Source organism: Terrapene carolina, unplaced genomic scaffold, assembly GCF_002925995.2.
Source record: "Terrapene carolina triunguis isolate 2854851 unplaced genomic scaffold, T_m_triunguis-2.0 Scaffold926, whole genome shotgun sequence".
NCBI classification, from domain to species: domain Eukaryota; kingdom Metazoa; phylum Chordata; order Testudines; family Emydidae; genus Terrapene; species Terrapene triunguis.
The window spans coordinates 4,843,824-4,915,912 of NW_020665277.1; the positions used below are offsets into that span (position 1 = coordinate 4,843,824).

Consider the following 72,089-nt stretch of genomic DNA (forward strand, 5'->3'; position numbering starts at 1 on the left):
CCTTCCCATGATACTTTTCAATGCATATAAAGGTGTTAGCAATATACAATGCGGGTGTTGACCCAGGGGACCCCATGTGGGGGGGCATTTTATTGTGACAGCTGCCACTGTTAAGAGCACCCATTCCCAGCGTAGCTGGGGGCTGCACCATTATCCATCACACCAGGAATGTGCCTATTTCACATACATCCCTCCCCAGAGCAAGAATTAATGATTTTGGAGGCTTTGAACGGGTCAGAGTGAGAGCCATATGATTCTGCCCTCCCCTAGCCTTCCACCTAGCAGCTGCACATGCAAACTTTGCATCTACCTTGCTGTTGAGAGCAAAAACCATTAATCTGGTGCCTCTGTTCTGCACTATAACCAGCCACTAGAGGGGACTGGAGAGCAGCTTGCTGCTGTTCTTCTCAAGCCTGAAAACACTCCTGCTTGAACGTGATAAACTAGCCCAAGGGTGGCTCAGACTGATAGGTCAGGATACATAGTACATCCCAATAGGCAGTCAGAATTTGTGGTATATGCCTCCTGATGCCAGCCCAACTGGCATTATTTTAACACAAAGCATATTTTGTCTAGTTTAGGTTGTTTCCTGCTTAGGGAAAAGACAGTGAGACTGGATGGGTTTGGGGCTGGTTTCAGACAATGTGCGGCCGTCAATGCAAAGATCAATGTCTCTGCAAGTGAAGAATTGCGTGAAGAGTGAAAAGCTGTCCCTCTTTGCTGTTTGTACAGGCCAGGTGACAACGAGGGAGATTTTTTAGAGAAAATAACAGTATTTGTGAGGAGGAGAAGGTGTATGTTGGGAGATGGGTTCATCCTCTATGGGAGATGGGTTCATCCTCTAGGGCTTGGGAGACACCACACTAAAAGTCCTTGGAATTTACTTGCTTTGAAACAGTTTATTGGCGGGAGAGCTGCTGCTTTTCCAAAGGAAACAATGGGAAGGTTTGTAGATTTTGTTCAGATTGCAGTGGCTGGAACACACATTACAGGCCTCAGGCTGGCAGCTACACCAGGTCTATAAACCGTAGTGCTCTCAAGAGAGTGTGAGCAGAGAAACCATAAATGGAAGGGTTGTTTTTGGACCATTCTTACTGAAATATGGCCAAAAGATCTTTTTCTAGCTGCCTTAAAACATTTGCTCCCACATTAAGGCACTGTCGCCAAGATCTAGCTTTAAGTGAATGCCTATAGTTAAGTTATACACCCGTGGAAATAGAGATTTCTGATTAAAAACATCATTAGCCCCATCAGTCTAGTACAACTCATAAATGATACCATTATCAGACAAAAATCTGCATCTTGGGTGAAGTCATAGTCTTCTTTTCTCTAACATAACTTAGAGCTGGTTATTTTCATAATTGAAATATTTGGCAATTTTTTCAGGCACACTGAGAATTTTACTCTGAAATATCCATAGTGGTATAAAACTACTGTACATTGCACCAACAATTCATAGGATCCTAATGACTGACTAGAAGAATGGGGATAAAACCAGCAATATTTCTGTGTTTTTTTCTTCACACTTTCATGAGTTGGAGAAGGGCATAACATTCGGGGGGAGGGATAGCTCAGTGGTTTGAGCATTGCCCTGCTAAACCCAGGGTTGTGCGATCAATCTTTGAGGGGGCCATTTAGGGATCGGGGGCAAAAATCTGTCTGGGGATTGGTTCTGCTTTGAGCAGGGGGTTGGACTAGATGACCTCCTGAGGTCCCTTCCAACCCTGATATTCTATGAAGCCACAGATTTTTCACACCAAAAGGGCAGGTTTTGCCTGTGAAAATTGGCTTTTTGTGAAAAAGAGGGGGGAGGGGGAGATGAAAAGTGCAAAATGTTTGTTTTTCACAGAACTGGTGAAAACAGCACTCTAATGGCCAAACTCTGTGGCTGACAAGGCTGAGATGAACATTTCCCCAAAAAATTGTTACGTCATTAAATTAAGTGCACAACACACAAGGAGTTTCCAAAAGAGTTTAATAAATAGCGAGGTTCTTTCTTTACTGTATAAACTATAAATATACCATGCAGTCCTTATAATTTAAAATAATTTACAGGCTGAGGTAGGGGGGATGGGAGGATGTGGGCATGAGTGTTTGTTCCATCTCAAGGTCTCACTGTTTTCCGGCTGAGCACGCACACACATGCAGTATCGATTCGGATAAATCTCCAGGCTGCTTGCTTGCCTTCCATTGTCAGTGCTTTGACAAAGGTGTGCGTGGTGGTGCAGTAGGAATTCCAGTGCTTAGCATCAATTCCCCGACACCCACTGGAGACTGGCTTAGGGTCCCTGCATTTGGTTTCGAAAAAGTACTGCTTGAAAACATTGTTGTTAATGTTCACCTCTCCCAGCACTGTCACCTCTTTGCCTTTGATGTCAGTAGCTGTGGTTTTGTCCCCAACCCACATGCTGACACTGTCACAAACTGAGAATTCTCCCCGGTGCAGCACAGGATGAGCAGTCCGCTTGGTTCGAATAGTCCTGTTAAGAGAATCTGCACTGCCCAAATACTCCATGTTCTGTCCATCCCCCAACACTGGAGGGGGCTGCGTGCTGAACAGAACCCGAGGGGACCGGAATCGTCTCTTTCTGAAAAGCTTTGGATCCACAGTGATGTTTGCTGCCTGTCCAGCTTCTCTGCTGTCTACCTTCCCAGCAAGGTGATGATTGGCTGTGTGTTGAGCTGCCTTGGCAACGTGATTTGCTTTAGTCCGATGGATATTTGGAATGGTGGGTCCTGCAGGAAACCCCCATGGGGCATTGTCCTCTGACTTTGGTGCTGCCTGTATGCCGAGCAAAAAAGCTATAATCAGAGTGTAGTACAGCATGGACATTACGCTATGCACCTAGAATGAAACAAAAACTGAGGGTTACTACAAGTGACAGGGACGTGAACCGAAAGCACTTGTGCTACATGAAAAGTGCCCACTCTGACCTTGACGGGTATTTACTGATCTAATGCTGCTAATGACAATGCATTTGCTGGATATTTAGTACTGTAATGCTGATCCTACAGATCTCATCGGGTATTCATGTGAGTCCCAGATGTTCTTCCAGAAAAGCTCATTCAAACAGCACTAATGTGCTTAATAAAGTGGGAATCCAAGGAAATAATGGCTGGATTATAATTAATTCCTTTGGTATTTGTTATTAGAACATTATATATGAAGCACTTGTTTGGGGTTATTAATGTGGAGACCATAGGATAAGAAGGTGTTCTCTGGAGTACCTATCTCCATTGATATTTTTCTCAAGCTCTTTGACAATGGCTACTGCCACTCTGGGGCCATTTTGGCCACAGCACTGGGAGTTATGGGTAGAGAAACACCCTTCTGTTTTTTCGGACAGTCATGAGCAAGTTCAAGTTCCACAGACATCACTGAATAGAGAAACAAGGCCAGGGCTTGTCGCTCTGGAAACTGGAGAATATGCACATCTGTTTGGGTGTGGAAAAATGTAAAATCAATTTCTAAAAATTCTTCAAGAACAACGTTATGCCATAAGTCCAGTGACAGTGAAAGCTGCATTAGGCAACACAGACGTGTGTTAGGTAATGAATCAGTAGTGGGCATCCTATGAATAAGAGAGACATTTGAAACATAATCTGAAATTGCACTTAAGGGCAGACATTGAATTTCCCCTGCAAAGAGACAGGGTATAAACAGAACAAAAACTATCAAGCCAGACTCCTCCCCTGTCTCAGTGTCTCATTTTGCCTGACATGTTTCAGCTGGCCTTGGGTTTCACTGCATGTCCGGCAGGCACGCACTGACTGGACAAACATGATTTCACAGGGGAAAATTCAAACTCTGCAATTTAGCTCTAATTTCCCAGAATGTTTTAATATTTTTCTGGACATGGATCACTTATTACTAAAGCTCCCCCTCCCTTTCTGCTCAGCCTTCCCTAGCCTAAAATTGGGAGGATTACTAGAGTACTTGTTAAGTTTTTATGCTTTTGCTAAGACCAGGATCTCATGGAGAACTCAGGAGCCTATGAGGAAACTGCTATCTGAGATAAGAGCTGGATAGAACTAACCAGCTGAGTTTGTGCAGGACTGGATGATCTGATGGATTCAAGAAGCGAGCCGAAGATGCCAAATGGAAGGAGTTACTGAAGACGGTAATGATGCGAAAGTCCCTGCAATAAGGGGAGAGAGAGAGGCCAAGAGCCACTTTAGCAATTCTCAGTGCAGTGACCAAACTGGATTAAGTGGAGACTGAATGTTGGAGCGAGAGGCAGGTCTTGATGCAGTGAAAATCTTCACCATCCCAAACCTAACCTCATTTAGTAGGACCCGAGGCTGCCTTCTTCCCACATTCGGCTTGTGCTACACAGGCATCGTCTGTGTAAGGAAATAGAATTTGGAAGTGGGAGTAGCACTATAGCCATGTGAGTCTACGAGTAACCTCCAGTTCTCCAACTCAAATTAAAGTCAGATGGTTCACAACATCGCTAGAGTTTTCTTTTTTCAACAGAGATGTTATTGAAAAAGGTCTACAGAACAAAATCCAGACGTAGTTTAAACACCCCCACAGCAGCCTCAACCAAATGTATTTACATATAGACCCTTTGTTTATACTTTCCTTCTATAGGAAAGAGAGCTTAGTGATGCCAATAAAAGCCTGTTTTCTGCTTTTGTGTGATTCAGAATTCACTAAAATGCAGCAACACGTAAAGAATGATTTATCTCCCTTCCTCCTGCTCTTTTATTACACAGTTACTAACATCAGTGTAGTCTGTGCTTTAAACCTACTAACACAAAATTGAAACCATCTCCAATTTTTTTCTCCCCACCCCCCAACTTTACAATTGCATTGCTCCATATTTCTCTTCACTGTAGCAAATACTCTGGCAGCACGATGTGAGGTAGGACTAACCAGGACAAAACTATTTGTTTGGGATTTTTGGTAGTTATTTTTTAACCTTGAGAAAGCATTTTCAAAACTGGATCTCTCCATTTGTTTATGGGAAATGGAAGATGAAGGATTAAAGCAATGTGTACCTCAATCACAGTTAATTGTATGTGCAAAATAAATTTTAAGCCCAGGGAGACCTTGAGTGCGTGAAATATGGATTTGCTGGCTTACAGAAATGGCCATTCCGCAAGGTTTGTTTGTTTCTGTTCTTCCATTCACATGCTTAGTACATATTTGACTCTTAAGTGCTGCTCTTTGAAAATGTGTAAAGTGTATGCCAAGTGCATCTGAGCTTCAGAGAGGTTTTACAGAGCTGCAACCTTTAGGCATGAAATTCAGGGACCAGGGCCGGCTCCAGGCACCAGCATTCCAAGCAGGTGCTTGGGGAGGCAATCTGCAAGGGGCGGCAGTCCGCGTGTTTTTGCTGCTCCAAGCAGCACGCCGAATTGCCGCCGCGGACGGCGGGGGCAGTCTGTGTGCCGTTAGGGTGGCACACGCGTTTCCGCGGTGGCGGCAATTCGGCGGCAGCTTCTGTGTTCAGCTGCCCGCAGCGGCAATTCGGCGGCTTCTGTCTTCCGGCTGAACATAGAAGCTGCCGCCAAATTGCTGCCGCTGCGGAAACGCGTGTGCCGCCCTAACGGCACACAGACTGCCCCCGCCGTCTGCGGCGGCAATTCGGCGCGCTGCTTGGGGCGGCAAAAACAGTAGAGCCGGCCCTGTCAGGGACACCTCTTTGCAAATGTAGCCATGTGGGTCATCACAAACCTTTCAATTCTAAAAATGTAAATACTGCAATGGAGAGTACTTCATAACAGATGTGACTTCAGAATGGCTCAGCTTCCATGATAATACAGTAATTAGTAAACATTTCCCACAAATGATGTAATCTGCTAGAAGAAGAAGGAAAGACTCAATGAAATTAAAAGGCAACTAATCAAAAATGTTTAATGATCTGTTTAGTTCACCTGGGAGTTTGCTGCTACAGGATATTGTTGAGTAAAATCACTTACTAAGAGTCAGAACAAATTAGGTGCTTACAAAATAAGAATATTAAGTGCAAATAAACTGGCAAAAATAAAAATGATAGGGTCTGTTGATCTTCTAGCTTCAGAGTATAAACTGATCACTCTTTGGGCTAAGAAAAAATCTGCTCTTTCCACACCTTGTTGTACAGTTGATCGAGTGTATTATTATTTATTTATTCTTCTACTTCTCTGATGCAGCTGGTACAAGCCACTGCTGGAGACAGGAGGCTGGTGTAATTAGACTTGGTCTGTTTTGATATAGCAGTTACTATTGCGCTTACCTCTGGGTGTATTGAACGGAAAGCTGCTCCCAGGCAAGGTCTTTATTGCCTCCAGACTCTGAGCTGAAGTTGGATGCAGCATGCCATCAGGCCAGTCTGACTGCACAGCTAAGAATCTCTGAACAACCTAGTCTGGGTTCTGCTAGAGGAATGAAAGTATCTGTGTCAATAATAATTCAGAAAATACGCTTTTCAAATAACCTTTCCCCATTGTTAGAAGGAGCACAGGAGCAAGGCCTGGCAGGCAGGAAGCTCACTTGCAGGGCTCTTTGAATTATGATTTTTTTTGCTAATTTCATGGCATGGGAGTTGTCTGAAGCACAGCACTCTATGACTCTGCAGGCACTGGCCTTGAAGAACAGCAAAGCACGAAAGCACATGCTTAACTTTAAGCACACGAATGCCACTGAAATCAATGGAAAGTAAATTTTGGCCAGTTTAATTTATTCGGTGGCTGATTGTGCCAACCTCCCTCAGACTGCATCTGACCTTACTCTGCAAGTGGTCCATTCGGTTTCAATGTGGGTAAAGGTGGCAGAACTAGGCCCCGATAGTATGGGTGCACTCAGTGAGAGGATCATCCGCCTGGCGCCAAGGCATTAAAGAAACTTTAGCATTTTTTTTTAATCCAGTTATTTTTAAACTGAAATTTCACAGGCCAAATCCATGGAGTCAAACTATGCTTTTGGCTGCACCTGCACAAGCCCCCAGTTTTCATTAACAGGAGCTGCACATCAGGAAGTGAGGTTGTGGGATCTGGTTGATAGTGTGGCTCTTAAAAAATCAAAAGGCAAAGTTACTTCTTTTTAATAGTTTAATTGAAAATTTCCAAAGCACTTTTAGCACGGGGCTTGCACTAACTAAACCTGGGAGCAGCGAGGTTAGCATCATGGTCTGTTGGAGCCTTTTGATTTGACAGATCAAGGACCTCGCATCACTTTGATAAGATGAGGTGGCCAATGTCCAAATTCATTACTGCATGTAGATTATGGTCCACAGTCTACAGTATGGAGTTTGTTATAGAGAAAATTTCAGAATAAGGCAAATTACAATTCCATGAATTTGTTAAGTTACATCAAACCCTAAAAACAAAATCTTCATGCTATAGAACTGAGTAGATTATATTTTGGTAAGAATGTACTAGTAAAATAATAACCCTTTCAATGTAGCCTGTTAGTTTAGTAACACTAATGATAGAGTTATAATATACATGCCACTGCCAAAAATAATCCAACAATTTTTCCAACTGTTCTGCCACCCTAAGAAAACACTGCTCAATTCCAACTGGCTGGTTATTTAACCACAAGAAAAAGTTTCATTTCAGCAGTTTTTTTCAAAGTTCTTTTACTCCATGCTTCCCGGATTCACCATCATGGCTGAATCCAGTAAATGATGCAGTGTCATTCAAATGATGCTGAAGACAGCACCTATCCACGTTTCCATTGTATATCCAATTCTCAGAGATTAATCTCATGTTAGATATACTGAAGCAAAACTTTCTTCAGAACTTGTCAGTTTAGATGTCTTTTTTCTAATTTTAAAGCTAGTTTAAGCCACTGCAACAAACATTTTACATGGAATTGCAAAATATACGTTTTCCTTCTTTCGGGATCTTCTCTTACTCATGCACTAGTTAAAGAAATAGCACGTTATAAATGTCAAGTATCAGAGGGGTAGCTGTGTTAGTCTGGATCTGTAAAAAGCAACAGAGGGTCCTGTGGCACCTTTAAGACTAACAGATGTATTGGAGCATAAACATTCGTGGGTGAATGCCCACTTCGTCAGACACGTGTCTGGGCATTCACCCACGAAAGCTTATGCTCCAATACATCTGTTAGTCTTAAAGGTGCCACAGGACCCTCTGTTGCATGTTATAAATGTATAAAACACTATTCACATGAGTTTCTACAGAGAAACAAAACACTTTACTACTTAAAAAATAAAACAAAACAAAACAAAAAAACCTCAGACAAATGGTTACTGGAAAAGGCATCAACCTAGATTTAAATAACCTTCTCTTTTCTTTTGTATCACGTGTTAAGTCCTGGCTGCCCACCCTACAATAAAGGCACACTAGAAAAAAGCAGAACAACATGTAATTAACAGTTTGCTAACAAGTATCGGGTTCTAGAAATGATGACCCATATTAAAGAACACAGAAGGAGACTCTCTTTTCACCTGGGAGATCGTAAGCAATGTAAGCAGGCAAAGCAAAACCTAACCTACAACACATAGATTCATAGATTCTAGGACTGGAAGGGACCTCGAGAGGTCATCGAGTCCAGTCCCCTGCCCGCATGGGAAACAAAGGAACTCAGCTCCGTTTTTCTTCTACTAATAGACATCTTACCGCACATGCTTCAGGATCTGCTTATGAAAATAAAAAAGAACAAAAGGACACATTGCCCGGATGGAGGTTATTCAATACTCGAAATATATGAAATGGCCCCTGTGCCTCCTCCAAGATGAATACCAGTGGTTAACATTATTGCCAAAATCTTTTCTTTTCCTTGTTATGCTAAAAATACAAAAATCCTGTATCCATTGATTTCAATACATGTCTAGGAAATTGTTGTGTAGGATTATTCTATATAATCTGAAGAATCAGTAGACAGCCTTTAAGCACATGCACACACACACAAAAGGGGTGGAAGTTCTTGCAGGAATGTATGGAATTAACACCAATATCTGTGAAAATTGCAACTAAATATTGGCAGCTCTGACTTTTGCTAGAAATACAAGAAATAAATACATAAAAAAGGAAGTTTATCTTTCGTTCGATCTATAGTAAGTCAAACCCTTTCTGAAAACGACAAACCTTTTTCCAATGCCATTACAATGAGGAAACAATAGCTACTCATGCAACATTAAAAGAATTCTAGTTCATGGTTATAGAGATCCATTACTCTACTAACGCAAAATACAGCACTGCAAGTTCAATACTATCTACCTCTTCTTCCTAGGAAATCCAGAGTGCACCAACACTCCAATAATATTCATATTTGATTTAAACCCACTAAAAGAGAAAATTTGGAGTTTTATTTGTCACAAGCCCAGCCCTTTGGTACCATTGTTTCCTGGCACACTGAATGATTTCACAAATATAAAATCTTGACTCAGGGCACCAGTGATACCTCAGCCTTCCTGTGGAATGACAGGCAATACATACTTGGGTCTCCTGTGGCTAAGCTGGGAGCTAGAGGAGCTTTGTCACCTTCAAATCAGAATTCCCCTTCCTAGAATTTCCTTTTTTGTGTTTATCAGAATCCTAATGTTGTATTTCATAGTATTTTTCTGTATAATTTTAACCGACAGACATTATAAACTCAGCTTTTATCACAAAATTATATTATATATGCTTGATGGTAACTGCCAAAACATCGACCAAGCGGTTGGATATAATGAAGGCTGGATTTCATGGGTATTTTTAAGCTTATGTTTAAAGTGGATTCATCTAGCTCTTTCATTAACTCAGTAGCAAAGGTCAGAGGAGATGAAAACCTGGGATCCTAAATTTACTTGATACACATATAATTATGTTTCAAAAAGTTCACAGTCTTCTAGTGTTTCTTATTTCTGGTTCCATTTGACCATGACATCATGAACAAAGGACAACTTTCCACCAGGGAAATTCACTCTGGGGCTAACAAGCGCTCCACAGTACTCATCTCTCCCAAGGGACTTGAATCATTTTGAGTAAGAGAATCCCTGGGATTAAGAGCAGATTCTTTTTTCCCACACCTATAGAATGAAGGAAACCAGCCGCTTTCTCCTTCACCACTAACCTAGTGCAATTTAGCTATTTTAGACTCAAAGGAACGTGAATTCCAGCAATTCAATTCCCAGCAGAAATTGCAGTCTCTCTCTACAGATTGCCTTGTTTCAATTATATAGAGCTCAGTCACCCACTTTTTTGAAAGCAAGAACAATCTGCCCGTTCTTTAATACACATCACCCCAAAACGAGCCTTATTGTGAGGCCAGGGGAAGTTATTTGATGTCAATTCCAAAACTGCTGGAAGTTTTAGCTGCTACTTTGTACAACATGTTCCCCTTCTGTATTAATCTACAGTCACCCAGCAGTTTAGTAACCATCGTCTGTAATCATTAGATTATAAATGTTACACTCCAATCTCTCTTACTGAATCAGTTAGTGCCTTAATGTGCATCACTTTCCCAGCTGCTCTCCCAATTGTCGAAATCCAATTTATTAACTGATAAATGAAATGTATCAGCTAAATAACGTTGTGCTGCATGCTTGAAAAATATTCAAAGTCAATAAATGTGTTAACCCTGAGTGTGCAAAAGCAGGATTGTGATAGCATTTCCCATTTATTACAAGATATCTGGACACAGATTCTTATCGATAATGTCTATAAACAAGCCTCTCCTGTCCTGAACAAGAAACTACAGGAGCAGAAGACATGCCTTCAGAGCCAAACACGTTCAAATACAAATCACAGTCCAGTTAGCTTTTGCAGAACTGTCTATGTGATTTTACTGTTGATAGCAATTAATTCTTGCTAAAACATGAATTCTGACCAAAAAACCCCTTCCATTAGACTGTTAGAGACTAAAATGTGCTGTAAGTATTAACAGCTCATAATTCCCATCATGTCTGGTTGGAATGTATTCTTGCTACACGGATTTTCCTTAAAGATTGCCATATTCCATTTTTCCTTTGAGGTTTCACCCCTTAAGTTATGCAGCTCTGTAAAGAAGGTGATTTCATTGCTTTGTCATAGCCCATAATGCAAGACATGAAAGATCAGGAAAATATATAAAAACCTGGTTGTGCAATCGGTAATTAAAGCCATACTCCTATGTTACATTTTCTTCAGTGTGAACTGAAAACTAAGATGCAAACCTTGAGTTTATACAAGGACACCTATGAAAAACTCACATAATTGGTGGCCTGGTACTAAACTGGTGGGAGCAATACCTGTGCGAAAGCAGACGGTTGCTGTTTGAACTGAAGGAGGAGATTCTCCCAAAAGTTCTGCAGAACCTTCTGACTTGCTGTCCATAAATGCCCCAGTGATTCTCTTCTGCTTCTAATTAGACCAGTTTCCACCCTGAGTCTTCAGTTCACACTATTTTGTGAATGGAGATTACATATATTTTTTTGCTCAACTGAAAGAGACCTTCTTTCTTTTATGTAGCAATATCTGATCACTTTCTTCACCCATGTTGTTTTAAGAAGATGCAGACCGTTCACACCTCTGGAGACAGCCCTCTGAACAGAATTGGTCTAAGGCTATTAGCAGGGACGGCTCTAGACACCAGCGTTCCAAACATGTGCTTGGGGCGGCACTATTCAAGGGGTGGCACTCCGGCCCTTTGGGGGCGGCACTTTGCTTTCGCGGCGGCACTCCGTTTTTTTTGTTTTTTGTTTTGCTTCGTCGGCGGCAAAACACCTGGAGCCAGCCCTGGCTAGTAGATTTCAGAAACATCTAAACTACTCAGTTTTTTCACCTACACATTTCTTCTGTATGGATTTCCATCACATTAACCATAGGATTGGTGCCTTCTATTAGTTGGCTTTTGTGTGGTCTACCGTTGTGCAAAAACCTTCTGCTGGTGAAACCAGCCAAAAGCCACATTTTTATGGGATTATAATAAAAATTATCTTGCACCTTCCATATGTGCACCTGGGAGGCAAGTGAATCTTTTAAAGAGGGGCAAATAAAGGTCCAGAGAAGACAAAGGCTTGCTTTTTCAGAGGTGTTTAGCACCCATAGCTCCAATTGTACCAGCTTTATTATGGAATAATGTACCAGTCGGGCCATGGTTAATGTTGCCAGTAACTTTCAATGCTAAATCCTATTTTTGACCCATGGAAGGGAAGTTGGCTGATAGATTAGTAATGACAAAGCCAATATACTGTATGTAAGCTCTGTTATCTGCCCAATTCTTACTGCGTATTGGGGTTCCCTGAATACTAACAAAGTCCACTTATGAATGTAATCATTTCACTGAATGAGGGGAAAATCTGCATAACATTAATTTGTTATGGGAAAAATAAGACTCAAGAGTTAGAACCTGCTTTGTTTGCATCTGAGGCATGTTCGCTGATTCTTAGTACTGCAACGTTTTTCAAACACTGCAGCGTGGCATTTAAATGGAACTGACTTGCAGAACATTCAGCTGCGTGTGTGGTGGGAGAGAATTCTTAACAAAACTATCAGGTCACAGGAGACCACTTAGGCCCTTTGGCCCTCTTAAGCTGTTCATCACCATACAATATCTAACCTTTATGTGTGCTGAGAAACATCATTGAAGTTAATTGGGACTGCTAATGTGATGTTACTCAGTATGAGTAAATGCTGCAGAATCAGGCCCTATGTGAGAATAACACAAGGAGCAAGGAACATTATTTTTATCTTGGGCTCTTTTTTGGTGCAGATATGTTGGTAGAGAAAACAGAATTCAGCCTGCTAGCATGCACATTATCACAGTTGTGCAGTAAAACCAGATCTCCTGCATTACAAGGGAAAATATAACTAATATCCCAATCAAAAGTAACTGTAAAATTCCATTCTACAGAAAAATAAACCTAGGCACATGGGTTATGTTCTAGTCCTATGCAAGACACTATTTGGAATGCCTGTTTGTGTCATTTCTGAAACAATACTTTAAGGAGGATGGCAGATTTTTGGGCCGGGTAAAAATGAATAAATACTTAAATAAAACAAGTGGTTCAAGCATGTCTTAATGATTAGAAAAATTCAGATGTGCCTTGAATTTAACTGATGTGTATGTCTCCAAATGTAAAGTGTACTTCTCCAACTCCTAGTCACTGCTGAGTCATAAAATCATAGAAATGTAGAGCTAGAAGGGCCCTCAAGAAGCTATCGAGTCCCGCCCCCTATGCTAATACAGGACCAAGTAAACCTGGACTGCACTAGTCATGCTCCCTAGAGCAGGGGTAAAAGAGCAAGGCCTGGTCTACTACAAAGTTAGGTGGACATAAGTAGCCTTGTGTCGACCTATTTGTGCATGTATCTATATTCAAATTTGTCACCAGGCAATGGAAGTATCCCATTACAGCAACACAGTAAAACCACCTCCCTGAATGGCATGAAGCCCTGGTTGACCTGCAGATGTTGACGCAGTGCAAGTGTAGACAGTGTGTAGCCTGTGTCAACCCTAACAATCCTCCAGGAGTTGTCCCACAATGCTGTGACCTCTTTGGTCACAACTTTAAACTCCACTGTTCAGGGGTCACAGAGACCAGAAGCCATCCCCCACACTTTAAAACCCTCTTGCGTGTTTTTGAAATGCCTTTTCCTGATTGCTCATCTTGACGAGCACATCTAGCAGCGCACCTCTGTTGTGCGCAACTTCCCAAATTACCATGCCAGCACCATGCACTAGACACACTCCTGTTTGGAGCAGACAGGAGGTTTGGATCTCTTGGGTCCATGGGAAGAAGAGGCTGTGCAAGCACAGCTACAGACCAGCCATAGAAACATGGACATATCTGAAGAGATTATGCAGGAGATGCAGGCAAAGGGGTACAACAGGGATCAGCAGCAGTAGTGCCAAGTGAAAGTGAAGGAACTTCACCAGGCATATCACAAGGCCAGGGAGACCAACAATATGTCTGGTGGTCCACTGGAGAACTGCTGCTTCTACAACAAACTACATGCCATACTTGGTGAAGAACCCACCAGCACCCCTCACACCTCTGGATACCTCAGAGGAACCTGAGTCAGAGACCCCCTGCCATGAACAGTGAGGAGGAGGAGGAGGAGGACACAGTAGCCATGTTGTGAGCCACAACCTGTTTGAGACTCCACCATAGTCTAGCCAGTCCTGCCAGGTGAACATGGATGAGCCAGATGAAGAAAACTTGGGTAAATGTATGCATGAAATTTTCCTTGCAATGTTTAAATATGAAGAGGGTACCTGGTGTCATAACCCACAGGCCTCAAACCCAGGTCCATGGGGTTTACAGGTACAGCCATGCTCCAACCTTCCACTTGGCAGTTTGCTCATATCTGCTGACCCAGGACCCACGAAGCCCAGCCCCAGTTTGAGGCTCCACCCTCTGACATCCCATTGGCGGAGTCCCAGAACAGCCGATTGGCCCGCTGCCCTTACTTAAGCCAGCAACAGGCACAGGAAACTTTCTGAACAACTGGCAGTTACCTGGTTGGGATTGTGTACCTTGTGCTGTCTGCTCCCCCAGCTTGACTTCCTGGTGCCCTGACCTGGCTTGGCATCTGACTTGTGGTTCTGATCTCTGGTTTGTCTCCTGACTGTGAACCCTGGCTCTGAGCACTATATCTGCTGCTCATGTTCTGCCCCATCTCAAGTTAACAAGACATAGGTATTGATTCTTCATTGTTTTACTCATATGAGAAGCGCTAGAAGTAGAGTTGGCATTTGCTTTTCATTCTCCTGGTGGGGGAGGGCATGTAGAACACTGTATGTGCATGGGGCTGTCCCTTTTACCCTCCTGAGAGATCTCACTGAAACTTCTGCAATCCTTTCCTGAAGGCTTGTAGGAAGAGCTGCCTTATTTTTTCCTCTGCGGTAGGATGTCTTCCAATGCCACTCTGCAATGATTTCAGCTGGGCAAGCTTTACTAGGTTTATAATCTGAAGCAGTAACATGAGTTCTGATTACAGGAAATAGAATGAAGCCAACATCCCAATAAGAGTGTAATAGTCTTTCAGGATGTTGCATGACTAATAGCGTACCTAAAGCATTTGAGTAGAACTCTGTGCCTCAGCGCGCAAAAGGGATTGCTTTGCTCTCTAGTGATGAAGCACACCTAATTATTGCTACCAGATAACTTGTAAAGTATTGACCGTTCTTGGCCCTGCACCTGACACAGTGAGACATCTTACAAACAAAGGCAGACAGGCAAAAGTCTGGGTGCACTGGGAACCCCAAAGGGAGGTTTAACTGGGAGGTGAGTCTTCATTGTCCTTGTTGGTGGATCACTTCATTTCGGCATCTTCGAACAAGTGACTCACTTAGGAAGGCTCAGAATTACTAGAGGGTGGTAACTCAGTAGAGATAGGTGTGGAGAAAAGGGAACCAGCAGGGTAGAGTGACTTGCATCCACGGGGGGGGGAAAGTGATAAATGAGATGCGGGAGGGAGGCCACAGTGGAGCTGTGCAGGGCTTTGACGGTGAGAATGTGTTTAGCATGGGAAGCCCATGTTGGGGCTCAGAGTGGGAGGGCTTGACATGGTAGGAGTAACAGGCAGAACGGTAAAGTGGGAGCTGCATTTTGATGGACTGGTGGGGTCTGATATGGTCATCGGGGAGACTGGAGAGGAGGAGGCTTTAGTAATCAAGGTGGGAGGACATGGACAGCCACCCTAGCTGTCAGGACAGAGGAAGGGATGGATTTTTGATAGGCTATGGAGAATTTGGACATAGCCTGGATGTTTGGGCAGAATAAGAAGGCAGAATCAAAGATGATCCCCCAAATGTAAGCTTGAACAGCCAAGAGGATGTGGGAGCAACAGTGACAAGATGGGAAGGTTTAAGAGGAAAAAGAAGGAGTTCAAATTTAGCCATATTAAACTAGAGTCATTGGCAAGTTATCCAAGTGACGATGCCAGGGAGATACCTTGCTGGAAGACAGCACTGGGCAGAGGGACACAAGCCCAGAGAGAAAAGCTGGTTTGAGAATGACCAGCTATGAGATAATAGTTGAAGCCATTTGAGTGGATGGATGTAGGCCCTGAGGTTTGACTGGGAAGAGGTTGTCAGAGCCCCTGAGTCCTTTCACAGAAGAGGGTGAAAGTTGGAATAGAGCGGATCCAAGCTGGAGTTAGAGGTGAGTGAATGGAGGCAAGGTTTGTAAATAACCTGTTGCCTGAAGGGAGCTGGAGGAACAACTCTGTCCCATGACCTATCCCGGTACCTACTACCCATTCACGGTACAGTCAGACCCCAACAATATATATCTGATTGTCACTAGTAATTCTGGCAGTGGGCTCCAGAGTGACACAGCTGGTTAGAGCCAGGAGCAGGCCACAGAGTGGGGGTAGCAAACATTTTAAGTTGCCATGATACAAGTTTACGAAGCTTTTTTGGGCCTGATCCTGCTTTCATACCATTTTTACATCCATATCATTCCACTGACTTTAATGGAGTTACTCCTGATTTACACCTATGCAAGTGAGATCAGAATTAGGCCCCTTTTATGTCAACTATTTCTATTGGAGGAGAAAAGGAAAATTCCTTGCTTATCCTCAAACAGGGCAGTTTGGCCTCTCCCAGATAAAAAACTAAAACCCCAGTAACATTACATTCCACAGTCATCCAATTTTTGCTTAATATTACCCAACACAGTGAAAACCACTAGGAAATGTGCATCTCGGAAATTCTCCTCATTTGTGACTCTGACTTTGTTAATAAGGGGAGGATGCCCACAAGCTCATCTCCAATACAAATATTTTAACAATGTGTGTAAATTAGTGATAAAATGTAACTTCAAACACTGAAAAGCCAGAAGGTCTGGGGAAGCGTGGAACCATGCTGACTAAGAACGGCATCACAATGACTGGGTCTTACCTTGGGTGAGTAAGATCAAGCAAAGTATATAAAAAAGAACTCTGATGAGCTCATTTCTTAGACTGTTATCTGCAAGTTACCATCTAGTGCAGGGGTGGCCATACTTCCTGACCCTCCAAGCCGCATATGATAACCCTCAGAAGTTTGAGTGCTGCAAGACACGCATAACCTGCCCTGCGGGACAGCGCATGCTGGGGCTCGAGGCTACAGCCCTGGTCCCACCACCTCCCCGCAGGGCAGAAGCCCCCTGGTCCCACCACCTCTCCACAGGACAGAAGCCCCAAGCTCCCCCCACCCAGTCTGGCAGGTGGAGAATGGGGGCTGGGAGAAAGGGCTCCATGAGCTGCACTTTAACTGCAAAGAGCCACATGCGGCTCACAAGCCACTGTTTGGCCATGGCTGATCTAGTGCATGTATTACAGTGCCTGTGGGATACCACTTGTCTCTAGCCCTTCTTACCAATATGCCTCCAATGCTGTAATGCTCCACGAGTGCTTCCACGGGAAGGTGATACCTTTTGGGAATAATACATTGCAATGTCCCTTCCTATGCTGCGGTATCATTCTGCACAGTTGTAGAAGGACGGGCGGCAGATCTACTTCTAGACTTCAGGTTCAAATCCAGCCCAGACAGTGATGATCAAACAGGTACTATCAGCTGGCTGTTTGATGATCAGTGAGGTCGCTGTCGGGTTCATGGGGGTTAAGGAAGACCATGCTAGCAATCTCATTGCACTCACTGCTATTGTTGGCTCACACAAATGCAGGCTAGGGAATTCTGGTGGGAGAATGTGCCGATGTATGAGAGTACCCTCATATTTATGGGTGTCTTTGGGATCAGGGCTCTTGACGGTTTCTCCCAATCTAGAGCACATATTCATGAGGCTTTCTAATCACCAACAACTGTCTAGAGAACTGTGGTTTCCTTTTAGTAACAACACATGGCCTTTAGAATGCTGCCCCAGTTAAGGGTTTCCAATGGGACTGAGCTGTCACTGACAATCCTGAGGGTTAGGAGGGTGATAAAAGCGCACAAAGTTGACCTGACAGATATAAAATTATCTAATGTAGATAACGAAGACAAAATGGCTTACACAGAACAAATGTTACCAAAGTTAGTCATGTCATTCCAAGGGGCCTTTAAACACAGTGAAGGAAAAATGAGTTAATAGTCACTCATGAGACTGGTGGGAAGTTTCTCTGAAGATAAAGGACAGGACAAAATATGAGAGGGAGAAGGAGGCTCGACACAAGGGCCCTAATTCTCAGTAAGTCAATGGACTCAAAAGGTTTAAAGCTGGTATGATGGAGTGGTGAATCAGGTCGAAGCTGCCCAAAACTCTGGCTTCAAAGCATTAGCTGAGCATGCAGTTGTAGAATGATCAAAATAGTAGCCACAAAGCAAACCTAAACCTAATGATTGACACATGACGACTAGCTTGGAATCTTCCACTGCAGACTTCGGTCTATGGATGAGTGTTTTATTGGACTTTTGGGTTTCATAAATCCTAACTCACTGGCACAAGGCACTGACTGAAAGAGGCTAAACCCTCACACAGAGGCCTCAGGCACTGACTGACTGGAAAATCACAGCTGAGGGTTCAGGGTGAAATTCACGCCACGAATGTGAAGCCTTCCTATTTGGGGTGGATGGCAAGTGAAATTCACCGCCCCCTGCCAAATCCAGGGCTAGGGTGCAGGGCTGCCATGCAGCTACCACTCTAGGCACAGGAATAGCATTATAATGCTCACTTTTTGTTAGCAGTAAAAAAAAAAAAAAGATGTCAGTTTATACCACAGTGCATAGGGAGGTCTCTAAAAAATCGGTTACCTGCCTGAGATCAGTCGTACCTTGTGGAGCATGTAACATGGAAACACAGAAGTGTTGTATAAAATAAAAACTGGGAAATGGAGCTGGGTAAATAACTGACTTTTTGCTTTGGTGGTAGTTCTGAAAAATCAGGAAAACTGTTTGACCTGAACAGAATCTGAAACGTTCAGAATTTTCACTCAATTGAAAAAGTCAATTTTGGATCGAACAAAATGTTTGTTTCTGAGCATTTTCAAGGGCTAAATTCACAAACTGGCCAGAGGAGGAGGAGCTTGTGCTGCCCCTCTCACCCCCCCCCCACCTTTGACCCAGTGGTTTGGGAACTCACCTGTGATGTGAGGAACGTGGGTTCAAACTCCTACTCTGCAACAACAATATGGACTCAGGTCTCCCCCTGTCCGAGGCTATTGGGTATTCTGGGGCAGGTCTCGCTCTCAATCTCTCCAGTTGAAGCTGTTCAACTTTATATAAATAATATTAATTGGAGCAGGAGGATTCAGAACCTTATTTTTTCCCCCAACATGCCCCTCCTCCAGTGAGTGCCCTAACCATCAGGCTCTAGAGTAACTATCTCTGCCTCAGTGACTATTTGAGGTTATCGGGGATGGGGGCAGGGCCAGCTCCAGGCACCAGCAAAGGAAGCAGGTGCCTGGGGCGGCCAATAGAAAGGGGCGGCACTCTGTCCGTTAGCGAGGCGGCACGTCCGGGTCCGCGGCGGCAATTTAGCGGCGGATCCTTCAGTTCCTCTCGTCCACTTCAGCGGTAGCTCAATCGCTCCGCTTCAGTCTTCAGCGGCAATTCGGCGGCGGGTCCTTCAATCGTGTTTCTTTTTTTTTCTTTTTTTTTTCCCTTCGCCGCTTGGGGCGGCAAAAAAACTGGAGCTGACCCTGGATGGGGGGAGCACGAACACCACAACCTTCAACTCCTCCTGTTAAGTCTCCTTTTGAATCTAGATTGAAAATTGTTTTTGTCCTAAGCTATTCAGTGAATGTGTGAATAATTTCAAGTTTGACCAAAATGCATTTTTTGGCAAATAAACTATTTGTCCAAAAATTTTTGCCCAGTTCTACAGATAAGTCATAATCAGAATCTCTTGGGCAAACAGATTCCATCATTGTAAGGTTTCTCCAAAACTTTATTTTAGAAAAACATTCTTCAAACACACACAACCTCCAGGAAATGCTGACATAATCCTCATGGTATTTAATGATTTTTTGTTGTTGTTTCAATTCTTCATTCTCCATTCACTCTTTATCCAAACAAGGAATTTTTAACTCCTACCAGAGTCTCTCATAAACTTTCCTATGCTTTTACATTTTGTAAAAGCCACAGAAGTTTTTCAACAGGATGGGAATTCTATTCTATGTGATCATTATTACACTTGTTTGTAATTGGCAACTCAAAGAAGAAAAATAGATCAGCAGTGAATCAGAGATCAGAATTTGCAATGTAGGCCCTACAAATTCAGGAAGCTAGATGAAGTTCATAAAATCCTTATGATGACATCAAAAACAATGAAATTGTTTTGGAAATTATGCCAAGCTGTGAAAGACTGGAGCTGTTTTCAAAGATGAAACAGATTTCTGCATGAAAAGGGATTAAAAATTTGAATAGAAGAGATCCCAAAATAAGCCTGTAATCTACAAGAGGAAGATGCTGCTCTGCTCATACAAGGCTTTCTAAAACCTACAGAAATACTGTTAATACTTAAATAGAATATTAGTTGCATTTACAGAAATGTTATTCAAAGATCTCAAATGATTTTATAAACAATAATTAATTAGGCCTTATAACAGACATATGAGGTACCAGTAGGAATTAGGTGGCAAATCAGTGGCAGTCAGGAATATAACCTAGGAATCCTGTCTAGCAGTTTGTTTCTCTGGCCACTAGATACACTCCCTTGCTTTTCTTTACTTCAAGGAGACTCTTTCCTATTTCTAAATGAGGGATCTGTTACCCACATGAGACATTGGGGGCTTCTTTTTCTTAGCAAATGAATTCCCTCTTTGTTCACTCATATTGCAGCCCTGAAAAATAACCTGCCAATTTGAAAAAGGTAACAAAAAATACTAATGAATGCTTCAGAGACATACTACCTCACTGTCCAGTGCACTTGATATATGAAACAGCCAATAATATCCCACTGCAGTACTGTTTACTCTCTGGGTTGTAGGCTTTTTATTTCAGGGTTTTTTATGGTTTTGCGTGACTCACTGTATTACAAATCCACATGAGCTTTAGGCATGATATTTGAATGTAAAATTTAAATGTTGGTGATCTAACTTAAATCAGCAAAGCCTTAGTCAATATTTGAAAGCGCTTTGAGAGCCTCCTATGAAATGGTCTATAAATGTGGAAAATATTGTTATAATACATTCTGGAACATGAGTTCTGTAGATGACTAGGTACCATTGGGTGTAATGAGTTAAACAGACTGAACCTGGAACACAGGTTTCTAAAATATTTTATGACCTGAATTAAAGCAATATTTATTTGAGTAGAAGAATGAAAAAGCCAATAAAAACCAAAACAAACCCATTTAACTTATAGTATATCAAATTGTAAATTTGGATCCATCACTAATGGGTTGAATTCTGTGCTCTCATTTACATCCAGGAAATCCTATGCAAGTATATTGGTTCCAAATGACCAACCCTACATATGCAAAAGGTGACACATAGTGACCTAACATGCATGCTTGTGCATATTCTTGCTGTGAAGTTTGAGCCCATTCTAGAGATTGTATCCCAATAATTTCAAAGCAACCATTCATCAGCATACTCAAAGCAATTACTCCATCTGGTAGCTGTGATTTTCTTTTGGAAAATTAAGATTCTATTGCTTCAGTTTAATCCAGGAAAAAAGGTAATTTTTAGGGATTTCATGTTGGTTTTTGGCGACCTCCAAATTATCACAGATGAAAGTCAAATGTTCCCTGTCTCTGCACAAACAAGACCCATTTAAATCTGATGCAATTTTGAAATGACCAGTTGTGAACTCCTAAGAATAGGGGTTATAGCTGAATTACCCACAAGAAAACGACAACCTTGGAAATGCTACCAGCATACAGTATAATCTGTATTACAATTGTAATGTTCTCTGGAGCCACAAGCAGTTCCTCATGAGAATGAGGCTCTTCTGCCATGTTGGGTAGTTCACCAAGAAAAACATCGGATAATAAAAGCAATTTGTACTGATACTTTGGCTTTTCTAGACGTCATCAGAAAGAAAACAGGCAAAAAAAAGTTCAGCTTTGAGTTCTCTGCTTGCAGTATATGAGCAGAGCCACTGAAGTGCTCTCTAGGTAGAGACAGAGGCACATTGCGCATAGCGGTGTTCCCAGAATTCATGCTTATGTGACTTTGTAGTTTGCATGTTTTTGCTACCATGAAGATGTGGGATTTGCATAAATCTGAATAATTTTTAAAATTTTTTTAAAAAGCCCCACACCTAATTGTTTTTTGTCTGTATTCTACCCTGGACTGTCTTTACATTGCTCCTTTGTCTTTGATTAATTATCAGCAGAGTACACCACTATCATTCCTGTCTGTGTAAATCTGCAGGATTGGTTTGTGCAGCGGATGCTGTTACTTGGCACTCCTGTATTTACTGTTCTTGCATTTTTTCCACTTTGCCCTCAAGTGGTAGGAAATGCCAATGAACAGATTCTACCTGGCCCTTACTCTGGTGCTAGATGTGGGAGTAAGGAAGGGTAATTCTTTCCCCAATCTGCATCATCCATTGCAGGGCCAAGCTAGATGGCAGACCCTGTTCCCTAGTGACCCTCAGGTAGGCTGACCAGATGTCCTGATTTCATAGGAACAGTTCTGATATTCGGAGCTTTGTCTTGTATAGGCACCTATTACCCCCACCCCCATTCCGAATTTGCACATGCTCTCTGGTCACCCTTCCCTCAGGACTGTTCTCTCTACTTGTTTGCTGGGATGTATGGCACCCAAAGGACCAGAGACATCGCTCCATGCTGCTCCCGCACAAACCAGTGGAGGCAGAAGGCTGCATGCCTCCAAGGGATGTAGCAGCGCAAACACAGAACTCCAAACTGGGAACTCTGGGAGACATTGGGTATCACAGTGGCTCTTCTGGGGCATTACAGAGCTGTAGCTCCCCTGCCTAAAAGGCGGTCTGGACCTTGAGTGTAAGGACTACGTGGCTGTGAGAACTGTCCGGTTTGCTGGGCAGCACACTCAATAGTCAGGCATCACAGTTACTTGCCAGTATGAAATTTACCTCTAGGAACATTTAAAACAATCCTCCAGACCTTAAAGAGCCCTGCTCCAACTACACCACCCGGCTCCTCCCCTGACTCTGTCTCCCTTTCTTGGGCTGCATTCAAGCTTCCTGTGCTCCATCCAAGTATCTCTGCTGACAAACGCCCTTCGGCTGCAGCCTTTGTACTTCCCTCCATGCCCACCCACAATGTTTGGAGAAGCCTCTCCTTCAATGTTGGCCAAGCTCCCTCCTCCTTTCACACACTGAAACACCTCTCTTCTGTGAAGAGTTCCTGCTCTGCTGACCAATCTCCTCCTGTCCTGCACTCCCCTGTTTTCTGGTGTTTTTAGGCTACAAGGTCTTTGCTGGAGGGACTCACTTGTTCTCCTTGTACCCAGCACACAATGTCATGTACAACTGTGGTGTTCTACACATGGCAGAAACCACACAGTCAGGCAATAAGTCACTAAATGTCTCTTCATTTTCACAGTGAAATAACTTCATTCAGAAAGGTTCTTGGGTCCCATTGGGATGTAACGAGAACCTGACAGTGAACCCAGTCAGGCCAGAAATACTCAGCCCTACTTTCTTCATTGGTGGAAATCCCAATACCATATGAAAGTGTCAGGCCACACAGAGGCGAGCAGGTGCTGCCCAGAAATCCAGCTAATGCTTCCAGGGAGGAAGGAAAGTTTGAACTGAGTTCATATCTTAGCTGGAGTTGTGGGCTCTTGGGAATGGACCCAGTGTGGAGTGGGAGTGCTTTCTGTATCATGTCTGAGCTTGAGGGAAGGGAGCAGCTGCAAGTCTTTCATGGCAAGAGGGTTTCTCACCCACCAAGAACATTAGGAGGAGCTTGGAAAGGGGCTGACTCCGAATCAGAACTCAAACTACAATTGTTGTGTAGATCAGTATTTCTCAGGCCCCAGGTGCAGAGGGGGTGCAAACTGTGACTGTTGTGTTATGGGGTGAGGTTATACTAATGTGAATAATGTACACCTGCTGAGCTCTGTTGCCTGATGGTCAGCATTCAGCATCCAGCCCAAAGACCTCAGGAAGGGTTTTGTTTTTTTCACTGGTAGATCTTGGGGAGTTTCTGTCCAGCTCTGCTGATCCCACATCAACTCTCTGCAAAGGATCAGATGAAATGCTCCTTAGAGAGATGGCCCAATCCTCATTTACCCTAAGGCTACTTTTACATTTATGCCCACTATAAGGCAACATAAAGGGGCCTTAGTGCAAATGAGAATCAAACTGCTGAGCAACTTCTGCTTACAAACAGGAAATGTTTCACTATTTTAGAAGGGCTTGGACTAACCTGTCATCCTCGATATCCTTACAAAGCTACAGTTGGCAATAGAGGTTCCTGGTAGCAATATTTGTAGGCTTTTTATTACTTGTTTGGTTTCAGTAGTTTGTGGAGATTGAATGCGTCCTACAAAATACTTGGAAAGTCAGGAACCTCTTGCTGTCATCGAGGTTTTTGTTTTTTTTAAGCATTTTGTAAGGTAATGTTCAATCTACTTTAGCTCGGGGTAGATACTGCTACCTGAATACTCACATGTAGTTGAGTTTTTCACCATATTCCTCCAGAAATATGGCTTTCCAGTGTAGGCTAAATTACTCCTCGTGTTTAAATTATAAAGTATTGGTGGTGGTTTTGCTTGCATAGTTTTGCAGTGCTGGTACTGCAGCTGCTCCTGTATCTTTCACTGATCTTCTGACTGCACTGGGCTCTAAAATGTAGTAATTCAGCAAAGACTGGACCAAGCTCAGATGCAGTGTTACTGTGCTCACGTACGCCCTGTCTAGATTTGGTATGATTTATTTATCTTCCTCATAGCTCCTTTGCTGTATTAGATATGAGCCTTTCTCCATTTTCACAGTAAGATCACTCTATGGTATGGCTATGGAAATCCTTGGGATTGGGGTGACCTGTCTTTTGAAACTGATGGAAATAATCCTAACTCTTTATGTGGATTAAAAGAGTCTGGCAGAAGCAAGTTATGCTAATACCTCACCTAGTGCTGTAGCTCCCTTGTTAGAAAGTGGAACCTGCAAGCAGATGAGGGGGAGACTAGACAGCAACCGTGGGAAGAGGGTTAAGCACTGTTGAGACCCCAGAAAGATAACTTGTGAGAACAGCAACACAGAATTTATTCCAAATACTTCTCTCAAACTGATCACTACAATGTTGACATTTACCTTTCCAATTCAAAAATACTATGGGCCTGATTCTCATTTAGTCACTGCCCTGTGAAGGACACTTGAAGTGGGTATAAATATAATTTTACCTAAGCATGTAAAGGTGGCTGAGTGTAATTGAGAGTCAGGCTCTGTACATTTAAAGGAAGTATTAATGCATTTGGTTTCACAGACGTAACACTTAGAGACAGGTCCTCAGGACTAAGGGGACCAGATATCCCGATTTTATAGGGACAGTCACGATATTTGGGGCTTTGTCTTATATAGGTGCCTATTACCTCCAACCCATGTCCCGATTTTTCACAGTTGCTGTCTGGTCACCCTACTCAGGACTGACACTGTCACTTGTAGATTTCCCCACAGAGGGAGAATCCTTGGTTATCCATTGAAACCAGTTTTGCAGATACCCACAAAGCTGCTCCCTGACGGCCAGCACACTTCTCAGCAGGATCTTCACAAAATATAATTTGGCTGAGAGCCTTAGTATGAACTAAGGAAGAGGGATAGTTTCAACTCTGTAGCTCTTAGACGTGTATGGTAACTTTTAAAAATTATTTTATTTGTTACATTCAGGGAACAATCGGGGTCGCAGTTGAAGCCAGTTCCTGTCCATATGTAAGGGGACTGTTGGCTTAGTGGGGTTTTTGGTTGGCCCTCTCCCAGTATCAAGGGAAAAGGCCAATGGGAAATTGGAAGCCTGAGACTCCTCAGGGCCAATGGGGAGAGGTCAGTGCTCCAGGTCAGCCCAATTGACAGGGCAGACAGACCAATGAGGGAGTCAGGAGCCTGGGGTCCCATCCTTCGAGTGGGCTGGAGCTGCCTGAGGCAGCGCAGGGCCGAGCTGAGGGGAAAGCAGGGGCCGGAGCTGGGCCGGGGGCAGAGCCAGAAAGGAGCAGCCCAGAGAGCAGAGCTGGGCCGGGAGCAGAGCCGCGCCGGCCAGAGGGGCAGCCCGGGGAGCTGCGCTGGAGGCAGAGCCGCAGCCGCGCTGAGGCAGGAGCTGGGTCCGTCCGGAGCCGAGTGCGGTGAGCAGCTGGGGACCGCGAGGGGGGACCCCAGGCAGAGGGCCCAGCGCAGGGAGAGGTCACCAGCCAAGGGGTCTCACAGGCCGGACTGGGAGGGGGCAACGCTGGGGGGAAGGGCCCTGCCACCTAGAGCCTGAGGGCGGCCCCGGCCAGAGCAAGTGGCCGACCCACCGCGTCCCTGCAGCATGGCTAGGGCCTGGGCAGGGGCCTGGGGCGTGTGAGGGACAGACTGACCTTCCCTTGCAGCCCAGAGGCGGCTGGTGGCGTCCCCGGCCCACAGAGGGGGTGACGTGGTTTCCTTTAACCGGCCCGTTTTTCCTTATTTTGTTTGTTGGTTGCTGTTTAATCAATCGTGTTTGCTTTGAACTCTATGTAATGAGCAGTGGGGGTCGGGGACATGGCCAGGGCAGAGAGTGCACCCCGCACAGGGGACACCCTAGCCACTGTCCTAAGTGACCACAATGAGACTGGGGGTCCAGCCCCCCAGGGGCCTTGTCGGGGTTACGAGGACTCTGCCCCATGGGAGGGAGAAAGGGGACCCTCGATGGCAGGCAGGCTCCTGCGTAAAGGGAGTGGGAGAGAGGACTCAGATTCTTTCACTAGCCAATTCCACAAGGGTGGTGTCTAGGCCAGGGAAGTTTCCCAGGATAGCAGGACCATTCCTCCGTTTACACATGTTAATCTGTTCCCTGGGTTTTGCAGTTCAGTGGATTGTGCACTTGCTTCCTCACACTGCACCTCCAGTATTGGTTACACAGTTATGATTAAAATCTCCACTGCATCTCCTTCTCACTCACTTTAGCTTTCTGAAACCTGTGCCTTTGTTGCCAAACTTTTGCATGCTTGGACTCTGCCTGAGGGGAGGGAGTAATGGGGTTGGGCTGAGGGAGTTATACCAGTTTTCCACTGATTGCTAGCAATCTACACAAATTCCTGCAGGGAAAACATCATCTGGAAGTGTAATGGAGCATTTTGAAGTAAATCCAAATGCTGGCTTGAATGCTTGGTAGCTTCTTCTGTTCCTGTTTATGGGAATGAAACCCAAAAGGATGTTACTAAGACTTTGTATTCTACATAGGGAACCCCCATATTTCTCCTCTGAGTTGATTATAGACTATCACTTTTGACAACCCTTTGGCAAATTGAAAAATACGTGTTTCCTTAAGGCACTTGTTGGATTCTTAATCTGCCCCAAATTGCGCAATGAGAATTTTATCAACAGCACTTCTGTAACTAAATCATCCTTATTTCCAGCCCCCTTGTCGTTGTGCATTTGTAATGTTATCTGTCTACTTGCTTTGATTAGCATGTGTGATAGTTGCTATTTCATCACATTTATAACATAGGAAATTCCATACAAACCTAATGCCCCTGACACAATCTCACACTTAATACATTCAAAAGGCGTGAATAATCATATCCTAACTGTGTCCAACTTGATGCAATACTCTTTAATTACCAACCACTTAGTGATTAAAGTTTACAACACAAGGTTGCCTTCAAATTATGTCTCTGGAGTTTAACATCTGTTCTTATAGCTGTACTGTGTACTGTAACACATACCACATAATGCAGGCAGCAGAAACATGAGTAGGGTTCATTGTTACAGTAGAAGCAATTACTTCTCTTCCTCTGCACCACTGAACATCACAGTAAATGCTGAAGGGCGCCTCCTGCCCGTAAGGCTTTCCCCAGCACAAGCCTAAAGCTAATCTCCTTGTTTCTCCTCAGAAATGCTGAATATTTCTTGTTATTTTCCTTAAACAAAAGGAAAGTTCACTAAAATGCTCCCTCTTCCTGTCTGTTTTGCTGTTTGTTGAATGGAAATGTGAGAAGGAAATACAAGAGCTTATTCAAGGGTTTAATTAGATGTTCTAGAGAACTCACTTCTGCTTCACCTTATCCCCTACACTCTGATTCCCAGCACAAATCTGTGGTGCATCATTACAGGAGCCTGCCCACTCTGAGTGTGGGCTTGATGCAAAATTCTATCAGATCTCTTACTGACACTGTTTAAGTCTTAGCTATTTAGCACTGCAGAGCCTTGGGACAGGATTAATTGAATGCGCAAGCAGCACCATTGCTAGAATGTATAGCTCTATTACATTTTTTAGATAATATAAATACAAAACCTAAATCATTTATCTAGCCTGGTGCTGGACTCTGCCAAACATGGCATTTACATTTAAGCAGACTTACTTCAGAGTTCAATGTTACCTTGGACAGTGATCTGTGGGGCACTTCGTGATGGTGTACAGACAGCTGGCTAGTAACAGATTGATGTTTCTCTTCCTGTTACCATGTGATACTTCATAGTAGAAGCAGCTAAAAATGCATCAAATACTTTTCCATGTAAGCAATTCCAGTAGTTTGTTTTTCAATTAGCTGTCCACAAACACTTTCTCTGCAGGTCACTGAGGCTAAGCATGGGTGCACATCGGAATGATCAGGCAGCAAAAATACTGCACAGTGAACAAATTAGTAAACCAGACCTTTCTAAATGTATGTGACGCACTGAATCTGATTTATCCTCTAGCAAAGATTAAGAGGATTCGCAATTTTAAGGATGTAAAGTTGTGGCCATCTGGTGGGTCAGCTTCTTTTCAGTGTGGAATGAAGTGATTCCAATACATATCATTTAAATGAGTTCACAAAGTTCTCTGGGGTCTTTTTTTAATAAAAAGCATCAATTGGGATGAGGCTCAGGCTGCATTATAGAGATGTGCCCAAGCCCAAATGTCAAGACCATGCACATTTTATAGCTTCACAGTAGCAATTAGGGAAAGTCTGATGGAAAATCCATATTTCAATCTACTGTGAGTCAGTATTAGACAGTAAAATAACCAGTCACATTTGAAATTTGCCATCATTATATCATTCATTATTCACTGTAAAAAGTTTATAATTTAAGGGAGGGAAGAAGCGGTGTATCTGGGTATATTATATACATTCAAGGAGTTTTACTTTAATACATTGTTATTGGACCAAGAAATTAAGGCATTAACCAACAGTCCTCAATAGTCAGTTGTTGTAATGACATTCTATTGTGAATGGGAGGGGACGTAGGGCACACAAGTGTGAAGGGAAAGAGATGTACAAGATAATCTCTGTATTAAATTGTCGTCTACAGTACAAAAATGTTTCAGAACAGCTGCTCTGGAAACTGGTTCTAGAAACCTATGTGGTGTTGAATAGCCAGGGCCTAGGCTGTGCTCACAATCAATGTCACAAGCATGGACCCTCTTTGGCCATTTCCTATTTTTATTACAATTTTTCACCAGAGCAATGAGACCTCCAGAATTGCAGAATAATCAGCACAACAGGAGAAATAAACTATGGAGGAGACTTTCAAAGACATAAATGCAAGTTTGTTCTTTGAAAATCTTCCCCCAACCTGTAAAAAGGCCTTATATATGTTCTATCTGACAACACTATTTCTGCTTTTGCCTGTTTTCTTCTGGATGAACTCTAGAGTTTGAAAAGGATAATCAAATCATTGTGTTAAGCAAAAATCTCAATTTATGCATGTCACGTTCTGCCTATTGTAAAGTCAAAAATCTAAAAAGTTAAAAATAAAAATGCTTCAGAGAACATACTTCCTATGCCCAGGATACCAGAGTTCAAAGTGCCATCGAAAAGTAATTTTGATTACTTTCTTTGATTAGGTTACTAAGATCTTACTAGGAATATAAAGCAATTAACTTCAAAATCTTAACAGAGAACATAAAATCAGCCATTTTCCAGCATGAAAAATGTGTCTGCCTCCTGGCAAATTATTTCCTTTCACTTCCAAGACATGTTGAGTTGTCAACAGGCCATAAAGCTGCCGGCCGAATTGAAATTGATTATGAACTCTCTTAAAAAGCTATCTTGTTAAAGGACAAAACACTTAAAATTCAGATCAAAGCAAGAGGAAATTCTGCAGTTTGTTAAATTGTTGTATGTGACATGGAGAAAAATGTTCCTTATCAGGAGCCATAATTTCTTTAGTATTCTTGCAACAACTAAAAAAAAGAGAGAAGGGTGGAGAAGCACATTCATTCTTTCCCTCCCCCTCTCTGAGTCAGACACAAAAGTGGGAGAGGGAAGAGGGAGAAATATAGTTCATTTGTTGGACCCCATGTTGCCTTAGCTCTTTTTTTGGGAGGCACACAGATAGCACAGTGATGGGTGTCTAGATAAGAACGTAGTTTGCAGCCTGATTTCTTCTCCCTCATGTGAGTGGTTCCACGTGCTTTGGCAAAGCTGGGAATGCACAGTTCTGGCAGAGAAGAGGCTCCGGAATGTGTAGCTCTGCACTGAACCTTGTGCACTCTCCTATTTACAGCATATGCCTGAGAAGATGAGAGAGAAAAGAGTTGGCAAGAACTACTGGGGCAGGACAGATTTGCATCTGGGAAGAGCTGAAACGTCTTTGAGTATTTATAATGTGGATAAGATGCATTAATAATAGGGATAGAAATGGGGCCTGGACAGGAATCCTGACATGGGGAATTAAAAGGCTGTCTATTATCTCTGGCCTGTACTTTCTGTAAGTAAAGCTTAAGCCACTATGCGGGATAAGAAATCACTTTCTCCTCCCACAAGAGGTTTTTTGAGATTTTGAAACTTTTCCCATCTCAAAATGGGACAAAAAGGTCAATCTTCAAAATTTTCACAAACTGATCATCTGAAAAAAAATCCGACTGGGTCAACTAAAATGTTTTGTTTTCAATTTTGACCTTTTAAAAATGTAATGTTTTTAGTATAAATTAAATAAAATTTCTTAACAAAATTGTTTCAAATTGAAAAACACAACTTTTCATTTTAAAAAGTGAAACAAAACGTTTGTCAAAACCAACCCTTTCTCACAAACAGAAATTTGATAATAGAGAGGTGTTCACTCTAGCAGACAAAGGTATAAAAATCCAGTGGCTGGCAGTTGAAGCTAGAGAAATTCAGGCTCAAAACAAACTACACATTTTAAACAGGATAATTAACCATGGAAGCAATTTGCCAAGGGTTGTGGTGGACTAATTGCAAACTTCTAAATAAAGACGGTATGTTTTCCTAAAAGATGTACTCTAGTTCAACCATAGCTACTGGCCTTGAAGCAGTAGCTAATTAACTTAGGGGGGGTCCTTTGGCCTGTTATGAAGGTCAGATTAGATCACAATGGTCCTTTCTGGCCTTAAAATCTGACAGTGGAGTCATGGCCCTTTGCCCAGTCTTCATCAGCCCCTGGAGCTGCCTGGCTGCAGAGGGGAGCACAAGGATGTAGCTGGGGGGGGGGGCTCCCCTGTCACCCAACAACTCTGGAAGGGATTGGGCTCTGCAGTGACCACAGTGTGGGATGCTGCCTAGAGGGCCCAATCCTCACATCACTCATAATGGCTATGGTTAGGCTAGCATAGGAAAGCAACAAGCATCTCATGTGACGGTCTGTTGTTAGTGGATTGGGATGTTCCAGGGCAGGCAAGTTGCAGAGAGAGCATGATCAGGAAGTGGTCCTGTCTGGGTGGGATATAAATTGCCAATTAGGGTTGGTTGTATTCCTGGAGGTGTCATCCCATGACATAAGCTTTAAAGATTCATCTTTAATTTCTGGAGACTCCAAGATAATCCTGGAGGGTGGCCACCCCCAGTAGGATAGAGGCTTATCCCTATATTGAGCTTAGCTTAGATGACAAATCTCGAGAGGAAGGAACTGAGCTGGGGACAGCCAGAAAGTGAAGGTGACAGACAGACAAGAGAAGGGGTTTTCTAAGTGAAACATTCTGATTCTGCCCTGTGGGAAAAATTATTGGTCACAGGTTAATAAAGTTTCTTCTGAATTTGTTTGTATTATCCTGCATAGTCTGCTCCTTTTCTTCTTTTGATACAATGCACAGGCTTGTCCCTTTCTTCCCCAGGAAAGGGGCTGAATGTCTGAGCTGCTCTTTTGATGACAAAATTGAATAGGCTGCTTGGGGGCGGGGGGGAAGAGTCAAGTGTGTTCCCAATTAAAGAGAATCATTTAAAAATACCCTTTCAATGGTATCTTGCTCCTATAGGACTTAAATACATATCCATAGTAGTGTAGAGTGCTGGAGACTTGGGCATAATTTCTGTCCTTTGTTACAAGCGCACCACTCCCATTGACTTCAAGTCATATACACTGGCTTGGTTTATACCATAGGAACAAACAACTGAGAGAAGAACTTGGCCCTTTGTATGGATAAGTCTCCATATTTGGTGGAGTCACTCTGCTTGGGCTCCTAGTCAAAGACAAACATGAAAAGATATATGGAGCAAATATAACTCTTATTAATAGTTGCTCATGGTGAACAGCAGTCAAATTGAACAGAAAGGAGGCCCTGGGCATGGAAAACCAGTTGGATAGGGAATAAATGGGAGCTGTTACTTTATGGGTGCCAACATTATTATGCAGGAGATATCACATACAGCCAGGGCCGGCTCCAGGGTTTTTGCCGCCCCAAGCGGGGAAAAAAAAAAAAAAAAAAGCCGCGATCGTGATCTGCGGCGGCAGTTCAGCGGAAGGTCCTTCGCTCCAAGTGGGAGTGAGGGACCGTCCTCCGAATTGCCGCCGAATACCTGGACGTGCCGCCCCTCTCCAGAGTGGCCGCCCCAAGCACCTGCTTGGCAAGCTGGTGCCTGGAGCCGGCCCTGCATACAGCCATCTACTGATGGAGTAAGGAATTAGAAGAAGCCAGTGGAATCAACTGGAGTTTTGCCTGAGGTAATTGAGAGATTGTCAGGCTCTGGCCCATAGTGGGGGTCCCTCTTTATAAGTCTATTGAGGATCAAGCTGTCGGGACCTATTTGGCGCACCCAGTGTGTCCTATATTGATCCATAGTAACAGTATTCCTCTCTCTGCACTGACTTGACTCTACATGAAATATCACAAATAGGTTAGAAAAGGAATGACATCACTGTGGACTAGTTGATGAAAAGATTCCAAGAAAATAAAATTGCACAAAGCTTGGTCCACCTTATCTAATACCCAGTGCTAACCTCTTTGTCCTATGTTCCATGTTCCTGCCGGTTACGAGGAGGCCATTTCCCCCTCAGAATCCTTTAAGGTGCTGATTTGCTTAATTTTATTTACCCTTCTGCGTTGCACCCCTCCCCCCACCAAATTAACTTGTATCCGATACGTTATATCTGCTGAAAATTCAAAACAATACTTATTTTCACAAAGGAGAGGAATATGCCATCCAATAGTCCCTGAAAAAATGATACTCTGTGGCTCAACTCAACTTGCTGTGGAAACTGGCTTTTGTCTGGATTGCCTGCACATACCACAAAGTTCCTGTTGAGTACACAGGACTCTGCCTTTCTTGAAATGCTGTTTTCTAACTAGTCACAGCAGTAGTCCTGAACTGTGTAATAGCTATGGGGAAATCATCCTTACTGTGGCAAAATTACAGCAAAGGTGCTATTCTTCTACATCAATTGAAGAACATTACTACCACAAAGCTGTGATAAATCGGGTCATTTTCCATTCCTATGCTAATGCAACACAACTCAAGTGCAGACATAAGATGATTATGATGATACTCCATGCCCTCCTCTTTTACTTCTCTTGCGAGGATGTCCAAGCACCTTGAAAACATTAAATACTCATAACTTGCACGTGAAATAGGTAAATCATTGTATCCCCATGCTATATACACCTCTACCTCAATATAACGCTGTCCTCTGGAGCCAAAAAATCTTAGCGCGTTATAGGTGAAACCGCGTTATATCGAACTTGCTTTGATCCACCGGCGTGCACAGCCATCCCCCTCCGGAGCACTGCTTTACCGCGTTATATCCAAATTCGTGTGATATCGGGTCGCGTTATATCGGGGTAGAGATGTATTGGGGAAAGTGAGGGTCTGTCTGCACTGCACCCGGGAGATAGCCTCCCAGCTCTGGTAGACGCTCGCACAAGCAGGGCTTGAGCTAGCCCACTAACAATAGCAGTGGGGATGTTGCAGCTTGGGTTGTCAAGCCTAGAGAATCAGATGGGCTGGGGTGCACAAGCCACAACATCCACACTGCTATTAGTGTATCCTAAGCCCCAATAGCACAACTCTGTATACCCGAAGTGGGAAGTGCACTCCCAGCTGCAGTGTTGCATACCTTGAGGCACAGAAAACTTAAGTGACTTCCAAGGGCGACAAGTACTATATGCTGTAAAATAGAAGAATACTTTTTTCTCATCTTGTTTTGTCTTTTCTGTGTAGAATATAAGTTCTTCAGGGCAGGGACCATCTCTCATTGTAGCACCTAGTATAATGGGGTCCCTGATCCCATTTGGGCCTCTAGGTGCTACTGTAATGTAAATAATACCACCCAATCAATGGGGGTCATCAGTGTCCTAAAAAAGACCATCGTTAGGGAAGAGGGATGCTAAGTCTCTCTAGGCATTCAGTTCTTGTCCTCTGAGATTGCCAAGTATGATGGCAATTTAAATCAGAAACAAATGGGAGCAAAGATGAAGCAAAATGAGGCCTGTGTCAGATGAACTCAGATATGGTTGATTGGACTGTGTTTTGGGATTATGATTCCAAAAGTATCCGTTATAGTCTTCAAGATTTGGCAAAGTACTTCTCTGTTCCTTTTAAAATTCTCTGAATATTATCTGTTTGCATCCAGAGGGGCACTTGGATTATCTCTTTTGATGCCAGCATTTCCAGCTGCATCACAATATACCAATGACCTTGCTGATGGATTACTAATATTTAAGAATGATTTCCCACAATGAGTTGCTGTATATAAAAATTAAGAATTAGATTAATATTTGCATAACGGTAACACTTACAGGCCCCTTGGTGCTAGGCATTGTACAAACATGCACCAAAAGGCAGCCCCTGCCCCAAAGAATTTCCAGTCTAAATAGATAAGACAGAATAGGAGACAGGAAAGTATAGTTTATACCCATTTTATAGTAGGGGAACTGAGGCCCAGAGAAATTAAGTGACTTGCCCAAGTTCACAGAGTAAATTTGTAGCAGAGACGGGAATTGAATCCAGGTCTGAGTCCTAATCTGTATCTTAACCATAAAACTCTCCTTCTCAGAGGAGACTTGCGGATGGGATCACAATATCTTTCCATTCCTATGATTATATCCTTATAGGGATCAAACCTCAAACAGATACTGGCTCCATAAAGTGTAACTCCAGTCCTCTTCTGTAAGAGTGAAGACCAGATATGAATCCAAATATAAAAATTTCAGATAAACTCCTATTCCCTAATAGTGAGGAATGCCCAAAGAATCAGATATTGAAAGGAATACAGAAATTTGGCCTTGTAAGGGACAAAGGACAAAAAATGTCTGCATCTTAGAACTGTGAAAACCAGCCATGTTCTCTCAAATACTTGGGGTGTTGATCCTATCCAGGTACCTTGGGAAAGAGAATATTGCAAAGACAGCAAATGTCTGATATGTAGACACGCTCCCTGTGCCTATGCTTTTCTTTTTAAGATGCAATATAAAAAAATAATAATGTAATGGGTATTTGCTATCTTAGCAGTTTCTTCTTCTCAATACACAAGGGCATTTACTCAAATGATTGTAATTAATGCGAATAAGGTCACAGAATGCTGTGACCTTTTCAACACAAAATACTAGCTATACAGATGGCCAGAGTGGTAGAAGGGTAAATAATTTGATTTAAAATAGGGCCTTCCCTCCTAGGTAAGAATGGATGGTGTGTGCAACATAATTGTCTGAGAGCTGGGGCCCTGGAGAGGTTCCTGTTCAAAATGAGAGAATGTAGCACATATTTGAGTTATTAAAGTTACCACTGACAAAAACAATTAAGGAAGCTCAGCACATTGGCACAGGACAGAAAATATATTGTGGTTACCTGGGAACCTATTGCTGTCCAATTGGATCCAAAATTCACTCAAATACATGGAAAGTCAATTGTATGAGGCACAGGCAACAATCAAACACCATTTACAAAGTCACATTTAGTTCAAATGAATTATTTTTTAATATGCACAGTACTTAAATCTCCAATTTTCTTCCCTGCCTAGTCATTGTACATAATACTCCTGAGGGCATTTTGCACAAAAATTTTTAAAATTCGTTGCACAATATTTTAAAATTCTGCAAATTTTATTTGTCAAATAAGTGTGGAGGCTCCAGCATGGCATTGGGAAGCACAGGCCACTGACTGCACAGAGGTGGGAGATCACTGTGCAGCTCCGCCCCCCTAGACACAGACTCAGCAGTGAGGCTGCACCCAACCCTGATACAGCACAAGGACCCAGCCTGCCCCAGAAACACCCCAGGGCCCTGCCCCTCTGTATGGGCAGGCAGGCTCAGCAAGGCAGGATCTAAGTGTGGAGAGGCTTAATGTGGGGGGATCCAGGTATGGGTTGAGAGGATTCTGTGTGGGGCAATCTGGATGGAGGCAGCTCAGTGGGGTATCGGTGGGGGTGGGGGATCTGGATGCACAGGGGCTTGCTGGGGGTTCTGGGTGCAACAGTAATGGGACTCTGCAGGGTGGTCAATGTGAAGGTGGTTGGGGCTCAGTGGGGGGGGGGGGTCTGGCTGTGGGGGGATGGAGCTTGGCAGGGGGGTCTGGGGGTGGGGGACTCAGTGGAGGGTCCAGATGCTGAGGGAGTGGGGCTTAGGGGTGGGGATCCAGGTGCAACTGGTTGGGACTTGGTGGAATGGGGATCCAGGTGCAGGTGGCTTGTCAGGGTGGTCCAGGTGCAGGGGAAGTGGGGCTCATTGTGGAGGGTTCTGAGTGTGGGGGGTGAGGCTCGGTGGGAGGGTCTGGGTATGAGGGGGTCTGGATGCATGGGCATTGGGTGGATGAGGGAGCAGCTCCCTGTACAAGGATCCCTTCCCCTGCAGCTGAGGAGAGATGGGCGCAGGAAGTGGCGGGGAGGGGGAGTTTGCAGAACATCTTGCAGCCAGGGGAGTAATCTGGGAGTAGGTCTGACCTGGCCCTGGATGCTGTGCAGGGGAAGAAGTCCCATCCTCCCCAGCCCAGCTGTGACTAGCAGTTGAGCCAAGGGTAGGAGCCACAAAGCTGGGTCTTCCCCAGTCCTGCCCCACAGTGATTTACCTCTGCTGGCTGCCCTGGGCACCCAAAACATACTGCTGGGGAGGGTCACATGACCGCTCTTTTGGCTTTCCTTTGCTTCCCCATCAGAAAGTCATTTTTCTGGGGGGAAATGAAGAAATTTGCAGGGGACATAAATTCTGCACATGCGCAGTGGTGCAGAATCCCCCCAGGAGTAACATAAGTGTTTACTTCTCAGACAGTGAATCTTTCACATTTAAAGGGTACACAGAGTCTTTAAGATTTCTGTGGGCATTTAAAAAAATTAAACTGCTAATAAAATAACATGAAAAGTGCACTGATCTATGATAAATGGGATAAATAACAAAAAAGATCAAAAATAAAAGTTGGTGGTTTTGCTGGAACTGAGACTTTTTTAATGTTCTAGTTATTGTGAGACCTACAAAATTATATATGGACACACAGTAATAAATAGGAAAACTAAGCAGAAATCCGGGATTCATTACAAACAGCTGTCCTCTGGTCTTTCAGAAATATTTATGCAAATCATTATAGGCCCAATCCTGGGGACTTCTCAGGCAATAGACTGTGACCAAACTCACTGCCTCATTACTGTGCAAACTAGTATTTTCAAATGTGGCCTTTACTTTTGGGTGCCTTGATTTTTAAATGCCTAATTTTACATATCTAGGGCCTGACTTTCAGAGGTGCTGAGTGCCTAAAACTCCAAATGGAGTCCATGGGAATTTCTGGTGCGCAACACCTCTGGAAATCAGGTCCCAAGTATATAAAATTGGACATTTAAAAATGGAAGCAGCCAAACTTGGACTACTTTTGAAAAATTGGTCTTTATTTTCCTAGTTGATGCAGATATGAAACTGGTGGTACAGTGAATTTGGAAAGCTCTGAGCAGCAGCAGAGGCACTCAGGAGCAGCGCCAGGGTTTTTGCCACCCTAGGCGGCAGCGCTCCTCCTCTGAGCATTCAGGGGGCCTGGGGTCTTCGGCGGCGGGGGTCCCTTCCGCTCCGCGTCTTCGGGACACTTCAGCGGCAGGTCCTGGAGCAAGTGAAGGACCCATCGCCGAATTTCCGCTGAAGACCTGGAGCGGAAGGACCCCCCGACACTGAATTTCCGCCAAGGGCAGCAAAATGCCGTTCCCCAAATCCTGCCGCCCTAGGCGACTGCCTAGGGTCACCTAGTGGAAGCGCCGGCCCTGGAGGCACTGGAGCAGTCTGCCTGCAAACTCAGAAATATAACACTGCATCAGTTGCATTTAGAAGATTTTCTTCACATCCAAAATAACTAGAAACAAGTTTAATATCCATAAATGTATGGCTCAGCCTGCTTCCATACTGTTTACCTGGGAAAACTGCCCACTGATGGGTGGATTTTTTTAAGCCTTGATATGTAGCTATCTCAGGGCAGGTCTACACTACGGGGTTAAGTCGACCTAAGTTATGCAACTCCAGCTATGTGAATACCGTAGCTGGAGTCGACGTAGCTTAGGTTGACTTACTACAGTGTCCACACCGCACTGGGTTGATGGGAGAAACTCTCCTGTCGACTTGCCTTATGCGTCTCGTTCAGGTGGAGTACCGGAGTCAACGGGAGAGCGATCTGCGGTTGATTTAGCAGGTCTTCACTAGACCCGCTAAATTGACCCCCAGTGCATCGATCGCTGCAGCGCCGATCCCTGGTAAGTGTAGACATACCCTCAGTATCCACTTTCAGACATCCGCATGACAGAAACTTAGTCCTTTTTGCTTCTGTAAAAATTTGAAGGGCCAGATTCATCCCTCCACTAAAGCCACCAGAGTTGCATTGCTTACATCAGGGCTGAATTGAAAAGTGTTTAATCACTGATGGCTACATTGTTTCATAGTTATGGGTTTGATTCTGGAAGGTGCTCAGCATTGGAGTCAATGGGACTCCTCATATGGTTAAAGTTAAGCATGTGCTGTGGGGCTTTGGGGCCAAAGGGCTCAGCACCTTGCCAGAGCAACCCCCTTCAGAAGTGATGACCAGATGAAGATGCATTATGCACAATTTGAGTTGTCCTTGAAGTTACTAGAAATCTCTTTGAAACTAATTGGCACTGAAGTGTGGCCATGCTTTTTCATATTTCTGTGAACTATCCCACACATGGCCACTTCTCATAATAAAGGGTAAATTTCAAAACAGAAAAAAGTGCTCACTTCTGAGCCAAAGCTGCTTAACCAGGAAACAAAGATAACATGTAACATGGGGTGGTTGGCAAGTCCTCATGTGGAAGATTTCTGATGAACTCAATACACTTTCTGTTTTTTATTTAGATTTCATATGGCTCTACTGAAAACAAAATAAAGAAAATGGGTGAATGAGACACAACTCTGTTAAAATCAGGAAGAGTTCTGAGGCACAATTACACACTCGATCACTTAGAGAAAAAATTGTGAAATTAATGAGTGGTAAAACATCATAAAAAATAATGTTTAGACTAGCAAAACCACATTAGTTGACAGCCAGAAAAATACTCAGAGTAATAGGAAATCATCAAAGAAATAATCCCCATCCCATTGACATTGGTAATCTAACTTCCTCTGTGTGACTAAAGACTGTCAAACAGTCTAATCTTCTTAGTTTTCCAAGCAGCCACTATATAGGAGCGATCTCTAAATAAGCTTATCCCAGCAACTTCAACCCTGTAGCACCTCTCACAAATGTAGCAATTGAAAATAAACGACCAGCCACCAGAGTGAGAATCATGATCCCATTATTTCTGGAAAGGATTTGATGTTTGAATCATAGCTGATTGTCATAGTTTTGATGAGGGTTGGCAAGTCAAGTTGTCCCCCCCCCCCCAAAAAAAGCCCCAGAAATCACCTCGCCTGTGGGTGGACAATTTTTTCTCTTTATGCTTGAAACAGTTTCCACTGAAATCAGTGGGAGTTTTGCTACTTAATTCAGTGGGAGCAGGATCTGCTCTTTTATTGGCACATTGTTATGATATACCATGGCAAGGGACATGAGATTTTGGAGACAGGATTATACATCTAAAGAATGATCTTTTGGAAGAGTCCTTTTAGAATACATAGATTCAGAGATTCAGAGATTCTAGGACTGGAAGGGACCTCGAGAGGTCATCGAGTCCAGTCCCCTGCTCTCATGGCAGGACCAAATACTGTCTAGACCATCCCTGATAGACATTTATCTAACCTACTCTTAAATATCTCCAGAGATGGAGATTCCACAACCTCCCTAGGCAGTTTATTCCAGGGTTTAACCACCCTGACAGTTAGGAACTTTTTCCTAATGTCCAACCTAGACCTCCCTTGCTGCAGTTTAAGCCCATTGCTTCTTGTTCTATCCTTAGAGGCTAAGGTGAACAAGTTTTCTCCCTCCTCCTTATGACACCCTTTTAGATACCTGAAAACTGCTATCATGTCCCCTCTCAGTCTTCTCTTTTCCAAACTAAACAAACCCAATTCTTTCAGCCTTCCTTCATAGGTCATGTTCTCAAGACCTTTAATCATTCTTGTTGCTCTTCTCTGGACCCTTTCCAATTTCTCCACATCTTTCTTGAAATGCGGTGCCCAGAACTGGACCCAATACTCCAGCTGAGGCCTAACCAGAGCAGAGTAGAGCGGAAGAATGACTTCTCGTGTCTTGCTTCAATAGACCAACTTCAGTTTTCAATTTTAGAAACTTCCGGAGCAAAGCTATAACCGTATCGACTGAATCAGAAGTTGCAGGTACCACTTTACAATCAGTGGGTTCTAGGCCAGGAACATCTGAATATCACCAGGAAAATAACGTTGGGGGTTGCCAATCCAAGGAGAATGCCTTGGGTTTGACAAGCTGCAGAGCCTGTATCATGCAACTTCTTTGGATTTTTATTGGAGACTGTAACCATAACACAATTTTTTTCCAGAGGATTCCACTGTATGTAATCATGCCAAATGTAATCATGCAATACAACTGTTCCCAGTAATGGAGAATGTGACTTTGATAGGAGTTGATATGGCCTTCTGCCAATGGGCACCACTTTACAGTAACTCTTTGAGGCTTTATGGCAAATGCAGGATCCTTGGAAAAAGAAGAAAGGATCTTTGCTAGGAGGTAAATATTTCTCTCCTCAGTGTTTGAGATAGAGTCCAAAGGGTTTCTCATACACTGAAGCAGGGGATTTAAAGTGATACTGCTGAAGCTTGATATGCTCACTCAGGCTTTTCAAACTATCTTGTACAAAAGTTTTGATCTGGGACTCTGCTCCACCAAAATGTCATCCAGATTTGGAAATACAAAGGGCCCTGGTCTCAATATGGTAGCTTTAATTTTCACCACAAATAGCTTTATAGGACCTGAAGAGAGCTCTGTGTAAGCTCGATAGCTTGTCTTCACCAACAGAAGTTGGTCCAGTAAAAAGTATGGCCTCACACCTTGTCCCTCCACTAAATTTGACCCTTATCTAATGCCCAGGAGTGACTTTGTATACGGCTTCCTATATAGTATAACATTCTGTGTATTGACTCTTGTGCATGGCTGAGCAGGCACGTTCATTATAAGCCCCTGTCTTCAGGTACTTATAACTCTCAGAAAAACATAGCCTTTGGGCTCAAAAGTCTCATGCTTGATCTTAGAATAAAGGTGGTTTTTGTGTGTGCCTTGAGAGCTCAGTATAATTCTGTGACCTTTTATGCATTCTCAAAGTATGAAAAAAGTTGTTCACATATTAAAATAATTTAGACACTTTTGAGGGGCTGAACTCTATTAACCACTTCAAATGCAGTTGTGGTTACTGAGGACTTTATTAAAGATCTACCATTTAGAATCTGCTCCTTCTCACATTTCTACTTCATTAGTTATTACTGAGTTAAACAAGCGTAAGAGGAATTAATCATTCCCAATTAACGTATAAGAGTCAAAGTTACGTATACCACACATGTGTTGCTTCGCTTGTCTTTAGGGAAGTTCCGAGGCAGAGCACTTCAGCTACAGGCACACATCAATGCGTGCACAGCTGGAGCCACCAGACATTGCAATAATGTCACTTTACGCACAACGCATCATAACTTGCAGTTGTAACTTGGTCATACTTGCACATACCATATAGTACAAAACATAGATCGTAATAGCAATATAAGATGCTACTCACATGGAAAGTGGCTACGTTATGCTTCTTGTAGGAAACATAACATTGGTATTTCCAGATTTTAATTGTACTTTTATCTGAGCTAGAGTAACTGAGATGCTATTTGTATTCACATAAATCTTTAGTCCTTTCTGGAACATTCCTGAGCTACTTGCCTCTATATGGGGGGGAGGGGGGGGAAGTATTAATTTAAAATGGACAAAATATTTGCTTTTTAATATGAACTCGCAGTGTGACACTGTGGCCAAAAGGGCTAATGCTTGGGTGCTGTGATGGGGTGTACAAACCCCTCTCTGGGCCCAAAGGGGTCAAAGGACCATACTGGATCCTGCCCCACCCCTCCAGGCCTGCAGAGCATGCTCCACCTGGAGAGAAACCTTACAAAGGAAAAGACAGGGGAGGAAGATAGGCTTATGGTGAGGTCTCCTGAACAAGTGTCGCTGTGAGGAAGATGAGTCCAGCTGAGATTAAAGGTTTAGGTGTCTTCTTTTTTTGCTATATTGGACTTGCTTGTCTTGGTCGGGGAGATGGGTGGTAGCATGTGGGCACATCAGAGTGCCTGACACTGTTGCCTCTCAAGGGGCTCTGGGTCAGAGGTCAGTGGTGTGGGAGGGCCCTGGCCCCCTGTGATGGGGTGTTCACCCCACATCTGCCTTGAAGAGGTTAAGGTGGGCCAATTAAGTGCCTACGCTACACCTGGAGGAGGAGCTAGGGAGCAATGAGGATTAATTAAAGGAGGAAGCTCACCTGGACAGGAACAGGCAGGGCTGGTATAAAGCTGGGAAGCTGAAGGCAGACAGGGTGGCAGCCTGGAGTCTCTCTGAGGTGAGGAAGAAAAGGGAGTTTGGCCTGCAGGGAAGAGTGTACCTGGAGGTGGGTGGAGAAGGAGGCTGATAGAGGTAATGTAGGAAGCAGTCCAGGGAAACAGCAGCAAAGCGTGGGGCAAACCTTAGCTGCTGATTGTAGGGTCCCTGGGCTGGAACCCAGAGAAAAGGGTGGGCCTGGGTTCCCCTATCAGCCACTGGGGAAGTGGCACCATTGAGAAACAGTGAATTGGAAGACTGCCTGGGACAGCTGATACAGAGAGACTTTGGTACACAACTGCATCCCCCACCCGGAAGGGGAAAATTACAGTGACCAGGTGGGAAGGCCAAGGGAGCAGTTGAGGAGGGGGGTGGAGAGAGAGATGGAGTGAGCGCCCGCTGGAAGGGGTGCAAGACTGTCCGAGCTAATCGCCAGCCATGGCTAGAAGGCGGCGCTTCAGTGGTGAGTAGAGCACCATGTGATGCTCCCCTGCCAACTGCCCGTGTTGTGAGGGTGTAACCCCATTTCCACCCCACCTCCCGCTCTAGTAAGGAGAGAGTAAGAATGTTGAAAACCCTGAAATGAGGATAAGCCACTGAAGGCCCTTCCCGCTGGGAGGTGAGAGACTGGAAACCAAGTGCACTGAGCACAAGGCCACTTGGCTCTGCTACAGATGTAAAAGCAGAACTCTTAAGTAGGCATAGAGAGGTTACTTTACTTCTGTATTTGGCACTGATGCAACTGCTGCCGGAATACACGGTCCATTCTCGTGTGTACAATTCAAGAAGGATGTTAATACATTTGACAAGGTTAAGAGAAAAGCCATGAGAATGATTCAAGGATTAGAAAACGTGCCTTATAGTTATGCTCCAGGATCTCAATCAGCTTAATAAAGAGACCATTAAGGGGCATCTTGATCACAATCTATAAGCACCTTCATGGAGAACAAATATTTAATAATGGGGGGGGGGTCTTCAGTCTAACAGACAAAGGTATAAAAAGATCCAATGGCTGCAAGTTTAAGCTAGGCAAATTCAGACTGGAAATAAGATGTAAATTGTTAACAGTGAGAGTAATTAACCATTGGAACAATTTACCAAGGGTCTTGATGGATTCTCTATCACTGGCTATATTTAAATCAAGATTAGTTTCTCTTTGTTTTAAAGAGATGCTGTAGTTCAAAGAATTATTTTGGGTAAGTTGTGTGGCCTCTGTTATACAGGAGGTCAGACTAGATGATCACAGTGATCCCTTCTGGGCTTAGAATCTATGAGCTTCAAGTGCTCTCTTACTCTGGTATTTCAGGAAAGAGTTAATTACAGTGCCCACTTACCCTTGTCTGTTCAGCATTTCATGCCTCTCATACCACCTCGAATATTCTTCTCCTCATGCTGAAGATCCCCTTGTACCCAGAGCCCCATTATTTTCATTGCCTTTCTCTGGACCTTTATTTCAGCTGCATATATTCCAGCTATGATGCAGTATTCACGGCAGGATTGTATTAACTTTTCTATACTATTTCCTTGCTATTATTTATCTCCTTATTTTTGTTGCACATTTGGCAGATGTCTGTCTTGAGCATCCCATGCTGACAATGAAATTCTTCCTTTGACTTTACTTACAAAATTCATTACTATATACAGATAACCTTTTTTTCCCAGCATGCAGAACATTGAACATGACTCTCCTGAATTACAGCTGCCCTCAAATTGACCTATTATGTAGTTTTGTTAGGAGTTTTCTGCAGTTCTTTAGTCATCATCCTCCCTGCTCTTGAATAAATATTTTTGGTGCCCTGGTATGAACCTCTTTTTACAGTGAATAAATGAATGCACATTGCCTATATCATTCATTTTTCTTTGCCATTAGTCTTTAAACCAGTAGTTCTCAAACTTTTGTACTGGTGACCCCTTTCACATAGCAAGCCTCTGAGTGCGACCCCCCCCTTATATAAAAAAGTGTTTTAAATTTATATTTAATACCATTATAAATGCTGGATACAAAGCAGGGTTTGGGGTGGAGGCTGACAGCTCATGACCCCCCATGTAGAAACCTTGTGACCCCCTGATGGGTCCTGACCCCCAATTTGAGAACCACTGCTTTAAACAAACCAAATACAGTTGGTATAATTTTACCATCAATGAAATAACAGCCTGTATTAAAGACTTTTTTTTTTAAAAGTGAGCTTTGTGTTCTGCAAGACCACACAGTATTTTACATGTTAAAATACTTAGGGTAAATGAGACTCAGACCCTATGGCCTCTTTGCAGCACTTTGGCAGTGTAAAAGGACCTTAATGTAATTTCCACCCATTTTATAGCCTCTCTTTGCTGTCAGTATGGTGTAAACAAGCCTTTGTACAAGTGAGAATAAGGCCCATGTGCTCTCAATGTGTGTGCACAAATCATGCTAATGGGTTTTATGAAGCCATATCTAGAGCAGAAATGGTTCTGTAGTGTTTGACTACATTGATTCCTATTGTAAAAGTAATGAAGCATTGAGGCTTGATTTTTTTAAAGGTATTTAGGCACCTAACTCCCATTGATTGAGGTTCCAAAAGTAGATTTTACTGAGCTTTATTTTTACAGGAACTTGGAGAGGAGTTAATTTAAAAGGTAGAGTTAAAACTTATGATTTTTTAGGGCACTTAACTTAGGAAAATATTTTTCACAGCATGATTTGGCTCTTTTCTGTTCCACAAGTTGCCATTCTTGCCGGGGACCCTTATGGAGTCCAAATCTTATGTTTCTAATCGATGAACTGTCTTCCGTGTAGAAAACACTTCAGTAGGTAGATCCCATCTCCTTCACAAGTCTCATGAGTATTCTCTGGTTCATTGCCTTAGTTACTTCTTGCTAGTGGATGAATGTTTCCATTCTTATGGGTGGTCTACATTGCCTATATGAGTTCCTGCTCCTTCAGGAGGCCAGATTTTCAGCTGGTATAAATTGGTGTATTTACACTAAAGTCACCCATTCAATCTAGCTGAGAATCTGGCCTACTATCTGCATGTGGATCAGGCTGGGTGTCAGTCCCCAGTGCCTTCAATCTCATTATAAGCAGAAAATCCAACAGGACACTGAGCCAGAGCTTTTACTCTGCTTCCACTTGGGGAATTAATTCCAGGCCATTGCATCTTTTAATATTTAGCCTATAGTGAAGTTAACTATTTCCATCTCAAATGATGACAGTTCAGGCAGCAGATTTCCCCCCGAAAGTGTTAGTGCTAAAATTACTCCCCAACAATGGACTGAACACAGAATTGCAAGACTTGCTGGAGGAAACTTAGAGAAACATCTCTGTCCCTGGTTTTCAGAAGTGGGATATGTGTATAATGGGCTCTATTGTTCATCACAGATGTATACACGCACATAGATGTGCAAACACCACTAGAGCTGTTCATTAATGAAATCTAGAGCAATTTCTACATTTTATCAAATAAACCCATTACGCTCATGGTGATGAGATGGCAATTGCCAGCAGAGGTCACCATTGCTTTAGATGATTTGAAAGATCCTGTCTTCATTTGCTTTTGTAGGGCAGAGATTTTAATGCCACTCAAATCTCTAATTCCACCAATATTGGACTGATTTTATTGGTGGTGAGATTTAATTTCAATCTTCTACTACAGATTTTATTTCAAGTATAAGTAATGTAGGCAGAGTTGGTCCTAAAATAACTACAAAACTGTATTACTGCCTTAAAACTACAAGTATATAATTCCCCAGTACATGTAAGAATAGCCTTTATAATTTAAATTAGAAGAGGTGGTCAGAATGCAAGAAATGTTCATTAAAATGTATTAGGATTTTCAAATGGTTTTTTAAATTTTTATTTCTTTACATTCAAATTAAGAGTAAAAGGGAGCATCATATACATGACCAAAGCAAGTGGAGTCATATATGAGCTTTTGCGATCTAATCTACCCATTAATACGCTGCTGCAGCCTTTACTTTGCACAGCTTCAGTCCCTACATGAGCCCCAGCCATATCTCTTCTATTTGCTCCTTAAAGGAAGGGCAGTTAGCGTAACACTGACCTCCAAAAACATGTTCAGTTTTTCTAAACACAAATTTTTGATGCACATTTTAAAGCAAGTGGGTAACGACTGTAATGAATTAGGGTCGCAACTGTTTTTATTTAATACATGTGATGGAATAAGCCGTTGTGCTTTGTGTAACTCTTAACTGAAAGCCCAAGAACACAGCTGAGAAGAGGAATTCTTAAATTTTGAGTGAAGAAATTAACACTGCGTAGCAACACTCAGAGAAAGTAATGAGCAATATAGTCATCACTACTTCCTCTGCTATTACATTGTGAAATAGATAGATCCCTTTAGGGTGAGTTGTCTGCATTTCTCAAGTTGTTGAATAACTCCTACTACTTTGCATATACTCAACAGAAAAGTTACTATCTTGCTGTAAGATCTCTCCAGATCCTGCTGAGATTTATTATAGAATGACTCATGCATTTGAGGGCCAAATCCTGCTTCTCTTACTCATTTGGACAGTCCATTTAATTTGGCCATTGATCCCATTGTTGCAGTCCTCTTGAGAAAGTACTGACCCCACAGCAAGCTTGCGAGTTTGACACACATGACATAGCAGTTGACAGAGTTGTTGTTTTAAAGGAACTTCTTTCTGTAATGTATGCAGCAACTCAGAACTGTAACCAATGTGCACTTAGGCAGGACCCTCAGATGACTGTCTTGAGGTGCAGAGGAGAACTCATGCATTTTGTTTTAGCTTATATCAAAGTTACCCAAGAGGCTTTACCGTGCTATGCTTCAAGGCATGAGAACACCCATGAATTATTTTCCTAACAGTTACAGAGCAACTTCCAAGTTGTGGCAATTTGGAAAAACCAGCCTGACAAGCAAGCTTACTATTTTTTTCCCCTAAAAGTTCTGGAGCATATAATAAGAATTTAAAGTGAAGGAAGAAACCCCCAAAGTGTGCACAAACTTTATCAAGTTACATTTTGTTCTGAGCTCCCCAATTCTTTCCCTTTTCCTGACGGGTCCCCATCTCTGTCTCCCTGATTTATATAGAAGAGACACTAAACAGCTTTATCACCAAATACAAATAAATAAACAGTTTCATCCTATCACAGCAGGCAGACAACAAGGAGTTTGTAAGCTTTTCCATGTGAACCTAGAGAATTTGTATCTCTGGTGAACTGCTGCTTCTGCCAATGTCTGATAGCCTTGAATCAATTCTGCTCAGCCTTGCACCACAATTCAGTTCTGATAATGAACATTTTCTGAACTAAGGTAGGATGCATCCGAAGAAGTGGGTTGTAGCCCACGAAAGCTTATGCTCTAATAAATTTGTTAGTCTCTAAGGTGCCACAAGTACTCCTGTTCTTTTTGCGGATACAGACTAACACGGCTGCTACTCTGAAACCTAAGGTAGGATTGTTTTAGGAAAAATGTGGCTAATGTTAAATGAGCCTAATTCCCTGAAACGAGCAGGGTAATGGTGATTTCTTAGAGGTACCTGTGAACATTAAATTAGTCTGATTTAACAGGGTGGAAACAGATGAGAGAGAATCCTTGTATTTGTTTAAGACTGGGCTGCTCTGTAAGGATGTCACAGGTTTTTAACTTAGCCACAAACGCTTATTGAAGCCTTCCAGATAAGCATGACATCCAACCCATATTAGGTCCATTTTAAGTCTCAATACACCAACCAAAATATGGGAAAAAATATCAGGCTTTTTGCATAAATGTTACTTTCTAGTCACAGCCAGTATAATCCATCTTTCAAACACATCTGGACTGCCCCCATCCAGGAGGATAAGGATCAGAGTACACCAAAACCATGTTTGCTAAATATAAAAATCCCAAACTTCTACAACAACCATTGTGATTGCTTTGTGAAAGCCCTTTGATCAGAGTGTTGTCACTCACCTCCGAGCTGTACCCTGAACACCACTGGGAGATGGAATCCTAAGGGGTGCCCAAGCTGTTCCGTAGACTGTAGTATCCTAGTTTGTGGACACTTTCCCAAATCAGATGAGCCATTCACACACACTCTGCTTCTCCAGCCTTATTCACTGCTCTGAGGGGTGAGAGCAGCACTGACTCATATGAGATTCAAGCTCCCCCTGGGTCCTAGTGCCTGAAAATCAGAGAGCTGCATTGATTCAGGAAACCAGTCTTTGGCTCAGAGCCTAAATCCATGCAGAGATGCACAGATGTGCAGTGGAAGTTTCAAAGTGTGTGCACGGGCTCTGTAGGAATATACACAATACATATTAAGTGAGGCCAGGGACTCCCCACTGCATAAATCTAACACTTTATTCTCGGCTACAGTCAGTGACTTTAAAATGTATGTTAGCTTCTGGTCTGCATCTTAGTTCCTGCCTCCTGCACTATACACTGATCTTGGTCTTAAAGGAGCTGCATGTATGTAGAGGGACCATCCCAGCTCCCTGTGGGATGGGTCCTTATAGCAGTGGCTCATAGTGTCCCTCCTCACGGGATATTGCTGGACAAAAGCCAAGATTACATTGCACACTAAAGGGAGATACAGGGAGGCTTCTCTTAATTCTTTATGTGCAGAAGGATTAAATGCATTGAGAAATTAATAGTGTTTCAGGCACTGAGTATTCTGTTACCAGTGTTTTGGGAGGGATACTGAGACATACAGAGAAGACAGCAAGAGGAACTCTGGAAAATCTTGTAGAAGAGTTTATAGACAGACCCCAGAAAAAATCAACCCACTCCAAGAATCTTTTAACAAATCCCTGGTTTGGCCACTTAGGACTGCATTTGCCATTCTGCTGCATGGAATGGCCCTTGGAGCTTCCCAGAGACAGGAGGGATAGAACTTGGATGTTCAAGTGCTTGTTCATGTCAATTCCAATCAGGTGTGTGCACGTGCACGATGGCCAGAAGACTTTCCCCTTAGCAGCACCCATCGGGTTGGCCTGGGCGCCCCCTGGAGTTGCGCCCTCATGGCGCCTAATATATAGCCCTGCTGACCCACCCATCCCTTCAGTTCCTTCTTACCACCAGTGACGGTGGCTGGAACTTCCCTTAGCTCTTGCTCAGCAAGTTTCTTCGTTATTTTGTGTATATAGTTAGTTGTTGGTAGTACTCCAGTTAAAGTTTAGTATAGTAGTGTGGGGGGGTGTCCCCTCCAATCCAGCCCCGGCGCCATGGCATGCCGCAGTCCCCGGGATTTAAGAACTGCGTGGCTTGCGCCAAGCGCATGCCTAAGAGTGATCTGCACTCGTTGTGTCTTAGGTACCTGGGGGTGACTCATCAAAAAGATCGTTGCAAGATCTGCCACGAGTTCCGCCCGAGAACGCTTAAAGAATGGGAACAGCAGCTGAAGGTGATTCTCACGGAGGCAGCCTTGCGCCCCCATTCCAACCCGGACTTGAGAGACCTGACCCCTACGGCAGCGTCCTCAACGCGGAGCGCCCCGGTGACTTCAGCGCCGAGGAAGGACTCCTCCAGGGACGCTCGGCACCAACACGGCTCCTCACAGGGCTCATCCGATAGTAGGCACCGCTCCCACTCGCCGGTGACTCAAAAGAAGAAAAAGCCAGACGACCGTTCTCCTCTGGCTAAGCCTCGAGAAGTGCGACCCCTCGGCGTCTCCTTCCGGGGCCGTGTCGACTCCTGTCTAGATGAGGCAGTCGAGTCCAGCTCCGCCTCTATCTTCGGTGCCTATGCAGCAGTTTCAGCTCCCGTCCACGCCAGAAGCATACCAGGCTGCCAGAGATCTCCTCCACCTGATGGCACCTTTTTCGCCTGCCAGGGAGGAACCCTCAGTGCCGACGGAGCCCCGTCCTCCAGTGCATTCCAAGGGAAAGCTGCTATGATGTCGAGGCGCTCCCCTTCGCCTTGTCCATCGGCACCTACACGCTCCGACAGAAAGCCTTCCCGCTCCCCGAGCTCTCAACGTTTGAGGCACCAAGGATCGGCTCCTCCGTGGTCTTCAGTGTCTGAGACCTTGGAGTCGGAGCCTGACTCCTATCGCTCAAGTAGGAGCAGAAACCGTAGAGCGAGGTTGGGCAGAGACAGAAGGGAGCATCAGGCGTGGCCTCCACAGTGGCAGAACCCGCCTCAGTGGCCCTTCTGGACTCCCTGGGCTTATCGCCAGGGCCAGGGAGGAACCCAGGGCCCATGCTCAGCAACGTCTTCAGTTGCTTTTGCCACTGTTGTGCCGCCTTCCGCTGTGCATACGTACCCGGCGCCTACGGTCCCAACGCCATTCCCCTACGGCGCCGTGTTCGGCTCCAACTTCGGCAATGGCCTTCGCGACGGCGACACACCTATCTCCCACGCCTGCACCATTGTTGACATCGACCTCGATGCAGGCACCTACAGCCCAGGTGCCGATGTAAGCACCTGGCCCCCCGACCCCGGTGGCTCCTCTGAGCGTGCCAGTGCAACTCCCTCCTGTGAGACTGATGCCGACGTTGACTACGACGCCTATGGCCCCGGCACCGACATTGGCACCACCTCCTCCAACGCTGCCCCGGGAGTCACGTGACCCGTCCAGGGCAGATGGCAGGGAGCTTCCACCACTGGCACACGCTTCCTCCTCTTCACTGCTGGACGAAGCGTTGGCAGGGATGTCCATAGCTCCTGTGTTAGAGGACAACAGAGTTCTACAGCAGTTGCTTCGCAGGGCTGCCCAAGGTTTGGGCATCAAGGCCGAGGAGGTGGTTGAGGACAAGGATCCCATGGTGGACATTCTATCACCCTTGGGGCCTTCACGGTTAGCGTTACCCCTCATAAAGACGGTGGTGGACACCACCAAGACTCTATGGCAGATGCCGGCATCCCTGCCACCCACTGCCAAACGCAATGAGCGCCGGTATTTTGTCCCTTCCAGAGGCTTTGAGCATCTCTACTCCCATCCGCCTCCGGACTCGCTGGTCGTCGATGCAGCTAACCAGCGGGAGAGACAAGGTTTCCAAGGTCTTTCCCCAAAGAATAGGGACGCTAAACGCCTGGACCTCATGGGTAGAAAAATCTACTCCACTGGTGGTTTACAACACTGTATTGTGAACTAGCAGGCCATTGTGAGCAGGTACTTTTATAATACCTGTGCTTCCATGGCTAAGTTCACGGAGCTCGTCCCTTCGGACTCTCGGTCAGAGTTCACCGCCTTGGTGGAAGAAGGGAAATTTAGTCTCTTGTGCTTCACTGCAGGCAGCCTTAGATGCTGCCGACGCTGCCACAAGAGTTATGGCAACAGGGGGTGGCTATGCGGCAGGGGGCCTGGTTGCAAGTCTCAGGGTTACCCTACAAGGTCCAACAAACCATTCAGGACCTCCCGTTTGAGGGTGAGGTTCTGTTTTCAGAGAAGATGGACAAACGGCTCCACAGCCTAAAAGATTCCCAAGCCACCCTCAGATCCTTGGGCTTGCATACCCCCGCCACACAGCAGAGACACTTCCACCCACAACCTCCTCAAATGTTCCAGCAGCAGAACTGCAGGGCAATTCTAGTTGGAGGAATGGGAGCGGTAGGAGAAGGCAACATCCCTCCGCTAATCAAGGCCAGCCCAAAATGCCCTCTGGCCCTAAACCGGCCTTTTGAAGGTGTGGTTGAGGACGGCGCACCAGACCAGAGACTGGATTCACCCCGCCTTACCTTTTCCTCCCGACTATCCCCTTTCTACCATGCATGGTCCCGTATAACTTCGGACTGCTAGGTGCTTCGCAAGGTAGAGAGGGAATACTCCATCCAATTCTGTGCCCTCCCGCTCTTCCACCCCCCTTCCCTGTTCCTCTTCAGGGATCCTTCTCACAAGCAACTTGTCATTCAGGAGGTGCAGTCGCTCCTAGCACTGGGGCGGTGGAGGAGGTTCCATTGGAACACAGGGGCGAGGGTTTCTATTCCCGCTATTTCCTAATACCGAAGGCCAAAGGCAGCCTCAGGCCTATCCTGGACCTGCGCGACCTCAACAAGTTTGTGATGAAACTCAGGTTCCACATGGTCTCCCTGACCTCCATTATTCCTTCACTGGATCCAGCAGACTGGTATGCCGCCCTTGACTTGAAGGACGCATATTTTCACATAGCGATTGCGCACAACCACAGAAAGTTCCTCAGGTTTGTGGTAAACGGTTCCTATTACCAATTTACTATCTGCCCTTTTGGCCTGTCAGCGGCACCTCGAGTCTTCACCAAGTGCATGGCAGTCGTCGCTGCCTTTCTGCGGAAACATCAGATATAGGTGTTCCCATACCTCGACGACTGGCTGATCAAAGGCCGATCCAGGGCTCAGGTGGAAGCTCAGGTGGCATTCATCAGAGCCACCTTCAAGAATCTGGGCCTCCTGCTGAATGAAACGAAATTGACTCTGTCCCCGGTCCAGAGGATAGAGTTCATAGGGGCAGTTCTGGACTCAACCCAAGCCAGAGCATTCCCACCGCAGGCGAGATTCCAGGCCCTCGACACCATGATCCAGGGACTCAGGCAGTTCCCCACCACCACCGCGAGAAATTGTCTCAAACTTCTCGGCCACATGGCGGCCTGTACGTATGTGGTTTGGCATGCCAGACTCAGGTTTCGGCCGCTTCAGTCGTGGCTTGCGTCAGTATACGGTTCAGCTCAGGCCCCATCCGGCTTTCCTCCCGAATGTGCCAGGGACAGCTTGGACAGGACTGTGACCCTGCCTCGCCCTATCCTCGACTTGCTCCTGTGGTGGATGGATGCTCAGCAGGTGTGCTCAGGAGTCCCCTTCGCTGCCCCACAACCATCCCTGACATTAGTGACGCATGCATCAGACTTGGGGTGGGGAGCTCATCTGGGGGACCACAGGACGCAGGGCCTCTGGTCACAGACAGATCTCAGGTTTCATATCAATGTCAGGGAGCTCAGGGTGGTACGCCTAGCGTGTCAGTCATTCCACCCGTCTCTAGCAGGCCAATGTGTATCGGTCATGACCGACAATACGACCGTGATGTTCTATATCAACAAACGGGGGTGCATGCTACTCTCCCCTGTGCCAGGAAGCCCTCAAGTTATGTATAGAGCACTCAGTCGATCTAAAGGTGTCATACCTTCCAGGGGTCTAGAACGAGCTGGCGGACCACCTCAGCAGATCTTTTCACAGCCACGAGTGGTCCCTTCACCTGGATGTTGCATCTTCGCTCTTCCTAATCAACCTCTTCGCCACGTGACGCAACAGGAAGTGTCAGCAGTTCTGCTCCTTCCAGAATCACAGTCTGGGCTCCACAGCGGACATGTTCCTCCTCCATTGGGTGGGGACTGCTTCTATACGCCTTCCCACCCATACCGCTCGTCCACAAGGTCCTGCTCAAGATCCGCAGAGACCGGGCTCGGGTCATTCTAATAGCGCCAGCCTGGCCCCACCAGCATTGGTACACGTCTCTCCTAGACATGTCAGTCGGAGTCCCAATTACCCTGCCGTTCTTCCCAGATGTTCTCACGCAGGATCATGGGCAGCTCCAGCACCCGAACCTGCAGTCACTGCATCTCACAGCCTGGAGGCTCCATGGCTGAATATGTTCAGGCTCTTTTGTTCAGAACAAGTCAGACAGGTTCTCTTGGGTAGTAGGAAACCCTCCACTAGGGCCACATACCTGGCGAAGTGGAAGAGATTTTCAATCTGGTAGCTCAGCATGACTTTTCCCCAGAGCCTCAGTGCCCCAGATTTTGGATTACCTTTTCCACCTAAAGCAAGAAGGTCTCTCCTTGTCTTCCATAAGAGTGCATCTAGCTGCCATCTTGGCTTTCCACCCGGGGGTACAGGGACGCTCAGTTTTCGCTAACCCCCTGGTCAGTCGCTTCCTGAAGGGCCTCGACAGGTGTACCCGCACGTCCGCCAACCGGTTCCTGCTTGGGACCTTAACTTGGTCCTCCCTAGGCTCATGGGGCATCCCTTCGAGCCTCTAGTAATGTGCTCCCTGCTCTACCTCTCCTACAAGGTAACATTCCTGGTGGCAGTAACTTCAGCCTGGAGGGTGTCTGAGCTCAGGGCTCTAACATCCGAGCCGCCCTACACAGTGTTTTTTAAGGACAAGTTTCAGCTCAGGCCCCATCCGGCTTTCCTCCCGAATGTGGTATCGCAGTTCCACATCAACCAGGACATTTCCTCCTGGTTTTCTACCCTAAGCCTCATGCGACTAGCAGGGAGCAGAGGCTCCACACTCTCGACATCCACAGAGCGCTGGCCTTTTACATCGAAAGGCCGAAACCGTTCAGGAAGTCAGTACAGCTCTTTGTCGCAGTAGCGGACAGGATGAAGGGCCAGCCTGTTTCGACACAGCGCATTTCATCATGGACTGTGGCCTGCATTTCCGAGTGCTACAATCTAGCAGGGATCCCAGCGCCCCCGATAACGGCGCACTCTACAAGGGCACAAGCTTCATCAACAGCTTTCCTGCCTCAAGTCCCCACCCAGGAAATTTGCAGAGCAGCGACGTGGTCATCGATACACACTTTCGCCCCACACTATGCAATTACTAGGCAGGCCAGAGATGATGCAGCCTTTGGTAGAGCAGTTCTCCAGTTACTGGACAGCTCCGACCCCATGTCCTAAATTTGCTTGGGAGTCACCTGATTGGAATCAACATGAACAAGCACTCTAAGAAGGAAAAACGGTTACTCACCTTCTCGTAACTGTTGTTCTTCGAGATGTGGTGGTGTTGTCCATTCCAATACCCACCCTTCTACCCCTCTGTTGGAGTAGCCAGCAAGAAGGAACTGAAGGGGTGGCGGGTCGGCAGGGCTATATATTAAGTGCCACGAGGGCGCGACTCCAGGGGGCGCCCAGGCTGACCTGACGGATGCTGCTAAGGGAAAAATTTTCCGGCCCTCGTGCGTGCGCACACACCTGATTGGAATGGACATGAACAACACATTTCGAAGAACAACAGTTATGAGAAGGTGAGTAACCATTTTTTCCTCCTCCAACGTATTGTCCCCTGCCATTTGGCTGCTACACATTTTAGTAGTATAGGAATTATCACACGTTTTAGCACTTCTAATTCCATTCAGCAGATGGCAGTGGTGTGAGGAGAGGCATGTTGTTTCTTTAAATCCATCTCAGGAAACTGTATAGGCAAGAGGGAGATAGGGAAGATTCTAGATAGAAGCTGTACAGTGAAACAGAGGGTATGTCTATACTATGGAGATTATAATGGCATAACTATGCAACATAACTTTGTAGTGAAGATGCAGCCTACACTGCAAGAAAGTATTTTTTCTGAACACCACCTCTCCAAACAAAGTTAGTTATCTTGACGGAAGCCCTCTTCTGTCAACATAGTTGCATCTACACTGGGGGGGTTTGTTGGCATAACTACGTCAGCCAGGGATTTCATACCCTTGGCCATGCTGATATTCTATTTCAGTGTAGGCCAGGCCAGAGCTAGGCTAGAATTAGGGATACTATTTTCTTATTCTAATAAAGTTCCTTGTTCGGCATCAGAAGAAATTAATTAATTCTCTTTAAATGGTGTACATAAGCACTTGCCAGCCTATTACAAAAAACATCTTGGTGTATTAATGAGATTAGTAGACAACTTTACTGTTCCTTTCATAGGGTGGCAGGCACACTGAAAACTCCAATTGTGGAGCCCCCACATAGTTGGTGTCAATGTAAAAGTGTTGTAAAATCCTTAAGGGAATTGTAATACAAAGTGCTTAGTAAAAGATACAGGAACTGCTGTCCCCAGAGCCAGATTCCGTTTGGTTTGTTTTTTTTTTCAAAAGAAAAGTGATTTCCCACACAAGGTACTCACCACAGGTGAAATGCTGAAGTCATCCTTGAGTCCGCAGTCAGGTGGACAGCCATCTGATTCAGTGGGAGTTTTGCCTGGATATGGGTGTCCGGATTTGGCCTCCTGTTCATATTTCACTGTAGAAGTGTGAGGCTATATTTGTGGTGAAAATTTTTATTGCTCAGCTAGAAACTGCTCATATTAAATCTTTATACTGGAAAATCTGAAAAACCATTATGAGCAGCCTTGAAACAGATATAAAAAGACGTCTCTTTCTGTATAAAAGTCAGTGAAGCTTTAATCTAAATTCTAGTGCTCAGAATTCCTGCAATGGATTTCATGACAGGAGCGACCAGGTTTCCTGCAAAATCAGTATGGACTCAGAACATACTTTGTACACAGATAACCTTCTTCCCAGGTTGATCTTATATTTACATCTATTTCATTATCACTGATGTCCGATGAGGTACAAAGCCTTTTTTTTACCTTGCCATCCTCAAGTTCACAACATAAGCTGGTGGACCTGAACAAAAAAGATCATTGAAATCTCCCTTGACAAAGGCCAATCCATTGTTCGTCAAATTCCCATCATGTCCCAAATAAATTTAACCTCTGGGCTTCTGAAGTAGGTGAACCCTCAGGGCACAGCTGCACTAATTACTAATTAGAATCCCAAGTGGACTGCTGTCTTTGAGCTGAACTGCAGTTGTTGGCCAGAAGTCATGCATCTCTTCTTTCAGCATTGGCTCAAACCACTACTTAGGGGGAAAATTCTTGTTTCATGAATGGACAGTTAGCCTTAATTCTCTCATTAGCTGGGGATTTGTTTGTCTTAAATCTGGATATGAATTCACTGTTCATGAAAGTGTGGTGCTGTTAGCTTTAATCTGAACTAGAGCAGAGCGGTGTTCTTGAATCAGCTGAACCATTGGATAAAGTCAAAAATAGGCACACGCCCATTGTAACAGGATTTAAAAGGGCAAAGCTGCACTTGTCAATTTGATTTGTTACCCAAATATTCCCTTGATTTTTGGAATATCAAAATTGTTAAATCCAAAAAAGAAAAGCAGTGTTGTCCAGCATCCATGAATACAGCCAAAATACTTTGTGTGTTACTGAGACAAACTCTTTAACTATATGCAGGGCTGATGAACAGAACTAGATGAAGAAGTAAGAAAAAGACTTGCTTGTTAGCCAGTGTTCTTGAAAGCAGCGCCAAAGTGAAGTGACCTAGAACCCCGGTTCCCTTAGTGCATCCCTTTCTGCTTCAGAGCTTGACAGGTTCCTTCACTCAGACTAATGTTATGCTTCTTTCACTGGTGTTTTATTTTATTTTTGATGTTTAAATGGTCTGAGACCCTGATTTAAAAAACAAGAAAAAAACTAGCTGCTTATCCCTTCTCTAGCTAGGTTGAGAAATATTCCCAATCTATCCTGAGTCCTTCTCATTTCATATAGTTCACATTAGTGGGATGTTCTGGTCAGGCCGTAATGCACTCGAGCAAAATAAGTTTTTCTCAGAAAAAAGTACCCGAGAACCTGGCCTCATGTATTGGTTTTAGAGATTTGAATACAAGCCACATTCTGGTAAAACCATATAGCCAAATTTCCAATTATGCCTCAACCCAGCCTCTAAATTTATTCTTGCAGTTTTGCACATAATTTTTTTTTGTCAAGCATACAGCTGTTGCGTCTGCACCTAGAGTTTTATGCATGCAGAAATGTATTGGTGCAAATTCAGAGCTCACATTTGAAAATGTAATCCTTTTGATAAACTTTGTTTTTCCCTCAGGACTGTCAGATCATGAGATTTGAAAAATAAAGCATATTTTAATGAAGCTGGACACATTGTCCTAACTAAGGGTCCTTGGTGATGTAGGAGGCAGTTCCTATTATGCAGTATTTTGGCCCATCGCACCAGCCACAGCAAAAGACTCTCCTGCATTCTAAGGCCTTCTTTTTCCCTGAAAGTGACTTTACATTTCTTGCTGTGAAATTCTCAATTACATATGGGAACAGAAACTGTAAGCGCAAAAAAGACCATGAAATGAGGCCCCCAAAGAATCAGACACATTTGGAGTATCTCCTAAAAATCTCAGGGAGGGAATGAGAATAGCTCTTCTTTTTTGTTCCAAAAATATATATCTTTGTTAGTGTTCTGGGGGCAAGGGAGGGTCTCCTCCCTACAGTCAGTTACATTCACTGCTCCCCCCTTTTTTGTTACGGTTAGTATCTATTTTTTGCATATGAAGCTTCTATACAAAAGAATTAGAAGCGTTGACTTAGGTGTGAGTGCAGGAGATTTCTTTAAACACCATAAATGGTACTTTGAGTATGAGCTATAGTCTACATTATCCACTAAAGATTTATCTTCTCCAAATAAGTAAAGGAATTTCTGGAAAATAATAATGTTGAGATGAATATATTCTGTTTTGTGCAAACTTGTCTGAAGGCCTCAGTCCTAAACCTGGATAATCTTGAATGAGATACCACACAACAAATTCTGTTTCTATTTCACATACAGTAGAGGAAGAGTTGGAGTCAGGAACTAGGTGTTTTGTTTTGACTGTTTTGTCTCAGAGTCAGAAAGTGTATTACGAGAGAGAAACTGTTTCCTATCAGTGAAATGTATTCTGTAGTATTACATTATAGTACCATGGTTAAGAGCGAAATTATTACAGAAAATCAGGAGCTCACTCATGAGTTATAGATAAATGGGTCATGTAAGCCAACTCATTACTGATTTGCTGTAGAGCTCAGTGTCCTGTAAATATTGTCTTAACTGTTTCTGCCATATGAGTTCTTGCTGAAATCAATAATGCACGGAATTCAGCTGGGGCACAATCAGAAAATTGATCCACCCTTGATTAATTTATATTATATTGCAGCTCAGACCAAGCAGTGCTAGAAATGTCGAGAGCTGGTGAATTATGCAAGTGATCTGTGCTAGGCTAATTCTTTTTTCTTGTTTGGAAGGGCACAGTAGGAATGCACTGTCTTGTTGTTTATAAGAAAAAAATCTCAAAGATCTGGGGAAAACGGCACTGAGTTTAGTAAGGGCAAAATGTGTGTTGACTGTACAAGTGCAGTAACACCAATTGAAACCTATAACAATAGGGGGGAGGGATAGCTCAGTGGTTTGAGCATTGGCCTGTTAAGCCCAGGGTTGTGAGTTCAATCCTTAAGGGGGCCATTTAGGGAACTGGGATAAAAATCTGTCTGGGGATTGGCCCTGCTTTGAGCAGGGGGTTGGACTAGATGACCTGCTGAGGTCCCTTCCAACCTTGATATTCTATGAACAATCATGATTGTGTTATAGCGATGGAGCATCAAGTAGGGGTTGGGGGTGTCAACTTTAGAAAGCTATGGGGAGATAATAGGGAGACCACCTTTCAAAGGTTAAAAATTGGGCTGCTGTAGCAGAGGGTGGGGTGGCAGTGCAGGGGATTGTCAGAGGGAAGTGGGCCACAGGGGGAAGGACTCCAACTGAGTGGGGGGAAGCTCATTTGGAGGCCTCATGATCGGGAAGGTGACCATATAAGATTGGCTTTGTGGAGGTCATTGAAGTTCATGCATGCCACTGGTATTGGTTTCATTGGCTCAACTGAGTGACAGCATTTTCAGGGGGCCAGTTTCTAGGGTGACCAGATGTCCTGATTTTATAAGGACAGTCCTGATATTTGGGGCTTTTTTTTTTATATGGGCTCCTATTACCCTCCCACCCCTGTCCCGATTTTTAACATTTTGCTATCTTGTCACCCTGCCAGTTTGAGAAGGAGAACCTGAGGCAAAACACTGTTGTTGTTTTTTTGTAAAATTGAACAGGCCAATGGGATAAGCCCTGAAAAGAAGGACAATCCTGGTTTCAGGGACACAAGGTCACGCTGAGAAAAGGATACAGTGAAGGAGTTGTAGGGTATTGTCAGTGGATTTGCAAACTCACTGAAAGTTTGAAGCCTCTGTATAAGGGAACAATACAAATCAATTGGCAGGTTAACTACATATAGCTTTAATAACCTTCCAAAAATGTTCTTTACATGCATAGGATGAATCCAAACCACTTTGGGTTAGAAGAAAGCGGGGTTTACTCCAGGACACGTCGTGCAGTATTTGCAGATCATTGGACAGAGCAGCATAGTACAGATCATGCCTTTTTATGGGGACATTCCTGCTCCAAAGAAAGCAAATTCTCCTGAAACACATTGTCTTAGTTAAACTTTTAATGTGTTTTGAGATTTCTAGAAGCAGCTTTACATAATGCAGCCATGTAATAGTTACCCAACAGAAATGTATTCTATACACTGCTCAAGTGTGGGGGAGCCATTACAGATGTAGTTTGTATGTTATTACATATGTGATTTGCACAGTATATTAGCCTTATCATTAAAGGGTTAATTATCTCATAGGGTGTGGACATGTACTAAGTAAGAGGACCTCCTGTATGTCTGCTGTATTAGCTAAAATGCACTTAAGCAGAGCTATGCTGCGAAGTGTGCTGGTTTTCAAGTTCTCTGAAAGTTTGGATAAACTGATGGGTTACTCTCCAAGTTCCTTTAAAATCTATTTTAATAGATATTAATTAAGTAAGGAAATCCAAGTGGGTGCTTCATAATTTTTCAGTACATAGGTTCCTGCAAAGATTTGGGTCACTCTGAATATGGAGGTTCATATTTCTACCACTGGGCATTTGCCAGACTCTATTACATTTGAATCAGTTTGAATATGACTTTCTAGGGTAAAACACATGGAGTTTTGCAGGAAATTGCAGATTAATGCTGAATAGTTAGTCTCTGCTTGCCATATACAAGATGCACTCTAGTTCAAACAGGAATTAAGTCCTATGGTCTGTATTATACAGGAGGTCAGACTGGATGATCTTGATGGTCCCTTATGTCCTTATAATCTATGAATAACACAATGCATGCAAAAGATGATGTGATACAGCCTCAAAGACTAAATATTTTGATATCTTTACTCTGTATCAAAGAGTGCAGAGGGCTGTTCTCTAATCAGAAATGACCATTCCATGCTAGAAAGCAAATTGTTTATCAGTTTTAGTCATTATCCTGGCCCAGTGAAGGCAGGCTGAAGAATGCACTGCTAAACAAATGACAGAGAGGTGGTGGAACAGAAAACAAAGAGGAAAAGTCTGGCTTAAAAAACTCCTGCATTGGTATGTCATATTACAATATAGCACAAGACAGAAAACCAATTTAATCTCCTGTACTGCTCTAATTGCCAAGTTTCTCTGCACTTGAAATATTTTAAAATAGTTCCTCTTGGCTGCAGAGACAATTGCTGTGAAAGTTCTGGAGAATGTGTAAGTGAAGAGTTTGCTCTTAAATAAATAGAAAAAGTATCTTTGTCCCCCGTGATGACTTGTATCCCCCACACAGGTGACAAAAGTGTTAACATAAGCCAAAGAGGCCAGTTATGCTACCTGGCCGCACTGGAGGAGGGTGGACCAGACAATTAGTCCCAGCTGGGAAAGGAGTTGGATGAATAGTTTTAAACAGATGAAACTGAGCAAAGAAAGGGGCTGCAGGGAGAGAGAGTGAATAACCCTGTAGTCGCTCTCTGGGACTAGAGAGGCTGTGAGGAGAAAGCCAGGGAGAGAGTTGGCCTGGGATCCTCCCCTAGTTGGGAGATCCTGGCAGGAGACCAGGAGAGACTTGGAGCAAATAGCAGGGTAGAGCAGGCTCTGGTGGGGAGCCCTGATTAAAATGACAGGATCTGGACTTCTGGGAAGAGAGTCTTGGGAGATTTTCAGTTGTGGAACAGAGCAAGGGAAACAGAGCAGCAGAGAGCAATGAAAGGTCAAGTCTGAGAAGGGCAGAAGTTGGTACTTTAGTTTGGGATTTTATTGGAGGTTTCCAGGGGAGAGCCCTGTGAGGCCAGGCCCTGACAGAGGGGTGAACTTGGAAAGAGTGATGTTGGAGAGGCCTGCTGACAGGCTATGGTAAGAAGATCTCCAGGGAGGCAGCAAGGAATCTGAAAGAATAGACCTTGGCTGCTAGTTAAATGGTCGCTGGACTGTAACCTGGTGTAGTGGGAAGGGCCTAGGTTCCCCAGCAGGCATTGGTGAGGTGGCATGAGGCCAGAGAAGGGGATTGGTATTGTCCAGGAGAGATCTGGGAATGTAATTCCCAGAGCAGTTTTGGGAAGAGTCCTTGTTTATTTAGTTGTCAGCACAGCAGGGCAGGGCTTACTTCCCAACCACTTGCCAGAGCTTGGGGAGCCCAGTCTATGCTGCAACAGGACTAGTGAAGTAGAATGTGTTTGTAGTAGCGTGGAGGACAGTGAAGTGTTGTGCTAAAAGAAATCAGATTCTGTGTTTACTGCTGACTGCCATTGTTTGAATATTGGAGACTGAAACTTATGTAGGACCCTTTCTGCTTGACTGCATCCTTCTTCCTGCTTGAGTGATCCAAGAACCCTGTAAGCTATGATGAAAAAACATTAATTGTTTATAAATTGCAACAACCCTATTGAAAAGAAGTCCATACAAGATAAAGTTTATTCCCTTGCTGGTACAACTTGTCTTAGTAAATACACTGTTGCTCCTCCGGTAGGAGAGCAATTGCACTAAAAACCATTTTGGGCCACAGGGGAGGGAAGGGAGGCAGCTATGCTGGCTGTTTCACCGGCCCCCTTGTCCAATGCAGCACCCTGACTCCCCTTCACAAAAAATTCATGCATCTGACAGGTTATGAAAAAAGAGGCATGGCCTGAGAGGAGGGAGGAACCAGCAACCATCTCTATAAACAACAGATTTTATTGTGAACACTGAGTGTTATGTAGAAAAAGTTCAGAAACCTAATGCTGCTGAAGCATCTTTAACTGCCTTCATGCTTTAGCCCCCTCTCTTCTGTGTCCCAATGGGTCATGAAGCATGGCCAGTAATTTGCCAGGCAAATGCAACTGCCTTGTGGTGCAGCCATGGCTGTGTTGGGAACGCTGAGGGCAGAGTACCTTTGTATTCATGACCAGGAGGTGCAAGGTTGAGGGCTTGGCTTCCTGGCCCCCTGCTACTTCTCTTAGCACCATCCCCTGCCCACACTACAAGCCTGCTGACACACTGCCTGCAGGGGGAACATGCACCTGACTCACATGTCTTACCATGCTGTACAGTATTATTTCACTCTTCTACATTATGCAGAAAGGGGACATGTATTTTTGTTTTTTCCCCTGTTAGCAGTAATACCTCCTTTTTCAGCACATGCATATACAGTTTTTGAAGAGTTTTACACTGCATTTATTGTTCCATAATTTAGTCTGGTATCCAAATACAAGCTGTCAGATGGGCAAAGTCAGCCTGCCTGGAAGTTACTCTAAAAATTACAAGACTTACTATATTAAGAGCAGAGCTCAGATTTATAAATTGCATGCTGTAAACAGACTTCAGTTTTCCCTATAAAGAGCAGACAGGACCTTTGCTTCTGTTACAAATGTTACAGCAGTTGTCTTTTCTACAATAAAATCAAGTATAATTTGTTACTTTTCATAACCTTGAGCTAGTTCTTAGTGCCCAGCCAGCCAGTGCAGTGCAAGTGTTTGGTTTTCTGAGAAATTTACTGATACTGATTTTAACAGTAACATTAAAAGTTTTCCATAGCAAAGATTGAGCCTTCGAGGTAAATCAAGAATAAATGAAAAACCCAACTGTAAAAGGCACAGAAAGGCTTTTTGACCCTACACAACAGCCTTACTGAGTAAAATGTAATAATTATGCCACATTGAGCAATAGACAAAGTGAGAGCCACACACACGGCTATGTATACTTGCAGACATAAAAGATGGTAGTGCTTTGTGCAGCATTTGAAGATGCTGTCAGGCAAATTTTTATAGAGTGTGACAGTTTGACATCAAGGAGGAATTCTCCTATCTTCTCAGCTTTACTTCAGAATCCAGAGTTATTTTAAAAGATAACTGTTTACTCATTCATCTCTCCCCCACCCTGTACCAATTCACACATGCTCTGAGGATGCATGAGTTGACCATCAGCCATGATGTAATTTGATTCTGCCCACACTTGATTATGAAAAATGTGAGGTTTTAGAACCTCTGGTCAGAAGCAATCCATGGCCTTTGTGCAATAACTGAGAAGTTGGTCTAATTCCAACCTGAATGTTAACCTCTGTATTCACATTATCATCTCTTCTATAGGGTAGAAAAGGGGCTTGGTAGCCACAAATGACAATGAGTTTTGTTTTTCATGCTAGTCACCATTTCTGTCTGTTGCAGAACTGCCACACAGGCTGGCACATTTCAGCATCACTGACAATCTTTACTCAGGAGTGGACTTTTAAGGAGTGCTGGAGGTCAGAAATGAGGTGCAGTGACAGTGTGGACAGCTTGCCTGCCTTATTCTTTGGCTCTTCTCCTGGTTCCACCATTTTCATGGGCCCTATATCCTCTCACTAACCTTTCACAATGAAGTGCCTGGTGTAGTGACCATAATGTGAAAAGTGACACATGCTTCTTTGGGGCTATAGTTTCTGTATAAGGTGATATTACTCATAAGCAATGCATATCATAGAAATCTAGTGTATATACAGTACTGACATAACCCATCAGGGCTTGCCTGCAGCCAGCCCAGCCCTGAGAGGAGTTTTGATTGCCACCCGTTTGAAGCTCAGTAAACAGACATAGTGCAGTTCACACACTGTTGTTTTGGAACAAAATCCTGCTTTTGAGAAGAGCTGCCTCAGAAGTGAAAAGGGCACACGCGGCTTGGGACACTGAAATAGAGGGTGATGGGCGGGGCAGTGGACAACAGAGTAGGGCAGGGGGACTCTGCCCAGTGCTGAGTGGAGGTGAATTGTTGAGCAGTAGGTTTTAATGTCTCTGTTTCTCTTTGTCTAGACCTGGAACCATATTTAACTAGGTCATAAATGACTGGAATTTGTACAGTGTCAATTAGTCTGTGAATTCCAAAAAGTGAAGCATAGGAGCTCTCACTTTAGAGTATTAACTACAAGTTGATTGAGAGCAAACTGTCCCACTCTGGAAAGTTGCTTTTGTGACCCAGTCAAGTTTGAGCTCTCAAAATCCACAAACCTGTTTGAAGATTTTAACCTGCTGGCTGGGAACAAGGAAAACTCTCTTTCCCAGTATTTTCTTTTTCAGATTCCCTTTCCTATCAAGAGGACTTCAGTGAAAAGCAAATAACCTTTATTCCGAAGGCAAATTTGCAATGAGAGTCTTTGCGTCTATTTTCAGCCAGTACCAGCTGGACACAAATCAAGAATTTGATTTCCCCCCCCCCCCATACATACTACTTTAACTTTTTTTCTTTAGCTGACTCTGAGAGCAGAGTCTGAACCACAAAATTCAATTAAAACATGAGGAATAAACAGAGAAAATTTCATTAGATTCCATGGATCGTCTTCATGGTGCACACTCCATCTTGTCAAACTCTTTTGGCAGCCAGGCAGCTGCGGAGGTGGAACAAGAGTAATAACAGATTCCTTAATGATTGGGGCATTGACGCTTCCCAGCCAGTGGCAAAAAGCTGGTTCTGTAGTGCGGGACCATTCTCTCATATGCAGATGTTGTGGATGAGTTCAGTGATCTTAATGAGTTTGAGAATCCTCTACAATCTGGGTTTAAATAATGTCTGAAACCAGCACAGTGCAGTACAGACACCAGAGTCAGCAGGCTTTTGGTTTACAAGCATTGCATGTGTCTAGTAAATAAGGCCAAGACACTTGCAACAGAATTCTAAACTATGTGGCTATCTAAAGAGAAATGTTTACTTCTACTGTCTGAATCAGCACCTTCTCTAAAGCCACTTATTAATACCGACCTGCACCCTCTGTGTTCCATCAGTGCCTGTAACTTTTCCATGTAGCAGCATCTCTCGAAGTTCTACATCAAGGCTTCTAAAAATCGATATCAGTGGTAGTCACTACAAAGAGTATTTTCAGAGATATTTGCGGCTGTTTTGGGAATTGGCTACAGTAGCAGGACTTTGGTTTTTTTTTTTAATAGATGTAAAAAATCTAAAAGATTAAGATGTAAGATATTTTTGCATGAGGAAAGGTGCACTCAAACACTTCAGACAGACTATGATTAGCCTCAGTCTGTTTAGCAGCTGAAAAGTCCTCCCAAGTGTTGCAAGCTTGGAAGAAGATTCCATTAGTAATTCATCACCCTGGACTGAAGGCACCAAATCACAGAATGGCTAGATCACCAAAGTTGAAAGTCATTGTTACTGACTCAGTAACAGATATCAAAAAGTCAGCATGATGGAGACATGGCTGTGGAGCACTATGTGGCCCAATGGGTGGCTCCACTGCTGCTTGGTCTTCAGTGGTTCAGAAGCTGAAGGCCTTTCTTCTTGGAATGTGTACATCTCAGTTGGTGGCCATTTGGGAAGGAGCATGACTTGGGCTAAACTTTTCCTTATGGTAAGACAACTCCCACCTGTTCATGCTCTCTGTATGTGTGTATATATATCTCCTCAATATATGTTTCACTCTATATGCATCCGAAGAAGTGGGTTGTAGCCCATGAAAGCTTATGCTCTAATAAATTTGTTAGTCTCTAAGGTGCCACAAGTACTCCTATTCTTTTTGCGGATATAGACTAACACGGCTGCTACTTTGAAACTTTTCCTTATGGTACACGTTTTCCATTAATACCCATACTGGTATTATTAGTAGGGCTGTTGATTAATCTCAGTTAACTCATGTGATTAACTCAAAAAATTAATCACGATTAAAAAAATGAATCATGATTAACCGCAGTTTTAATCGCACTGTTGAACAATAGAATACCAATTGAAATTTATTACATATTTTGGATGTTTTTCTACATTTTCAAATATATTTCAATTGCAACACACAATACAAAGAGTACAGTGCTCACTTTATATTTTTTATTACAAATATTTGCACTGTAAAAATGATAAAAGAAATAGCGTTTTTCAATTCACCTCATACAAGTACTGTACTGCAATCTCTTTATTGTGAAAGTGCAACTTACAAATGTGGATTTCTTTTGTTACATAACTGCACTCAAAAACAAAACAATATAAAACTTTAGAGCCTACAAGTCCACTCAGTCCTACTTCTTGTTCAGCCAGTTGCTAAGACAAACAAGTTTGTTTATATTTACGGAAGATAATGCTGCCCCGCTTCTTATTTACAATGTCACCTGAAAGTGAGAACAGGCATTCACATGGCACTTTTGTAGCCAGTGTTGCAAGGTATTTACATGCCAGATATGCTAAACATTCATATGCCCCTTCATGCTTCAGCCACCATTCCAGAGGACATGCTTCCATGCTGATGACGCTTGTTTAAAAAAAAATACATTAATTAAATTTGTGACTGAACTCCTTGGGTTTAAGAATCTGAAGTGCCTTCCAAAATCTGAGGGAGATGAGGTGTGGAGCGTGCTTTCAGAAGTCTTAAAAGAGCAACACTTCGATGCAGAAACTACAGAACCCGAACCACCAAAAAAAGAAAATCTAGCTTTTGCTGGTGGCAGCTGACTCAGATGATGAAAGAGAATGTGCATCAGTCTGCACTGCATTGGATCACTATCAAGCAGAACCTGTCAGCAGCATATCCTCTGGAATGGTGGTTAAAGCATGAAGGGACATATGAATCTTTAGCGCATCTTGTGATGCCAGCTACAACAGTGCCATGTGAAAGCCTGTTCTCACTTTCAGATGACAAGAAGCAGGCAGCATTATCTCCCTGTAAACGTAAACAAACTTGTTCAGCCACTCTGAGCAATTAGCTGAACAAGAAGTAGGACTGAGTGGACTTGTAGGCTCTGAAGTTTTACTGTGTTTTATTTTTGGATGCAGTGTTTTTTATATACATAATTCTACTTTTGTAAGTTCAACTTTCATGATCAAGAGATTGCACTGAAGTACTTGTAATGGGAGAACTGAAAAATAATTTGTTTTTTACAATGAAATATTTGGAATAAAAAATAAATATAAAGTGAGCACTGTCACCTTGTATTCGGTGTTGTAATTGAAATAATATAGCTGAAAATGTAGAAAACATCCAAAAATATGTAAATGATATTCTATTATTAACAGTGTGAATAATTGCAATTTTTTAAATTGCTTGACAGCCCTAATTATTAGTATTGGAAATTGGTCCAATAAAAGATATTACCTCGCCCAACTTGTCCCTCTCATAATGGTTCTCTGCATTCAATATAAAACATATATTCTCTTTCAATGTGGGGTGGTTTCAGCTGGGCATATGTGGTTGAGTTTGTCCCTTGATGCCATTGCCCTGACATTGAAGAGGGAGTTTTGAAGGAGGAGCCTGTAAGAGTTTGGGGTGGGAGAAGGACCCTACAGAAGAGTGTAATGTTTGCCTGGGTGCTACAGTGTCTACTGTTATGTATTTCTTTAGTGTATTTTCATGAATGCTCAAATTATGGTGAAGTGTCATGTGACTAAAGAAATGGATGTACAGCCATGATTAATGTTTCACGCTCAAGGTAGCCTTATTGACTTCCTCGGCACCTAGCAGAACAATACATTTTTCTCTCATTGGCCGCCACAGATACCCATAAACATGTCTTCCTTTCTTCACTTCTTAGGATATATTTATTTTTGTAGGGGAGAGGGAAAGACAGAAAATCCTGAGTTTTAGCCACAGGAGCTGATCTACCACTGAGCAGGCACTAGGCCAACTGAACACATGGCCATAAATGTACACAGTCAAGAGGACAGATGTATCAAGTCAGGTTTATGAGGGCAATTTTCCCAGCCAATAAAGTCCAGATTGCTGTCTGCACTGTCAAAACCTTCCCATGGTTAAATGGATGAGAAACAGATAATCCAGCCTTTAGCAAGAGCAGCACTGATAAAACCACAAAACATAACTGGTGTGGCCACATAAGATGACATTTCCAATTTAACAAGATGTTTTGGCTTGAGGATTGCTAGAGAGGTCACATTATTATGTACCGGTTGAATGTGAATAAAGAATCTCAGTCCTGGAGAAGGAATAGAGTACATATCTTTACTAGGCTACCGCAGGAAGGAAATTCACAGCTTGTCCTAAAACAGCCACTGAAGATACCTCCGGCGCAGATATATGCAGTTTACTTCTAAATTGCAGAATGAGTTTCTGTAAATTACAATTTCATACACGGAAAGAATTTGTCAAGTGCTGGACATATCCCTTGCAGACAAAAAGCTAAATATTACACAATATGGTGCTGTGCAGAGAAGTATACTCACGAGCCAGCCGTTGTTCAGGCTGCTGCCAGGTGCTCAGGTAGAGCTAGTTTTGGAATTTCAGTCATGGGACACGTGTAGTAAGGGCGGATTGCGAGGCCAGTGGACTTGGATGCACTCAGCTACTGGCAATAATAGAGGAAAGTGGAGAGTGCAAAGGGTGTGTCAAAGCACTTGAAGAGTTGGTACTTCTCCAGATGCAAGCCGACCCGCTCTTCCTCAGATGGGGTTTGAGTGAGGCTGATGCGTTCCTGCTGCATCACTCTTTTGGTATGACAGAGCACAGGGGATCCGGAATGAGATCCTTGCCAGCTTGCTGTTAACCTTACCAATATACAATAGGAACCAGGATATCATTCCTATCAAGATAGCGGTTTAAGTAATGATATGCCTTGAAAATGCCTAAATCCATATTTTCATGATTATTTGAAAGTCCTATTCTTGATATAGATTAATGCAAAATCCATAAACTGCTTGTGATGTTCTCCTGGTGTTATCTGGACTGGCGATCTGCTAGGTCACTCCATCCTCGACTCTGGGAGCCGGGCTTACCCTTCTCCGCTGTGAGAATCCCCACTCCTGGACGGTTCATGCACAGCCTCTAGCATGTAAGCTGCTCCCAGCTACGTGAGTGAGCACTTTTGGCCAGCCGCTGCTTGGATTGTGCAACTGAATGACACTAGCCAATATCTCCAGTCCCAGACACAACCCTAAGAACCTCCATCTTGCAGTGTCCAGTTATGACCACTGGGCGGTGCAAGATTATATGAGTTCGTCAATTTAACCAAGAAATTGATATGTACCAAGCTTGTTATCCCAAGGGAGTCTCTGACATGCTACAAACCAAACGCACTGCTTTGGGTAGAATAAACAAATTTATTAACTACAAAAGATAGATTTTAAGTGATCATAAGTCAAAGCAGAAGAAGTCAGATTTGGTCAAATGAAATGAAATAAAAGCAAAACGCATTCTAAGCTGCTCTTAACCCTTTCAATGCCCGTACAAACTTAGATGCTTCTCACCACAGGCTGGCTGGTTGCTCTTCAGCCAGGCTCTCCCCTTTGATCAGCACTTCAGCCGCTTGGTGGTGGTATCTGTAGATGTAGGTGGAAGAGAGAGGAAGAGCATGGCAAACATCTCTCCCTTTTATCATGTTCTTTCTTCCTCCTTGGCTTTGCCCCCCCCCTTCAGGGTCAGGTGAGCATTACCTCATCGTAGTCCCAAACTGACCAAGGGGAAGGGGGTGACTCACTTGAGAGTCCAACAGATCCTTTGTTGCTGCCTAGGCCAGTGTCCTTTGTTTTTGTGAGGCTGGGCTTGGTTTGTCCCATACATGCCCTGATGAGGTGTGAACTGCCTCTCTGCTCTTGGAGAGTTTTGCCTGGGTTTGTTTTAAGCCATGAAGGCACATTTTCAGCCTCATAACTATATACATGAAATTGCAACCTATAACAGGGGTCGGCAACCTTTCAGAAGTGGTGTGCCGAGTCTTCATTTATTCACTCTAATTTAAGGTTTCATATGCCAGTAATACATTTTAAAGTTTTTAGAAGGTCTCTTTCTATAAGTCTATAATATATAACTAAACTATTGTTGTATGTAAAGTAAATAAGGTTTTTAAAATGTTTAAGAAGCTTCATTTAAAATTAATTTTTAAATGCAGAGCCCCCCGGACCGGTGGCCAGGACCCAGGCAGTGTGAATGCCACTGAAAATCAGCATGCGTGCCATAGGTTGCCTACCCCGACCTATAACATTACTATAACAACAATGCTCAGTGCATCATGAGCCGTCCGAAGACACCCGTGGGCTGCCCGTCAGGATAATCCGCTGTGGGAAGCAGCGCAGGCCGCAGGGATGTGCTGGCCGCTGCTTCCCACAGCTACCATTGGCGGGGAACGGCGAACCGCGGCCACTGGGAGCTGCGGGCGGCCGTGCAAATGTAAACAAACTGGCAGCCGGTCAGCGGATTATCCTGATGGGCAGGTTGCCCACCACTGATCTAAGGCCATAATAATATTTTATTTTAGAACTGGCATTAGCCACACAGTTCACTACAGTCCCAAGAAGAAATTTGGAAAGATAAGGTATATTTAGCCAATAGCATGTTAAATATAATATCCTAGCAACATCCTTGCTGTCCTTACGCATA

At 43.8% G+C, this 72,089-nt stretch overlaps 1 protein-coding gene across 1 annotated transcript; it reads right to left on the bottom strand.

Annotated features, from left to right (window-relative positions):
• Positions 1–1,973: 1,973 nt before the first annotated feature.
• Positions 1,974–49,036, bottom strand: NGF (nerve growth factor). The gene is made up of 3 exons (XM_024209234.2): positions 48,912–49,036; positions 6,225–6,363; positions 1,974–2,845 (listed from the first exon to the last, which is right to left on the bottom strand). Exon 3 carries the CDS (start codon positions 2,831–2,833, stop codon positions 2,105–2,107), a length of 729 nt encoding a protein of 242 aa, XP_024065002.2. The 5' UTR covers positions 2,834–2,845; positions 6,225–6,363; positions 48,912–49,036; the 3' UTR covers positions 1,974–2,104.
• Between the last annotated feature and the right edge of the window lie 23,053 nt (positions 49,037–72,089).

What these genes read in the sequence shown, in the direction of transcription:
- NGF (XM_024209234.2), bottom strand. Translation starts at nt 2,833, where the DNA reads ATGTCCATGCTGTACTACACTCTGATTATAGCTTTTTTGCTCGGCATA.